General features: G+C 33.3%; 5 protein-coding genes and 1 pseudogene across 9 annotated transcripts; 2 read left to right on the plus strand and 4 right to left on the minus strand.

The window, feature by feature from the left end:
• Positions 1 to 1,889: 1,889 nt before the first annotated feature.
• LOC139884384 (putative GTP diphosphokinase RSH1, chloroplastic) lies at positions 1,890 to 8,639 on the minus strand. The gene is made up of 24 exons (XM_071868423.1): positions 8,612 to 8,639; positions 8,307 to 8,470; positions 7,153 to 7,272; positions 6,992 to 7,057; positions 6,797 to 6,889; positions 6,562 to 6,693; positions 6,374 to 6,472; positions 6,213 to 6,290; positions 6,060 to 6,131; positions 5,598 to 5,705; positions 5,374 to 5,471; positions 4,930 to 4,990; positions 4,762 to 4,824; positions 4,594 to 4,650; positions 4,390 to 4,491; positions 4,071 to 4,229; positions 3,820 to 3,951; positions 3,640 to 3,726; positions 3,418 to 3,489; positions 3,134 to 3,220; positions 2,591 to 3,050; positions 2,258 to 2,319; positions 2,086 to 2,154; positions 1,890 to 1,988 (listed from the first exon to the last, which is right to left on the minus strand). Exons 1-24 carry the CDS (start codon positions 8,637 to 8,639, stop codon positions 1,890 to 1,892), a joined length of 2,568 nt encoding a protein of 855 aa, XP_071724524.1.
• A 17,316-nt stretch (positions 8,640 to 25,955) lies between these two features.
• Positions 25,956 to 27,465, minus strand: LOC139884385 (exopolygalacturonase clone GBGE184). Its single transcript, XM_071868425.1, has 4 exons — positions 27,289 to 27,465; positions 26,894 to 27,202; positions 26,295 to 26,804; positions 25,956 to 26,177 (listed from the first exon to the last, which is right to left on the minus strand). Exons 1-4 carry the CDS (start codon positions 27,463 to 27,465, stop codon positions 25,956 to 25,958), a joined length of 1,218 nt encoding a protein of 405 aa, XP_071724526.1.
• A 1,474-nt stretch (positions 27,466 to 28,939) lies between these two features.
• LOC139884383 (endoglucanase 17-like) lies at positions 28,940 to 36,631 on the minus strand. Of its 5 annotated transcripts, none has more exons than XM_071868421.1 (8): positions 36,623 to 36,631; positions 30,781 to 30,900; positions 30,473 to 30,679; positions 30,181 to 30,381; positions 29,983 to 30,075; positions 29,631 to 29,904; positions 29,378 to 29,541; positions 28,940 to 29,272 (listed from the first exon to the last, which is right to left on the minus strand). In XM_071868421.1, exons 2-8 carry the CDS (start codon positions 30,784 to 30,786, stop codon positions 28,940 to 28,942), a joined length of 1,278 nt encoding a protein of 425 aa, XP_071724522.1. In that variant the 5' UTR covers positions 30,787 to 30,900; positions 36,623 to 36,631. The 5 variants fall into 5 exon arrangements, with proteins under 5 accessions (XP_071724522.1, XP_071724521.1, XP_071724519.1 ...); XM_071868420.1 differs by lacking the exon at positions 36,623 to 36,631 and adding an exon at positions 33,250 to 33,258 and having other exon boundaries at positions 30,781 to 30,909; XM_071868418.1 differs by lacking the exon at positions 36,623 to 36,631 and adding an exon at positions 32,543 to 32,583 and having other exon boundaries at positions 30,781 to 30,907.
• LOC139884386 (hydroxymethylglutaryl-CoA lyase, mitochondrial-like) lies at positions 34,523 to 36,279 on the plus strand (annotated as a pseudogene).
• Positions 36,632 to 42,445: 5,814 nt separating the features above from the next.
• Positions 42,446 to 47,032, minus strand: LOC139884382 (pectinesterase-like). The gene is made up of 3 exons (XM_071868417.1): positions 46,194 to 47,032; positions 45,956 to 46,116; positions 42,446 to 43,143 (listed from the first exon to the last, which is right to left on the minus strand). Exons 1-3 carry the CDS (start codon positions 47,030 to 47,032, stop codon positions 42,446 to 42,448), a joined length of 1,698 nt encoding a protein of 565 aa, XP_071724518.1.
• Positions 47,033 to 50,828: 3,796 nt separating this feature from the next.
• On the plus strand, positions 50,829 to 51,329 carry LOC139884387 (uncharacterized). The gene has a single exon (XM_071868426.1). It carries the CDS (start codon positions 50,829 to 50,831, stop codon positions 51,327 to 51,329), a length of 501 nt encoding a protein of 166 aa, XP_071724527.1.
• The last annotated feature ends 9,015 nt before the right edge of the window (positions 51,330 to 60,344 follow it).

Genomic DNA, 60,344 nt, shown 5'->3' on the forward strand with positions numbered 1-60,344 from the left:
CAGTGGGAGATATTTTGCTTGAGATTGATCCCAAAGTATTCCAGAGAACTCCTCAAGGTGAAGGTGGTGTTATAATAGACTCTGGAACAGCTTTGAGTTACATGCCTCCATCCGTATACTCATTGCTCGTGACAGAAATCAAAGCGATTGGAGATGGAATATTGGAACCGGCTCTGATTAGTTCTCGTTATGATCCGGAGGAGCTGTGCTGTAGAGGGGATAAAGATCACTTTATGAAAGATTTCCCCTTTTTCAATTTCAATTTTACCGATGCCGCCGAATTGAAGGTAAATGCAAAGGATATATTTCATGAGCTAGACAAGGGAAACATATTTTTCTTTGGAGTCCTTCCAGATTCAAGTCTGACAATTCTTGGAATTAATGTTCAACTAGGGTACAATGTTGGGTAGAATATCCCGGAGAAAAAGATATATTTGCAGAGTGAAGATTGTTCTTTCTTGCATCTTGGCAAGAGATCATAATAAATAATTAGTGATTATGTTTCTTTTCCTTGCGGGAATCAAATTAGTGTATGTCATCTGCTATGCCCATGAAATTTTTTAAAAAAAAAAATCTCTTTTGGTTATACAAGTAAATTAACAGTATAATTAATTATTGATTTTGTGTTAAAAAAAACGTGTAATACAATGAGATTCCTAAGAAGAAAATGATTCTAATATACCACCGTTTTTGTAATCCTAGGAAGTAAAGGATTCTAATTATTAATAATTGTATATAAAAGCTAGCTGCACTAGAACAGATTAAATTAAGTTGTGAAAGAGAATGGGTTTACAAACAAGCTACAGATCAATTTTATATCCTCTGATCCTCCTCGTATTTCTTTTCATCGTAGTAGAATCCTCTTAGGGACCATATTCATGTTCGTATGAGGAGCTTTATAACGCCAGATGTGATGATCATTGGGGAAATATAACCGAAAGCTGTAATGATTTCTTGAAGTCTCCAATACTATCAGACCAGACGAAAGCATGCCGACCAAGATTTGCTGCGACGAATTCCTCAATTCTGCGAAGAGACCTCGTTCGACATTCTGCAAATGCGCAGTTTTGAGACGTAGGTTTGAACCCTTCAACCACACACATCTTATAAAGTTGATCGAAACATGTGTGGATCCAAATTATGCTGTTGAAAGTTATGAACGTTTTTGCAAGACATCGATTTTTGCTAATCCTACACCGACCGGAGGCGGAAGATGCAAAATTCTGGATTACACCTCTTTTGATGCCGCAATTAAAGAAAACTTCCCATCATTGTTCAATTAGTTTAAATTTGGATTTCTAATTCCCTAATCCCTCTATGGATACAAGTTTTGAATCACCAAGTTTTGAATCACCAGGCTAGGCTATTCCTATCGGTTTAGTTTGAGATTTTTAGATTAGGATTATCAATTTTCAATTAGGATCTAAGAAGCGGCATATAGTTAGTTAACAAGTAGCAACAGAGGAAGCTGTTGATCCTGAAAACTCCTCCTATTGTGAAGTCTAACTACTTATGGCACAAGTTATACGCGTGACTAGTATTTTTTTATGCATTCTACTTTCAGTTTGAAATTTTCCCTCTTTTTTACGGATTAATTTTAATATTCTAAGAAAAATAACTATTAACATTAAATTAAACTTGAAAAATAACTATAGGATATTAAAATCTGTGTGATTTATTGACTTGAAACTGATGAATTTACTATCTCTCTGTTTTGAAGTATCTTTACAAGTGTGTGTTGGAAACCTAATAATACTACTCTTTCTTGTATATACACTGCCCTGAGTCCCAACCCAAAGTATATATTGCTGTCTATTGTTTATGAATATAAAATCTGAGGACAAAACTTCAACTCCTTGCTCCCATCCGATCTCATGACTATAATAAGCTTAGCATTCAAGAAACCCTTCCGTTGAGCTTGGCCAGCTACAACCCGTAGACCATCCCAACACACCCAAAACTGAATCTACACTTGTGCAAGCATTAACCTGAGGATAAATTAATTTACTTGAAGATTAAAAAATTGTTTTCCCTTAAAGATGTTTAAGACAAAAAAAATAAAAGAGTATTAAAGAGTGACGGTACCAAACTGTCCGTTTCAGCCTCGAGTTGGAAGAGCATGACTGCCATTCCCTTTGCCTTATCAACCTCAACCTATTCAGCCAGTTCACAAATAATTAGGATATACCAAGGGGTATATAACCAATATTCATAGGCCAGAGGCTTAAAAAATCATTCACTAAGGTCAACTACTCACCACACAAGAACAAACAGAAATGCCAGCAGCTGACAGCATTGTCGTGACGTCAGCCATTATGCCTGAATCACCACATATTCAACAAGAAATAAGGTAAGTAGCTATGTGAAAGGATGATCTTACTCGGTGTTTGTACAAGAATTTGATTTTGTCCTTATGTTGTCTGAAATTAGATTAAAGGGAAAATTCCAAGATTATGACCAATTTCAGGCATTTTTATGAAAACACGGGCGCTAATTGATGAAATGATAAATACATGACAAATCGATGAAAAGACGATGAAACTCATGAAGTTTGAGTTGTGAAACTGAAATTATAACAGCAGAAATTTACCTCTGCGATCGACAGAGACAACACATAACCACTGTATTGAATGCCCTTCAAGATTATGCCAGGAAGCAATCTTGCTAGTTTGCCAACTATCCAAACCAGGTAAGATTTCCTTGTACATCGGAATGTTAGACTGAATCATCTTCGCAACACCATTTCCTTGCGATAGCGACTCTCCACAAGCTGTCAAGCTCACATTGTATAACTGCTTGCTATGCTTCCCATTGACCTCAGGGACCCTTACATTCCCATTCTTTGTTTGCGGCCCACGGCCATTTTCCCAAGTCCCAAGGGGTGACATTTCTACGACATTCTTGAAGATTTTCTCCCACAAGGGTTTACTAACCTTGGTATCGATCTGGAGTTCTTCTGGTTCACTGTCCTCTTCAGAATCAGTAATGAAATCATTTAGTGCTTCAGCTGTTATTTCCGCAGCCGATAGAGCAGCTTGCTCCTTCAAAAACTAAACTCAGCAAGAAGATAAGCTTATCAGGGCAATGAACATATAACCTCAGAAACAATTTTTATCCCACAAACTTTATTTACCGTCATGATTTTGTGTCTGGCACTCCTGGTTTTCGCATGCGGCAGCCATTGCTTATGCCTTTGAAAAGCTGATTTGCTAGAAAGTGCCTGGTAAACGGAAGAAATTGTTAACACCCTGAACAAAGCTTAAGCAACAAATCAACATTCAAATACAACTTGAATTCTAGAGCATAAAATTCAAACTTGTAGCAGTCGTGTTATATCCCATTCATAGAGAGAGAGAGAGACAGAAAACATGATAACAAAATCGAAAGCATTTGCAAGAACACTCATTAGATGCATACATCATATGTGATTATCTCCACGACTTCCGCATTTGCAAGTGTATGACTTGGAGAAACAAGATTACCATTGACCTGAAAAAGTGCGAGGAAATAAAAGTAAGACATATCACTCATATTATAAAATAATGGTTTGCTTTTTAGGATATTTTCATTGGGTTAAGTGGCAACTTCGTAATTATATACATAAAATCGGGAAAATACCAACAAAATGCTAAAAGTTACCTTGGCTGCCACCATTCTGTTACCAACTTCTGTGTGTATCATATAAGCATAGTCAATAACAGTTGCTCCCTTAGGCAGATTTTTAATCTGCATAGATTGTAGAAATATTCTCAGAGTCTTTTTCACAGCTCATCCCACATAGGACTGACAAGGATAGGTTACACAAGAAACATTCATTACCTCCCCCTTTGGTGTAAACACAAAGATACGACTACCCAACAGATCTCTAGTGATAGTCTCTACAAACTCTCTAGAGCTCATGTTGCCAACAAACTCCTCTTGCCATTCCCTAATAGCATTGAGCCACCCAATCTGAGGAAGGTAAGGACTTCATCCATTATTAATTTAGCATTAAAGTCAAGTAACCCCTATATAATTTATCAGAAAATACCTTCCAAGAGAAATACTATTGAAGGAAAGAGGTAAAATACCCTGAGAGCAATGTTTGCATTACTAAGACAAACTGTTTTGCATCCGGTACTTTTAGCACTTCGCATTGGATGTCCTACCAGACCAGTAGCTAATGCATTTCCGCTGTAATGAGCAGCAATGCCTCTCTCAGCTATTAGATCCATCTCCTCCGTTCTTATCTGCCAAAAAGTTGCAAATTATATATGTAAGCACCCACATGGAAACATAATTGAGCACAAAACGAAAAAAATAAAGTCATACCATTAAGAAGCATAGAGAGAAACGCAATAACTCAACTGATAAGTAGTTCATTGAAAGAAAAAAAAAAAAACTACCAACCTGAACTTCCAATCGAAACATGCTTTCATACAGGAATGGAATTACAGTTGTATGAAGACTTTGGTAGCCATTAGGTTTTGGGGTAGCAATATAATCTTTCATCTGTAAAAGTGGGTTATCAAATAGTCAGAAACATCAATATTTACCAAAAAAAATTAATGTTTGAAAACAGATTTTCGGTGGATGGGGAGGCGCAGTACGCACAGCTCGTGGAATTGGTGTCCAGATTCCATGAACCAAGCCAAGAACGTGGTAGCAAATCTGCAGAAAGAGCATAATGAGAAGACCATGTGGTAAAATCTGCATGTAATGTCATGCAAAGAAAGTAGTAGGTAAATAAAACCAATTTGTTAGCTGAAGAAAAAGAATTACCTGCTGTGGACTGCACGTAGGTCCTACTCCAGCAGAGGGCTTTGGTTTTATAACAATGCGAAGCTGCAGGATACACAATATGCCAGTGGCAATGAAACGGTATTAACAAGCTTTCTAAAGATGTTTTCATGTTACTTCAAAAGAAAATATCAGTATATCACCACAAACCTGTGAAACTTGGTTAACCTCATTGATTGAGCCTCTTGATTTGAGCACAGCTTTATAAATGCTGCAAAGAAACAAATGATTCCTCATTATAATTGGGCCAGAAACCTCCAGCAAATGCCACGGTATATATGATAATGGAAAAGAGAGAGATTTTATCCGAGATACAATCAACAACAACAGGTCAGATTATAGTGAACTCAGGTTATCTAAGAGAAAATACATGATATAAATTAGATGCACAAAGTGAAATTTTTGGATGGAACAAAGCTTATAGCCATTTCATCAGAGCCTAAAGACAAAAAGTGCTATCAAATCAAACCCAGACCTGGCTGCAATTAATAACAGTTTAAGGACAATGATGACCAGTCCATTAGTCTAAGAATCGCCGAAAGCTAAACTAGTAATCCATCATTAAGTACAATAAATGTTATCTGTGAGCTTTACCTGTAAGGCTCCTTACAAACAGAGCGAACCTCAGTTTTCACAGTCATCAGATCGAGAAATTGATCATCCTCAATCTTTTTCTTTAAGATTTCGTTTGCCTGATTCAATGCAGAAACCATAATAAGAACCAGTCTCTATAATATTATGCAACACTGATGTTTCTGAGTAAACTCTTAAATGGCTTATTAATAAAGAGAATTGCTACTCAAAAGGAAGAGGATTACCTCCACTAGTTCTTTCTCGTGCTCTTTGTAAAGTTCAGATATTCTTCTCTTGACCTTAGCATAATCCTCTGGATTTGTGTACATGAAAGATAAGTTTTCAAGTTCAACCTGCAACACAAATTCCAAAATGTTGTGAAACCAACGTCAGCTAAGTTGACAAACTACTCTAGGATATGGTTTGAGATTGTTTGCAAAAGTAAATTGCAGGAGGTCAGCAATTTTCAAAAGGAATGTAGAATCGTCAACTAATAGAAGACATCACATGTATATCAAATAACTTCAAATTCGAAACAAATGAGAAGAAAAAAAAGACATGTAAATATTAACGCAGCACTGAAATCAAATTAATGATAGTAGACAATGTGTTATCCCAGTTTGAAATTTTGAATATGAGACAGCTGATAAGTGCCAAGGTATTATTGGGAACCAAATGACAGAGGAAGGGCTGGCTTAGAAATATACCTTGATTTGGTACATACCAAGTAACTTTGCTAGAGGAGCAAAGACCTGCAGTGTTTCCAGTGCAATCCTGGACTGAACCCAAACTCATGTGTGAAAAAAAGTGTAAAAAAAGACTAGATTATAGTCAATCAACATTAAACCAACAATAGAAACCTGCTTGTGTGGAGGCATGTGTGACAAGGTGCGCATATTATGTAACCTGTCAGCTAATTTCACGATTATGACACGAACCTGAGAAGCAGCTGTTTTTAGTTGGCAAATGGCTATCATGTAGACTTAAAAATTATTGACAAAACATAAGAACAAAGCTTCACCTCCTCTGTCATAGCTAGAAACATCTGCCGCAAGTCATCAGCTTTTACATCTTGTATGGAATTGTTCTCCTTACGCTTCAATTTTCCAAGTTTGGACACCTGATCAAAGAGGGAAAAAATCACTGCAAGGTCAAAATGTAATCAAGGTTTCTTAGCACATAAATAACGTAAATAAAATTGAAAAAAACCTTAGTCTCGCCTTCCACAATGTGCCGCACGGTTGAGCCAAATTCTTCTTCTATTTTCTCAAAAGTAACTAATATTGTATCTTCCACTGTATCATGTAGTAATCCGGCAGCAATGGACTCCCAATCCAATTCCTGAAGAGCAGGTTAAAACTGATTATATTTCTATTTGTTTGTTTGAAAAAGACGACAGGCCATAATGCTGGTTTGATGAAGGTACTTATGTTATTCAACTCACCAATTCTCCTAGTATACGTGCAACTTCAACTGGATGAATAATGAAAGGCTCTCCACTACGTCTTTTCTGACCATCATGTGCTTCAAAGGCAAGCTGTACTCACCAAAAAAAAAAAACTATACTCAGATGAAAAGTGCATCTCAGAGACGGACAAGCAAGAAAGAGCAGGCCAAAAGTGGCTAAGTAGCACCTTACCTTGAGAGCCTTGTGTACCAACTCTAGTTCATTAGGAGAAAGGTATTCTATCGTGGGCTTGAGATCCTGAGGTAACAGCACGCGGTAATTAGTAGAGCTATAGCAATAAGAAGAAAAGTAATAATGGAAACACAAAAAAACCCAATTTAGCTAGCACATACCTCCCATAAACTTTCAGGAGAAACTTCACTGGTAATATTTGAAGAGACGGAAGGGGAACAATGTAACTGCCAATTTTTACAAGGTACAAGAAAATTGCCTACACCAAGGGCTTCATATCTCTGGAAAGAGTATAAAGTTAGAAAGGCGCCACATTCATTTCTACAGTAGATTATAAGCATAATATAAGAAAAACAAGGTTTCTGGAGGATTGCAAGTTAAGCTCCTTTCGATCCATAACAGTTCAGTAGCAACCTACTATTGCATCATATCAATCTGTTCTAAAACCTGACAACATATGATGCATTATAAATAGCTTTCCTGGCTGCTTTCATATTCATTAACAAATAAAGGACATATGTACATAGCAGTAAAGACAGAAAATAAGTAATCGGATGATTATGCTCTGCCAGGAAACATCACAACAGCCCATCTTCCTGACCCAACTTATTTCCCCTCTTAAGGGAAAAAGCAGAACTTCTTGATTACTATTTTGTACAGTGGCCGTGGCCTAGCCCATAGCTACTATCAAATACATTATCTAATTTTTTGCATTTTCAGAATGATTTTCATTAAAAGCAAAGCTCAATATGTTTTGAACCATGTGAGGTTTCGCACATTTCAATGAAATAGTAGCTGAGGACATTCATTTCTCCGGTAGATTATAAGCATAATATAAGAAAAACAAGGTTTCTGGAGGATTGCAAGTTAAGCTCCTTTCGATCCATAACAGTTCAGTAGCAACCTACTATTGCATCATATCAATCTATTCTAAAACCTGACAACATATGATGCATTATAAATAGCTTTCCTGGCTGCTTTCATATTCATAAACAGTTAAAGGACATATGGACATAGCAGTAAAGACAGAAAATAAGTAATCGGATGATTATGCTCTGCCAGGAAACATCACAACAGCCCATCTTCCTGGCCCAACTTATTTCCCCTCTTAAGGGAAAAAGCAGAACTTCTTGGTTACTATTTTGTACAGTGGCCATGGCCTAGACCATAGCTACTATGAAATACATTATCTAATTTTTTGCATTTTCAGAATGATTTTCATTAAAAGCGAAGCTCAATATGTTTTGAACCATGTGAGGGTTCGCACATTTCAATGAAATAGTAGCAGAGGACATAACAGACAAAACGAAATTACCAATTTGCAACGATTTCTCCTTCCATTACGACCATATGATAACAGTGAAGACTGAGGAGCGTGTGCAGTGGTCGCCAGTGATCCCGTCAAAACCCTTGGAGCTTTCCAAGCACAAGAAATCGCACTACAGTCTAACTTGCAAATGTTCACACACTCAATGGGCACTATAACAAAAAGAATTGAAGAACAATACCAAAATCAATCGATGGTTCAACAACTCGATAAACAACTAAAATAAACCTCAGAAACAGTGAATCAATCAATCACCAAATTTAATCAAGTAAACCATTTGAGGAATGAGTTACCAGATAACGAAGAAGCAGAAGAAGCCATTTCTGTATTGAAAGCATAGGTATGGACAATCTCTGAAAACTCTGTTTTCTTATCTCATTGAATTAAAAAGAGTATCAAACAGCAAACGCCAAACAGCTCGATAATTCGAATCAAGAGAGTGGTGGAGGAATTGTTATTCTTCTTGTTCTCGCTCATGCCAGCTGAGGAAGAATTTGCAAAGGGGTTTTGGGGATATTATTCTTTATGAGGGATTGTGGAAGGATTTGAATGGAGATGATGAAGAGATAATCCAGAGAGAGAAACAGTTAAGGAGAGAGAAACGATGATAGACTGAGAACCAGAGGCCACACAATTGCCATTTGTGTTTGTGATCTGTTAAATGAATTTTATTTTATTTTTTCCCATATGTATTTTTGCAGTAATTTGTAATTGAAGGTTGGCTTTTTGTTAACTGTTAATAAAAGTCCATCATCGGATTTTTTTCTGAGTCAACAAAAATATACTTTTACCACTAGTTGATACAATAAAGTTACGGGAATTTAAATTGAAACCATATCCTCCATCACTGCTCAATCCAGATTTTATATCATAAATTTATTGACTGTAATTTCTTTAAAAAAAAATTTTGAATGAAATTTTATAGGATAATCTATTAAAATATAATCATGCTTTGGAATGTGATATCGTGATCAATTTTTGATATAAAACGTATCACGTGAGACGTGTATCGAAAAATTGAAACTCACTTATACGTTACATAAATTACATCAATTCAATATTATCATGTGACCACAAATTGAAAAAAAAATTGTAAATCAATCACAATAATAAACATTAATAAATATTGATAAAAACTTGTTACATAAGCCACGTAACTGTAAAAATTATGGCAAAACAAGATCGGGAAACAAGAAATAGCACTTGGGTTGGCCTGATGTTTATATATCAAGTTATCTACACAAGTATAAGTTCACAATTTTTAAGTTTGACTCTTAAAATTTCTTAGTTCCGTAAAATTTCTTGCTAGAGCTTTGGAAAGAAATATAAAAATACTAGTATTTTATGACAAAATTTTAATTATCACGGCAATCCAAGCTTGCTATAATGTTTTATTATTTTTTACATTATAATTTTGTACGGACTACACGACTCGAACCCCTCATTTTATAGATGGAGGGATACTCACCAATTAGACTAAACCTTAGTATGGATGCATAGAAATCACATAAATCAACGTCCTTAAAAAAATAATGGCCTCATTCAATTGCTAATTAGATTATGAGCAGCTTTTTTTTCCTAAATTTTTTCTCTCCACGCTACAAAATAACATGTCAAGATTTTTTCTTATAAATTTATGAAGTGCATTAAACATTGTTGCTTTGTTGTTGCAGTGTAGTAAGACTGCTAGCATAGGTTGTGATGACAACTCAACAACTAAGGATAACATATTTTTTTACCATTGTACCATCTTTGATGATGATAAGGCAATAAACTCAACTTTCGTTGTGGAATGAGTTATATAGTTTTATTTCTTTGATGCCCACGAAACTACTCCGCCATCTAAGGTGAATATCTATCCAGATGTGCATTTAACATCTATAACTTACCTTATCCAATTTGCTTCACATAATCCTCCAAAACTCGATGAATTTTTGTGATAACATAATGTGCCTAGAACCATACCAATTGTTTTTCAATATTCGTGACTAGGATTTTTTTTGTAAATCTTGCAAGTTTACAAATCACAAAGGCAATATCCAGTTTGGTGTAATGCATTGCATACATTAAACTTCCAATTACAGGGACATGTTCAAGCCGTCATACGACTATTCCTACATTCTTTTCAAATTTGATTGCAACATCTAGTGGAATATTAAATTCCTTATAAATGACTAAATTTTGAAAGAACCTTTATAATATAGTACTTTCTGATAAAAGATGATATATTTCATCATTTATTGCTTTCCTCTAAAATGCATAGTGTTTATTAGAGGACATTATTTCATTGAAAGTCTTCCAATTTCTTTCTTTTAAGTTTCAGATAATCGGTGTCGATCTTAAAATATTTTATTTACTTTCTTCGACCAAGAATATAAGTTCTTGAAAGAAATAAAATCATCATCCATGTTCTTTTATTTCCTTTGTCAAGTATTTCTCCTAACTTTCATAGGATTTTTTTTCTTTTACCATTTGAAGAATGTGGCACTCGCTCCCGACACCCCTATCATGGATTGAGGGCGGTGCCAACTTCTATGTCTTTAACTTTTCCTTATTCAACTAGAGTGATGCCACGCATTTCATGCTAGCGGAATGATTCGTTTAATTAATCATCCTTAAGCTCGAGCGGAATGATTCATTTAATTAATGATCCTTCTCATCTTCACTTCTGATTTCGTTTTTTCTTTTCTTTTACGGTTATGAGTTCATAGAAAACAACATCATTTACTATTTAGGCATGAAGAAGCTTAAAGCCAAGATTTGGTATCGCCACAAAATGTTAGTTGGAGAAGAAACAAAGGAAAATGAGAATACAACGATCAATTGAGAAAGGAAAGTTGTAGATAACTTGCAAATCCTATCTTTCAAGAAATACAAAGCTGAAATATAGATTTGATATGTGTAATCTATATTGAATATGGCTTGTAATTTATTTTGTAATACTGAGCATGACTTCTCCTGACCTCTTCCCATATGCAACATCTTTCCATATACAAAATCTATTGATGTACGTGTCGTTCCTTCAAACAAAAGCTTAATTTAGATATATGGTTGTTAGGAAAAACGCCATAAAAATTACATTAATAGCAAGTAACAGTGAGCAGAAAAGAGATGAATTCAACTACTCTCGACTTAGCCAATGCAATCTCTACAATACCCTTTTAATCATAATACAAACATTATATGAAACTATAAGATATACTAACATGCTAAAATCCGCAAACCATATAATAACAAGCAATAACTAAAATCTAGAAGAAGTGAGTTTTCTTACATTATGCCACCGGCAAGTCATGATGCCACTGCCTGTGGTATTGGAAACAAAATAAGAAGCCAAGCAAGATACTGTACCATGGGTATCTGAGATAGAAACCAAAAGTTCAATGAAAGAATAGATTTCCAAATTAATAGTCTCTTATATTGGACAAAAAATTATAGGCAAATATTCAATTTATATCCAAATATTTGAATATAAATGAATAAAAGCTAAAGATATATTGGAACATTGACAAAGTGAATGAAAAGACAGATAAAAGCAAATGAAATTACCACAAAACTTGATTTTCATTCCTCACACTCGAAGAATCTTGTTAATATGGTCATAGTCATATTGAGATTTTTTACGATCCCCATATCTAAAGCATAATCTTTGTAAGCTTTATACTGAATGGCGGCCGATTACCAGTAGCAAACCTATTCATATATTTGTATCTAGTCAAATAAATTTTAAATTCCAGTATTAGGAGAGCAATTCCTTAAAATTTAAAGTGCTTCATCATCTAATAAATTAGACTATAAAGTTCAAATTAGCAATCATGGGTTGTTATATGTATAATATGAATGAATCACAAAATAGTAGTAAATGGTTATGAAGAAATTCAACAGTGAACCCTATACCAGCTGAGAGAAATGACTGAAATATTCAAACTGAATAAAAAATTACGACATATAAGCATACAACAATATTGTGTTAAGTACCGAGAAAAAAAATTGATAGGCCACTTTAGGAATTTATTTTTTTACTTCATAAATCAAAATATAAATATATAATCTCTTTTCTCATAAAAATATAACAGAATTATATAGTATATCGTGTGAAAATTGGTAACACCTTTAGATTTCTATGAAGTTCTTCTTTAACTTTGTTTCCTCATGAACTTCATTCTCTCCTTATCTCATTAAACATCCAAACATGTTTATGTGAGGTTTTCTGAAGCTCTTCTGAATTCTTTTCGTTTCTTAAACATGCTCACAATATTCATCCTTGCCTAACACTAAATATAACAAAAATGACTCAATCAACACACACAAATGAAACTTTTTCTTGACGTAGAAATGATATAATCATTGTACATTTACATGTAATCCATGACGATAGTTTATGTCAGGAAGATCAATTGCAATGAGTCAGTGACAATATCTCTAAAACCAACTTAAACAATTCAAGCATGAATTCTTGTAAAATTGAGATTGAATCAATTTCAACTATCTGTTTTAACGGCAAAAGAAGGGCCATCTTCATATAAACAACAAAAATACAACTCGGGATTAGTCAAAAATGACAACTTGATAAATAAAGTGACAAACTTTAAAGGTAGAATAATAAAGTACTTTTATATATACATTGAGTTAATGTTTTTAGTTAAGTTTTAAAATACTTTGTTTTATCACAAAAAAAGAAATGTTGGGACTCATTTGTTTCCATCTTTTCAAAGGTGACTGACTGAAAAATTATTGTAATAATCTGGTATTGGTATATATCTATAATATATCTATATATGTAGTAGAAGTTAAGGTCTAGTTTCAACAATCAAAAGATCATTGGCACGAACAAAAAGGACCAACAAAACCAAAGAAATAAAAAAAATAACACTAATATTTAGTGTAATTATTACAGTCAAATAAAGAAAAAAAAATCATTTTCTCCTAACAAATAATTTAACTGTCACATACTGAGTTAGGAATAAATGAATGGTTGGAATTACTCTATTTTTAAGCAACAGTTAAGATAAAAAGTTTTTCTTTAAAAAAACTATTTTAAGTGTGTGTGAGTAGTGTTCTACTAAATAAACAGGAAAACTTTTTTTATGTGTTCAGTAGTGTTCTATTAAAAAAAAACATAACCCCATCCATATAAGTCATTATTTCATCCAACAACCAATTCTCAAAAAAATACAATCAGAACTAACAACGCATGAAGTTGAAGTGAATTAATGTGTTATTAGTATTCTGCCCATAAGAAATAAGAACTGAAGTACATGGTGATTTCAACACCAATGCATCAATTGAACAAAGAAGATAGAATAAATTGAGCAAAAAATTCAAGAGATTTCACTCTGTTGTCACTTTATGTGTCAAATTGAATGAAACTAACTTTTAACAATTGTGTTTGGTACGACTAAGCTTATCGGAGATAAGTTAAGATCTTAGTGAAATTCAAGTGATGATAAATTTTAATCAGACACAATTTTATAAAATCAGAGACAAAATCTAAATATGAGAAACTTACTTCAGTCACGTCGGAGAGTGGCATCATCGGCGCCCGGCGGAGAGAGAGCGACGTCGGGCAGTGAGAGATCCGACAGTGATGTCGTCGGCGCATGAGGAGAGGCGGCTAGGGGCTTCGTTATCGGAGCAGGAGATAGGAGATCGTCGGACCAGGAAAAACAAAAGAAAAAAAACAAAATCAGTTTTCAGGCCAAACAAATCGGAGAAGATGAACGAAAAATGAGAGGGAAAGAGAAGCTGGTGGGGGCGGCATAAGAGTTTCGAAGAGAGAAATCATAAACCAGTCTCAAAACCACGAATCATGATTATGAAAATCAACTTATCTTTCAAAATAAGGATTGAAAAGATGGGAAAGAGATGGAAGGCAACGGTTTTGAAAGGAGAAGACATCGAAATGGAAGAAGAAATGAAAGGACACGAACATTAATGAACGACGTCGTTTTCAAATGTTCAGTAGATGAACTATTAAGATGACAAAATGGTGATTAATTTATAAATTGAGGTTTAACATTTAATTTGGAATGGGAAATGAGGAAGGCTCAAATTCTGAGTTGCCACGTCAGTTTAGATGTCTTCAGTATTACATATATATTGATTATCTGATATTATTAAACATGATTTTAATTTATTCATGCCAAATTGAACACGTATAATTATACATATCTAAAGTCTTAGAGGATTTTTTTTTAATCATGAAAAATAATACAAACCCACATCGTCCAATATCAAACTCTTTTACTTCTCCTTGGGTTGTAAATAAGCATTTGCTTAACCCCATCCAACATCACCTCTAACTTTAACTATATGGGCTTGGGCCTTAGCTGGAATTAAAAGGCAGTTGAATACCGTCGATCGAACGTCGTCACAGGTAAGTTTTTTGAAATTGGAGTCCTCTTCATATGATATGATGTGAACGTATGTTCTAATATAATTTTTTTCCTATTTTGCTAGCTAATGTTGTAAAATATAAAATTGTTGAAGTTGTACTTCATACAGAATTACTTGAGTCGAATGATTTCATCGATGACTATAGTCGAAGTGTCGAGAAAGGGAAATTTCTTAATATGATTCCACAAGTACAAGAAAGATGATTGTTATGAAAGTAAAAAGGATTGTATACCAAATGGTTTGAAGCCATTGATCATTTAAAATAAAAAAGGTTAGTACAAGAATTACAAGAACTAGAAATTTTGCACACTATATGCAGTTTTAAAACTGTTATGAGTAAATGGATACAGTTTTGAAATTGATTTATATATTATGAAAGTAGACATCTTAAAGTTTCTTTTGATATAAAATTCGACCAAATCAGAGTTCGTTTGACCCAAAAAGTTTCAAACGAAAGTCTGGGTTTAAATAGAAGACGAAATTTGAAAATAGTAAATTATTTTGAAAATGTGTCTTTTCAAAAACAAAATAAATAGTTGTATCTTTTCACACACTTGCCTATAAAAATGAGATATTTTATTTCATTTGGATATACATCACAAAAATAAGTAATCTCAAAATCACTTCATTCCTCTCAAAACTTGAAAGGCTTCTTTAGTTTCGTTCTTAGAAAATTATGAGGGTTTGCTACCTTGGAATTTTGTGCGCTTCCTAAAAATCCTAGAGGAATACCATCTATAAAACCAGTAGCAACATAGTGGGCGATAATTTCTTAAGGAGATAAAACCATTCTATACAGGAACATTTTTGTGTAAACAATAAACAAATTCTAAACCTTCCGTCGTTTCTTGCTACACAAGAAGTCCAATATAATCGGCTTAGAATATGGAGTCTTATAATATACTATACAACCCCATACATTTAAGAAGTTCAATAAGTAGGGGTGTAAGAGAACCGAGCCAAACTGATTTTACCGAACCAAACCAACCAAAACCGAAGGGATATCGGTTCGGTTCGGTTTGAAATTAAAATTTTATTTCAGTTCGGTTCGGTTTTCGGTGCCAAATTTAAAAAAAAAAGGAACTGAATTACTTGATATATGTATTTATTCTGGCCCAACTTCATGTTTAAGCCCAATCCATACATTTATAATAACCTAAGAATAACATTATGGACTAAGATTTTCCACATTAGTTAACAAAATGTCAAAACTAAAATCTTCCATTTGCAAATCACGACAGCCACTCTCTCTAGTCTACCACAATCTTCTATCTCATTTCAAAGCATCCTCTGAAGTCCATCATCATCTTTCTAGTTCCAAACGACGACACCAACCACCTCCCAACCTACGACCAGCCGCCTCCCAACCTAGGACCAACAATATTTCACAATGAAACTAACCACCACCGACGACCAAACATCATTTGTTTCATTTCAAAGCTGTTCAAAGCTCCATTGTCATTTTCAATCTCATCTTCCATTTTCAAAGCCATCCACGATGCAAACAACATCTCACGAATCTCATTCTATTAGTTTTTCGTTTGAATTGTAGATCTCATACTGGTTTATATGATTATATCATTGATATCAAGGACCAAATTGACCAGATAAGGTCAGAATTTGATCTTTTAATTTTTTTCCAAATATGTATAGCAAAAATAAAAACCGAACCGAAAAATTCAGCTCGATTAGATTGCACCGAACCGACTAAAATTGATTGTAATCGGTTCGATTAGATTTTTGGCCAAAAACCCAACTGAACCGAATCGAAACTTAACACCCCTATGAATAAGTATTACTTTATTCATTTGCATATATTTCATATGGTGATTCATTTGACTTCATTAAAATTATTGTATTTGAGAATATAACATGTTCTTAGGAGTGCTTCTCCCTATATATTATTTGATAACTTAGCTAGTGAAAGCATTGAATTAAGTATATATATCAAAGTTCTATTCTTTCTTTCGACAATATCATTTTGTTGTGGAGTAAATAGAGTCATTTCTTAATGAATTAAGCCATTCTCTTCGCAATGAGGTGAAAATTTATTTGAAAAGTATTCTCCCCCTTGATCACTTCTCAATATTTTAACCTTCATTTCTAAGTGATTTTCGAGCAAAGCTTTATAGCTTTTAAATTCTTACATTTTTTTTATTCTTTTGAATAACTATGTTTCAAAAGCTTGATCTTTTTTCTTTAAGAAATAATAAACATATGTGTATCTTAAACAATCATCAATAAAATAATAAAATACATATTGCATATTCATCTTGTCAAATGACCATTATATTCACAAATATCATTATGCACAATTTCAAGAAAAGTATGTTGACTTTTCTAGACTAACATGTGACTTTCGTCATTTAAGAACCTAAGCAAGTTTCACATTTTCTTAAATGACTATAAAAATTTGGGATCAATTTTTTCTGAGATATAATTTTCATGGAATTATTAACATGTTCTAGTTTAGCATACCATAAATCACAAAATTATTAAGTCACATGAATATCCTCCTCGTACAAAATATCCACCCTTAGAGAATAAAATTCAGTCTCTATACCAACTTTAAGACATTTCTTACGCAAAATGTTTAGTTTTTTAATATATTAAATCTAATAAAATTCTCAAAAATTTAAAAATAGTATTAATTATAGTTATATTTTTCTCAATACAAAGTAAAAATTATATTCTAATAAGAAGGATAAAATTATAAGTTATTAGGTTGAAATTCCTAATCAGACGAACACTATAAAAATCTCATATAAAAATCATTATAGGTGTAGCCCCCCATACACACATAATTATAAAACATATATAAATTTATTTCACATTTTAACTACATTCATATAAATTGTAAACACATTTTGTTCTCAGTCATAAATAAATTGATTGTATAAAGCTCATTTTGAGGTGGGAGTAACAAGAAAATGGAGAAATAATCAAGAACAGGGAAGAAAATAGTTTTCTTCAAGTTTGTAACATCTAAAATCGAATTTATAATTTATCAGAATGATTAGAATCACTCTTCTCTATGAGTTATGTATATTTTTTTCCTCTCGATTAATTGATAATTTATAATTTTCTAAATTTATATTGATTGATATATATTTTGTATTGGGTTTTAATACATTGATGTTTGATACATTTTAGGGATTATTTGAAGACGGTAAAGTTCGATCCAAGCAAAGGTTAGTTTTTCATACTTTCTTCCTTAAATTTTGGCTTGATCGGGTTTGGGCATGACCCCAAGACTGATATACTTAAACACTCTTCATAGTCTCTAAGCACTCATAATGCACATACATATAAAACCCTATTCTCTCTTCGACAAGAATACATAGGTATTTTTTTGATGATACTGATTTTTTATCTCATGCGAGCCTTGCTGACAAGTCTCAGACCATAAATCCCAAATTATTGTCAGACCTCTCTCCGTTCTGTTTTCGACAAGAGTCGATCAAGCCTGCGTATTTTCCACACTTACTCATTTGTAGGACGAAACATTATATTTTTTATTTTTATTTTGAGAATAGTATATGTTATATTATGCACATTACAATTTTTTTTAGAACGGTGCATACTTATGTATCTCATCATATGGCCAAGTTTTTGTTAACTCCTTTTTTTATGATGAAGTTTTTTTTTTATACTTTTTGGCCCTATTTTCTCTCGTTTAATGTTAACTATCTAGCTAGGTCACAAAAATCTTACGCAATCTCATGCATAAATCAATGCAAGACTATTATAATAACATTATAATATTCATTAAAAAATAACATTATAATAAATCACAAGGTTGTACATTTTATTTTTACAATATATTTATCTTTTTGTAAAAGAAACTGTTACATATATATTTCTTTCTGGTTAAACATCCTTGTTCATTACCATTTTAAGTAAAAATCAATTGATTTATATTAATTTGATTCAAGTTTTTTGTGTTCATTATTAGTGATAGATTTTGAAGAAACAAGAATAAGCTTCTGACTACACCACCGACGACTTTCATCCGTGCACGGTCACCTGTGGTAGATTTTGAAGTAGGAGGATTATAACCTCTAGCAGCTCATTTTTGCTTGGTGATGTTCTTTATTGTATATTTGTACTAGTATAATGGGTTATTCAATGATGTTTAGGGTTTAGAGTTTTTGAGTTATTTTAATAGTGATTTTGTTTGATTTATTGTTGGCCTATTTCTAAAGTCACAAATTGAAATTCATTTGTTAGAATACTAGTAAGTGGGCCCGTCCGTTGGACGGAAAGTCCGTGCTTTTAAAAATTAAAATATATATTATTTAAAATATTATATAATAATTATTTATATTAAAAATTATTAAGTCTATCAATTTTTTTTTTAACTTTATATCAATTATAATTATTTTGATTTGATTTCAAAATATACAATCCTATTAAATTTAAAATTTATTTATTTTTTAAAATATAAACATAATAAAAGGTAAGAGTTATGTATCAAGATTTCATAATAAAATTTATAATTTCATCTAATCAATTTAATCATTCAGATTGTTTGAAAAATAATATGTGCCCGTTTTAATTAAGAATGAAAAAATATATAAAACGGGCTTTTATGAGGAATAATAGTTTAAGCAAAAATAATATATATTATAATTTAATTAGGAATGATTTTTTTTCATAATATGCCCGTTTGAATAGGAAAATGGTAGATGCACTCGTTTTAATTAGGAATAGGAAAAAATAATATGAATTTTATTAGAAATATTTTTTAAAATAATAGATGAAATTGATTAGGAATAAAATTATTATATTAAGAAAAAAGTAATTGGTAGAATTTTATTAGGAATCATTACGTTTTTATTGTATTTTGATTTCCTAATTAGAAAAGGAAAAAAGAATAATATGATTGATTTAAAATTATAACTTGATTTCTAATTAAACTCAAAGTTCTTAAATACATGTGTCCCCGTCCGTTGGATGGAAAGTCTGTACCTTTAAAAACAAATAATTTAAATATATATTACAAAAAATTAAAAAAATAATATATATTTTAATTTGATTAGGAATAATTTTTTTTAGCAATATTTCCGTTTGAATAGGTAAAAAATAAAATGTGCCCGTTTTAATTAGGAATAAAAAAAAGTAATATAATGAATTTTATTAGAAAAAATTGTTAAATAAAAAAATTAGGAAAAAAATATGGTGTATTATAATTTTATTAGGAATATATTTGTATTGTGTTTTGATTTCCTAATTAGAATAGGAAAAATCATAGACTTACAATTATAATTTGAAACCTAATTAAACTTAAAGTTCTAAATGAGAAATATAGTTTAATAAAAAAATTAAAATAATATTATATATTATTATTTGATTAGGAATAATTTTTCTAACAATATGCCCGCTTGGATAGGAAAAAAAAATGTGTCTATTTTAATTAGAAATAGGAAAAAAGAATATAATAAATTTTTATTAGAAAAATTATTTAATAAAAAAATAGAAAAAAATATAGTATATTATAATTTTATTAGGATTTTTTTTTAAATAATGGATAGGAAATTGATTAGGAATAAAACTATTATATTAAGAAAAAATAATTGGTAGAATTTTATTAGGAATCATTATGTTTTTATTATATTTTGATTTCCTAATTAGAAAAAGAAAAAAAATAATATTATTAACTTAAAATTGTAACTTGAAACCTAATTAAACTCAAAAATTTTATATATATATGTGTCAAATTACTATTCGTTAATAAAACGTCATGTGTCGGATGTTGATTTGACAATAAAATTTATAATTAAATTATAATTAGGATAAATTAAAAAAGTCTCTCTATTATCTATATGATTCAAAATCTCAACACAATCGGATATAAAATGAGTCGGAAATTATTGTGGATGGGCTATATAATATATATTGCCCAATATTAGCACCAACTTAGCTATAGAAAATAGACTTCTCGTAGGATGTGCCTAAACCTGGAAACTTGTTTTTTCCTAATTGAGTCATGATCCCGTAAACTTGCTTGTTTTGATTGTTATGTACGTAATATGACTTGTTCTACAAACACTGCTGAATAATATTTAAAATTGTTGAAGCTAGAAATTGAACTCCTAATTCCTCACGAAATTAAGTTAATATAAATTGAACAAAAATATCAAATTGAGCTCTCAAGTCACATCAAACTATTCAAGCTTAAATATTTATATATATATATATGTAATCTTATACACGTATTTGAAAAAGTATACATAAATGAACAAAAGTATATATGATCTTGAGGGTTAGGGTATACTAATGTCATATTTGATTTCAATACCATTGCTTCAGAAACCTCAGATGTTAGATCCTCCATATTGGCCTTGATAGAATCAATTGGTGACTTCAATGTCGTTTCAAGATGTCAAAGGTTTGCTTAGATATTCGGTCAGAATAGTAATTTTCTCCTTCAGCCTGAAGTTCCAGAGATATGAGAAAATAATTATTACTCCACATATTTTATATAAAGGCATATTTAGGAACAAGCAAAAGGAAAACATCTGTTATATTATTATTACCACATGTTTGAATACTTGCTGGAGCTGGGAGTAAGGATGATTCGCACGAGTTTTTACACAGTAATCTGTGAATCTATAACCAAAGCGTTTATCAAACTTCTTAAATATCTTGCGTAAACCAATAGCGTAGATCTCAACAAAATAAAGAAGTTTTAAAAGATCTCGTCCCACGATTCAATAAGATTCTCATAGACAGCTATTTGGGATATTTCAGGCTCCTGTTGAAAAGCCTCTTGCTACTCTCCAAGCTTGGCAATGCTACTTGCATGTATTCCTTGTTGTTCAAGAAGTAGTAAAAGAACAATCCTCTCAATCTGCAATATCAAAAGTAAGGATTTTCAATAAAAAAAAAGTCATAAAAATGACAAAAACTACAGATTTCCAACTGATTTTGCACAAAAGGATCTTATCAGAATTCAAATTACCTGATTATCATGCATTCTCGGGTAGTCTTTGAGAACATGACGCTGGTCTAAGTTTCCAGGTTCAATTTGTTGAGCATATTGTTTCACTTTTTTCTTCATTAACTTGAAGTTTATGTAGTACTTGAAAGAATCAAATGATCTATTGATATATAAATACTGGTATGCAAACTTATACGAAATAAAGACCCATTACTGAAAGATACATCAATATCATATATTCCACACATTCACTCATACTGCAATATTTCTTTTGATCCAACATAACTAAAAAGTAAAGCAAAATAAAATAAAATACTACTTTAACTTTGCATTCCTGAATTTGTCAAAATACATACCCTTACCATTCCTGAATTTGTCTTTCCTTCAACTTTTTTCCAATGGCAACCATCTTCAACTGCAAAAACAATGAAACCCTCAAAGTCCATTGTGGGCCCCGCTCCCGACCACCTTCTCGGATCGGAAACGGTGCCGACTATCTATATCTTTAACTTAGCCTTACTCGATTACTCATCGTTTTTAACACATTATTATATCACTTTCAAGCCATACTTAGATAAGCCAAGTTATTATACACATAATTATACATCTTTACGTCTTAAACGGAAACATTATATAGACTATAACATAAGAAAACAAAGACATCGGAGAAGAATCCTACTGGCGCAGAGCCCATCTTATTCGCTATCGTACAACGATGAAATGGCGCTAAGCTTCTCCTCCCAAGTTCAACACCTAACCTTGAGAGAAAGAACGTATATTTTTCGAATGCTTAGTGAGGTTTTTTAAAGAAAATCTTTTTACGAAGAACAATCAATTCGATGAAATCACTTTAGAGTTATAAAATAATATCCAATATGAAATCAAAAGTAAGCATTTTTGCAATAACGTCGTTGTCGGATTTTTGCGATTTTCACATGGTCAACTCTTTCTCGTCGTCATAAACACGATGGTCCGGTCGGTTTGTTCTAATTCACAATCGTTTGGTCGGATCTAAGGTTTAAAGTTTCGGTTTTCCGATTTCTCAAAGTTGTTATCTCACCCTAATCTTTTAGTATGTTGTTCCTAGGTTAATTCTAAGCATTTTAAAGTATGAATCGCGTTGATTGGGTAGGTAAAACGACGGGAAAACTTACTTGAAGACTTGGCACAACGGCGTTGACGGCGGCGTTCGTTCTCCTCGAGTCGACGACAGCTCGGCTAGGCTATTTTCCTCGTCTCAAAGTCGGTTCCGTCACTTTGGAGCTCGGCTCGGCTTTGTTCGTGCGGTCAAACTCGCCGGAGCTCGATTCCCACGGTGGCTTGTCTTGATTCACGAAGGGTAACACTTATCTCCTCTGTTCTTATCAAAATTGGTTGTGGTTGGGTGACAGAAAGATGATTTTCCGGCAAGGCAGGGGTGGCTCTGTGTTGGGTATAGATTTTAGCTTTGGATTCTCTTATTCTGTATAAGTTGGTCCTGAATTCTCACTCTCTGTATTGATTCTTTTAGTAAAACCTCTATGTAAATTCTGGATTGTATTTTGTATACCGGCAATCTAAATTTTGGTTACAGAGAGGTAATCTTGGAGGATAAGTCTTGTTAAGAGTTAACATGAGTGAGTCGGTTTCATTTTTACAGCTGGCTTTTTTCTACAACTTTGTGAATGTGTCGTGCACCAATCTGAACACCACTATCTTCTTTTTTTATTTTCTTGCTATGACAAAAACTATTGTAGGTTCATACGTTTCAGATATTGTACTGCACGAAGAAGGAAATCAATCGAGATTTTTAAAAGGAAAAAAAAAAAGAGGAAGAAAGAGTTGGACACGAAAAAACGTAAGGGGAAGGAATTTAAAAAAAAAAAAAAAGAAAAGGAAAGAGTTGGAAGTGTGAAAACACGTTGGGCCCAAAAAGACAAAACATGTCAGACGCGTCATAAGTAAATGACCAAAAAGCCTTAAAAAAATTCAACGAAGACTATTTCCGGCAAAACGTTGATGTGTTATAATGAGAGAACACGTCTCTTACCGTGAAAGTCTCTCCTTTATAAACTAAATCGATTATATAAAATATTTTAATATTATGATTTAATCCCTCTCAAGTTAAGTTTAATATCCCTTGACTCTAGAGTTAAAGTGTCATTTTGAAGGCCTCGTCATCTTCCTCAGGTAGGAGAGACTGCACCTTTTTTCCACCCTCTTTCATGGCTTTTCTCATTTCCACTTACCCACATTAAAAGATTTAGGATAAACCCTTTCCACTCGTCTTATGTCAAAACGAACACACTCTCCTCCGTTCCCAAACTCGATTTGCATAATTTCCACTCTGGATAATAAATGGCTAGCGAAGTCTACATTCTTTTTGCTCAACTCTAGTGGTTCCATAAATCCATCCAATGCGTCGTCCGAGATTACCCGCTCGCAACATGACTTCCTATACACACTTATCTTTCGGAGTATATTTATGTCCTTGCTCACGTCATTTTCTAAATATAAATCGATCCATTTTGGTGAAAAATGCAGATTATGACAATAAATCTAGTTTACTATATGTAAAACGTTTAATTCTTCGAATGTATCAACAGAATCATTTGATTTTTTCTACTAATAATTCTGCTAAAAACTCCTTTTTTTTTACAGCAAGAATTTCATTCTCAAATGTTATCAAAAGGGATTGCAATTATTGTGGAAATTTCATTTTCTCTACGATTAGTATCGTCTTTAGAAATGTCAGAAGTCATAAAATCTTATAACTTAAGATCCATTCATTCAATATTTTCTTTTTTAAAGAACAAACTGTCACATTTAATTTATGTGTTCGTTGTACTAATACCCTATCACGTCCACAAGGAAATTTTGGTTCAAATTCTTCGCTACGGAGCGAAAAATGCCTCTTCGTGTAATTAAACTGAATTAAAACTAATAATATCACGTGACATAGTCTTAATTTCTCATGTTGAAGAATCATTTGTAGTTGATTTTATTTGAATCATTTTATTTGATGTTGGATTATTAACTATTCTTTCCGTCTTAAATTATTTGTCACGTTTTTTATACATTCTTTTTACATGAAAAATGAGATAAAGTAATCTTAAATTCGATAGCGAGACTTTTTCAATTTTATATATGTTCTAATTACAAATTCAATTGCAAATTTTATTGTCAAATCAACATCCGACACATGACATTTTATTAACGAATAGTAATTTGACACATATACTTTAGAACTTTGAGTTAATTAGGTTTCAAATTACAATCTTAAGACACTGATATTATTTTCTTTTTCATATTCAAATTAGGAAATCAAAACACAATAATAATATAATGATTCCTAATAAAATTTTTACCAATTATTTTTTCCTAATATACTAATTTTATTCCTAATCAATTTCCTATCTATTATTTAAAAAGTGATTCCTAAATAAAATTTATATATTTTTTTTCCTATTCTAATAAAAATGGACATATCTTCTTTTTTCCTATTCAAAAGGACATATTATTAAAAAATATTCTTAATTAAATTATAATATATATTAATTTTTTCTAATTTTTTCATGAAACTATTATGCCTCATAAAATCCATCATGTTTTTTTTCTATTCTTAATTAAAACGGACATATATTATTTTTCAAACAATACTAACAACTAAATTGATTAGATGCAATTATAAATTTTATTATGAAATCAAATCTTGATATATAATTTTTATCTTTTACTATATTTATTAATTTTAAAAATAAAATAAATTTTAAATTTAATAGGATTGTAGATTTTGAAATCAAATAAAAATAATTATAAATGATATAAAATTAAAATAATTTTTTTTGATTTAATATTTTACATAAATTTAAAAATATTTAATACAAATAATTATTATATAATATATATTTAAATTATTAATTTTTAAAGGTATGGATTACCGTAAACGGACAGCCACTAAATTGTTAAGGACAGAAATAGTATTAAGTGTGTTATATTTTTCCAGCATCATGGGATTATACAATTTTTTTTTTCAGCATCATATTTAGGAAATAACAACTATATATCTCTCAATTAATTAATTCGAGGCTAATATGGTACAGTTATCAGCCGAAATTAAGCTCTGATTGATAGATAAATTAATATCAATGCTTGGGAAATTCATTACGTGTTTGATGATGAGCATATAATTAAGAACGGAATCGCAGCAAACCAACACCTGGGAAAATAAGAAATGTCCACCAGGGTTGGAATATTTTTGTTTGCACAAATTAAGCAGTAAAATCTAATTAGTATTGAAACAAAATGATTCGATCGATCTACTGCAGCTTGCAAGCGGGTGGGTTCTGTTTGCCTGAAAATTTAGCCTTGACATGCTCACAGGTAGAGACGAATGGCAAAGTCTTCTTTAAACCAACATAGGACAATTCGATATCGACCAATTCAACACATTGGCATGGGAATTTTGAACTGCAAAGCATAGAGACTGCTGCCTCTGAGATTGTCGTTCCCTTGAAGTTTATGAAGTGAATATCTTTAATCTCCCATGAAGATGGCTGTGCAATGATTAATCAATATAAATTAATATTCATTATTTCATGATTAATTAAATTATTTATGTAAGAATATATGTGAAATGAAAGATTTATCTTAATTACCGTGGTGCTCTTCTTCTTCCCATAGTGTTGATCAATAATGACAGGGTTCTTTACGCTTTCAAGAATAACATTCTTGTAAGTGATATTTGTTGCTTTGCCAGTAATGGAGCCTCCCCATGTTTTGATTCTTGCTCCATTTGTTGTGTTAATAAATCTGACATTTGTCACCTCAACACCAACCACGTCCTTTTCGTCTTTGTACTTTCCAAGGCTTCCAACACTAATTCCATGTCCAGGACCGCAAGTGATGTTGTTGATAGAAATTTGTTGCGATCCTTGTCCGATGGAAATACAGTCGTCTCCGGTACCGATAATGCTGTCCTTTATGGTGACCTTCTGAACAGTACTCAGATGAATGCCATCTGTGTTTGGGCTTTCATCAGGTGCTGTTACGTTAAGGTTATACATGGTGATGTTGTTGCTACCAAAGATGTGGAAATGGAATTGCTTGCTGTTCACGGAACTCACGCCACAAATAACAGAATTGTTCACATGGTTGATTTTAACGTTCTGCTTACAATTCGCATCTTATCAGTGATCAAAAATAAAAAACCTAATGATTAGATTAAATTAAATTAAATAATCATGGGGAGACTTACAGAAGGTAACCGTGCACAACTCCTTTTATTATGCTTACAGTCGTTAAACTTCCAAACGGCAGCACCTTGACCGTCAAAAACTCCGCCGGTAAGGGTAAGACCGCTAATGTGTTCGAAGGTGAACCATTCGGGAGAATCGTACATGCTAAGGTCTGTTGTAGCTTTAATGGTTCCCAGAATCTCGACCGTTACCGTGCTGTTACATGGGCCTTGAAATAGAACTGGGCCTGTAAAATAGGTCTTCTTAGGAACCAACACCTTGGCTGGCCCACCAGAGTGGCATGCTGCATTCCATGCCTTTATAAATGCCTATATTCCATCATCGTCACGCAACAAAATTAAATAAAATGCTCAATTAATTAATTAATTTTGATGAAATGAATATAAGTACTCACCCCAAAATTATCCTCGTTTTCATCGTCTGGCACAGCGCCAAATTTAGTAATATCAAAAACTGGGGGACCGGCATTTACAAGTGCTCGACGATTACCATTGGCCGATACACAAGAGAGCAGAGCTAATCCAAGGATTACAATAATAGTAACACTAGCATTTCTTCTTGTGTTGGCCATGATAGCGTGGAGCACTCGTACCAGTCAGTTTTTAATATAACGAAAACGAGAAGGAAAAGGAAAATCAAAACGTAATTATGATTTGCCGATTGTCCTTTCGAGTTTATATTGCAAAACCAGGCTCTATTTTTAAACTGAAACTAACAAACCTCTTAGAATAGGTCCGTAAAATTTCAGCGCCCTTTTCTCATTTGTTTCTCCAGTTTTAGTTTTCTGTCTATAGAGTAGTATTAATTTGCTATATTTTAGCAAGGCCCTCACGAAGACCAGTTTCCTAGCCTTTCCTTTTTCAATGGAAGGATGTTGTGCCACCAAAATGAAATCTTCACTGGTTTATATATTCTCCCCATCTAACATTAGAGAAGAAGAATGATAGACAATGGATTGAATAAGAAAATTAAATAACATTAGCAAATGCTCCTTTTATTTCATAATAATACTACCTCTATCATCAAAAAAAAAAAAATACTACCCGTGAAGAATTGCATGGCTCTTTGACTACGTAAATTACATAAATAAAGTGGTATGTATTTCCAGACGGATGGAGTAATAGATTTCCAAATGCACAAATATGAAGGCATTCCAAGAGCAGAGGCTATTTGTCATACTTGGTTTATCATAACTTAGTTGTCATACAAGTTCCAAAAAAATAATAATAATTACTTGTCATACTTTGGTTATTTTGAGTATCTCATACTAGAAAACATTCACACTTTCCTAGCTTATAATAGTAGTATAATTTAGGACATTTTCTAAAGTAGTGTCAAAAACAGGATCGAGTAGAATGGAAGAGGGATTAAAACATTCATGTAATATTGTAAGATTGATTAAAAAAAAAAACTATGGTTGGACTTTCACTGGATCAATATCATTTCATTTGTAAACAAACCAGGATCTATCTTTATAGTTCCACAAAGCATAAATAAATTCTTTTAAATTAATTTATTATTATCTCCACTTCCACAAGTTTTGGTTCTGCAATGTTAACCAATCTCCTGTCATGTTCTCTGTCAAAACTACTTTCAACTCACTTCAGTCCTGACACTCTGACGCCCTCTAATATACTAGTAAATCTGCTTTATTGACCACGATTCACATAGGAAGGAAATTGATATTTCCACCCTCTTCTCTGTTAATTATCAAAACTCGTATTGAAATCAAATGCTAGAATGTGCAATCCAAATAAATCAAGTATACGAAAAAACTCCATTCTCTAATGAAGTGGTCCCTCCCTCGGATAATTTTTAGATCCGATTTTGTGATACTCTGCTTTCGTTTTGGGGAACTTGTTTTTTTCATTACTTGAGAAATCAGAAAATAACACACTGAAAGGTCTCAAATCTTACAAGATAGTAAACCAAATGGTCCCAAGAAATCCTAGACAGAAATTCCCAGATGACACTACATAAGCTAGTATTAATAATAAGACTGATCATACTAATTGGGGATTGATGAGGCTGGAATTAGTAATTTTTTAGAGCTGCCCAGATGAGTGAGCTAGATAAGCCAGTGTTCCGACAAGTGGCGCATTGATATAGGTCGCTGGCTCCGACTGCTCATAATCTGACCGTTGGTCTGGGAACATGTCATGTTCGTCTGGACCACCAACGACCGCCCCCACAAGGATGTTTGGATTCGGAGATTCAGAGTTCAAATTACTGAAGCCAGCTTGGCATGGGATCTTTTCTGGGTGTGAGGAAATGGACGGTAGTGATGAAGCCCTGTGATGGATTCTTTCTGGGTATTTCGGACCGTACCCCACCATGTAGGACATCTTCAATGGGTTCTCTCCGAGCAAATAATCCACCTAAGCAGCAGAAATTTATAGCAATTTAATTAATACTGTAAGAAACAATTGAAAAAACGAAATTTGAGGATGAGTCATAAAAATGTGAAAATGTGAAATTTTTACCTGTTTCTTGGCAATTGCTCTCAGTCTCTTGGCGGTGACGGAGGTTCCGCCACACTTGACGGCGGAGTGGGAGGACGTTAGGTACTTGGCATATGTTAAGAGGAGGAAGGAAGTGGATGTCACATACTGCATGTTGCTATCACTCATCTTGAATAGAAGACCACCTGTTCGTTAAAAGTCCCCAACCAAAAATTAGAAAACTAGCCATGAGAACAAATGTATGTAGCTATGTTAGATAGAGAGAGTTGTAGACCTGGAGTATACTGGGATGAAGAGGAAGGGACTCCAGGGATGATAGAACAGATGAAATTATCTGCATGGCCTTTGTAATCATGGAGGGAATGCACCTTTTGAACAAGAAATGCCTTGGAAAGAAGGACCCTTGCGCCAACATGTTTATTATCCCAACCAAAAGTGTTGTCAGATTCAGAAGCTCCGAGAGTCTGACCATTTACTTGAATGTAGTCCAGGTAAGTTGGTTTCTTGGTAGCCTTGTGAAGCCAAGCAGCACCCCATAACAGCTCATCCTGCCAAAATTCAATTCTGTCAATATTTCAATGGAGAGAATCTCAACAAGGAAGCTGGGATTTGGTTTTTTTTTTTACCTGATAACCAGAGTAAGAGCAATAGAATGGACACACGTCTGGCTTCAGTCCATTGCTGTATGCTCCTCTGTACTTGTCAGCAAATTGGAACACCTTCATAAACACAAACAAAGAAAACTCACATTCGTGCTTCTTTTCCAATTTCTATGAATTAATCAACTCTCCCTAGTAGTATTTGTTCGGAAGAGTTTAAATTACCTTAATAGCCCTGCTGATCAGAAGCTTGGAGTAAGTTGCGTCACTCTTCTTAAAGACCAGAGATGCAGATGCAAGAGCAGCAGCAGTTTCTGCTGCTACATCAGAACCAGGGTTGTTTTGGTCAATTTTGAAAACACTCCTAGGTGTGTCCATATCTTCAGGCCTCTCCCAACAAGCATGGTCTTTGTTAGCATCTCCCACCTACAAAAACAAGCCCACATACTCTGTTTTCAACAAAATTCCACTAGAAAGCTAGAAAAAATGGAAACTTGAATGTTTGAAGAAATCCAACCTGAACGTAGATGGTGTTTGGGTGTGATGTGGCTTTAAGGAGGTAATCAGTAGCCCAACGGATAGCTGACTTTGCATTCTGCAACTCACCTTTCATCAACCCACCAAATTCAATAACACTCCATGAGAGCATTGTTGTCGTAAAAGCCATTGGAAAGCCAAACTTCACATTGTCCCCAGCATCATAGTACCCTCCAACCAAATCAACCTGCATTTTTCAAAATTTCAACATAAACCCACATTATATTTCCACAATGTATGACAAAAAAAGACAAGCTGAGAGATAAAGTTTTGATTTTTAATGCATACATTCATGGCTGAACCGTCTGAGAGTCCAGAATCTTTCCTCCAAGTGAGTCTTTGGTTAGGAGGGAGTTTTCCTGATCTCTGTCCTTCGAAGAAGATGATGGATTTTGTGAGGGCATCTTTGTAATTGTGCTTGGCAAAGTGAGGATGGTGGTTACGGTGAGGAATGTGGTTGCCATTGCAGACAGAGAAGAGGAGGAATGCTACAAGAAGAGAGGAGAGAGGTGAAAATGAGAATGCCATTGTTTTGTTTTTCTCTTCTCTCAAAAGGTTGCTTCTTCTACCCCAATAAACTAACCAACTAACCTGCTAAAGTGCAGTGAAGAGTGAAGACCAAAGGCCAATCCTTTCACTCTATTTATAAAAAGAAAAAGGCTGCACCTTGGTTCGGTAGTTCTTAACTTATTTTATATTGGTGTGTCTGTTTTTAGTTAATGTAGGTAATTAGATATATGGTGAGGCCAGTTACCCACAAGTAAAGTAACTACTCCTAGCAATATAGGAGCGATAGATTACAAAGATTTCTTATATTGTGTAATTTTTATTTTTATTTTTGATTGGTGTGTAATTTTTTTTTTAAGTTGGCTTATTGTGTGAATTAATATACGCAGATGTTGTTCGTCTCCATTAGTAGTTCAAATGAAATATCGTTCATTTATATCTGATCATATTGTGTATTCCACATTCTAATATTATAAGATATATTTCTCAATTTTATTTTGTTGTAACTTGTTATATAATTTAACTTAACAAAAAAAAAAAAAAAAAAACTCAGTATATAATTAATCAATATCTATTATCTACATTATCGAAATCGAAGCAAATAACATACTTATCAAATGAATAAACCCATTCAAGATCCAGGCCAAATAAAAAAAGATCCAGGCCAAATATGTCCTGGCTACACTGTTGAGACCTAAAGCCGATCCTTGATCAAACCCACTCGAGTTGCTAAGCAGCATCTAGAATTTTACACGACATGTGCATTTCGCAGTCTCCCAATGTGAATGAGAGACAACAATGTTATATAAATTGCTGTAGCAACACACTCTTAAAGCAGTAATTTTTCTCTCAAAAGTTGAATAGATTGACTTCTTGTAAAAAGCTAAGGAAAAAAAAGGCCCCGTTCTTTTTCTAGACAAGTTTTGATGATGCAAAAGTAAAAAAGTCTCTAAGTAAACAAGACACCATTTTCATGAAACTTGTTAATAGAAGGTCTATATTGGTACCATTTTTCAGAAACATGAGAAGTGGAGCATTCAGCCCCAAAAATACTTTAGCACAACATATTTATTAAACTTATCCTTCAAAATTAATGTAACCAAAAAGATGTGATTTTTAACATAAATATATATATATATATTATATAAGAACATATAAAGTTCTCAGATGTCAATAGTATTTTTCTACAATTCATCAAATTTTTATAAAATCACACTCAAATCACTATTAAAATCATTATTCATGATTTTATAATCCTGTGATCTTCTACTTCCATCAAATCTCACCATTGATATTATTTTTATATATTTAATTAATACAAATTCTTACCTTAATTTATTATTTATCCAATTATATAACTTAAAATTATTTATTTATCATTTAAATAACCATAATTTAAATTTATTAAATCTGATTACTTAATTATAAAATTATTACATAATCAAAATTGTAATATTAATATTAAGCTATGGTAAAATTTCGATAGGTTCAAATCGAATAAAAATGAATTTATTAGGTTCGGAAGATAAAAATATCCATTTTAGGGTTTCAATTTAGGGTTAGGAGTCAAATTGGGCTGATGAACAGTATTTCGGACTGGGCTTCATGAATAGTGATATTGGAAAACGCAAGCACTGGGCCGACTCTCTCAGCCCATCCGGAAATGTTGGTAAGATTATAAATATTTCGAAGTCTGGAGGGTAAAATAGTCATTTAAGCATTCAGACCGGTTCAACTCAACTATAAAACGGACAGAACCGAATCGGATCATTTATAATTTCCTTTCTTCTCCGTATAACTCTCTCGACTCATTCTCCATAACTCGTCGCCATGCCGAATCCGGCCTAAAATCTGGCGATTTTAGTCGGGTTTGAGGGCGGAAGAGTTGAGGACTACTTATCTAAATTTTGATTTTCCTGACTCTCTCTCTAACGACTTTAATTTGAGTTTTAGGTTTTCGGTCATTTGAACAAAAATTTGGGGATTTTGCCCAATTCTTTGATATGTTGTTCTACAATGAATTCTAAGCTTAATGATATGGTTTTTATTTTAATTCGATTTGTAATTTGCCTGGAAATTTACCTCACAGCTTCGGTTTGTTTCGTCGAGGTTCGATTTGGCTTGGAGGAGGTTAGAGACGACGAGAGAAAGCTTTTTCACTCTTGAAACAAGATGAAAATCGGCTGGATTGGGCTGAGTTGACTCGACCAGTCACTGAGGTTATCGGTCGAATTGAGTCAGTGAGTTGACTCGGTTTGAACTCAGGACATATAAGTTTATTTCTCTCTAATTCTTCCTTAACTATTAAATTTTGTTTTCTATTAGTATTAGAAATATGCATTCCTGATATAAATATGAGTTGATCTCCCTTCAATTGCTTACCGTCATTGTGAACATTCATAATGGAGATCACTTAAATTTTAGTTTGCTCCTGTTTGTTGTCTGATTTATACAGTTCTATATTTACACAAGTAGTGATATCTTCAATTACTTTAAAGAGAGTAGCAATCATATACAACAACGATCTTACAATTAATTTGTAACGTCTCACTTATTTTAGTTATTATGTGAAAATTTTCATAAGCGGCAACTCAACTTCAAAATGAAGTCTTATGTTTGACATGATTTTTTAAACTTATAACTGTCCGAAAAATATATAAAATTAGGATTATTAAACTTGAGGTGGGAATAGCTTAGAGGAAGGATATGAATATTCAAGAGGTATGAGAAGGTTTATCCCCAAAAATTAATTTGCTATACTAATGAGTCACATTAACAAGCTTTTTTTTAAATAAATAATAAAAATTACAGCACATCTTTGAAGCAGGCTTGCTTGAATTCTATGGCTTTTATATGAATTGAGAGTAAACCTAACTTGAATTAAGAACTTAGGCAGAACTGATCAATTTTAAGTTTATAATAGCGTTTTCTTTTGGTTTAATAAATCTGATTGAACATATGTATATGAATCTGATTTGATTTTCTATTTGAAATTAAATTTATCATATAAGTACATGCTTGGTCCATTTTCATGAACCAAGAGAAGGCAGATAAGATTTTCAGACATTTCTTCTGAATGGGTTCATTGCAAAATCTTAAGTGCCTCATAAATTGATTTTTATACAAATTGTATCCAAAAATGACGTTATGTATTTGTCGTGCAAACACGCATTTCATGTATAATACCCCGATAGTTCAAAAGTAATTCGCTATGTTTTTCAATTTTCTTACGATTGCACTTTTTTGTATGCATACAGGCTGATATGTTTGCAGCTTCATTATATATTATAATATTCTATTTTGAGATTGACCAATTTGGGATTTGAGTTGTTATATATATTGATCAGTAGTATAGATAGGGATGATATGCTGATTCGTTCCCGAGTTTAAGAATATGCAGTGAAACAGAAAATGCGATATAATTAAAAAAGACATTGATACATTGATTCTGTCAAGTTACTAAACAGATACAGACTCATGGAAATTGATTTGTGTTCATGAATGTTTCCAGGTGTCAACCATCATGTCGAGTTTGGAATAACCACTTGGTTTTGACAAGCTGCCAAGCATGGACACTATTGATAGGATTCAGAGGTTCTCAAGTGCTTGTCAGCCTACAGCTGACGATATGGGAATCAAAAACTGCTAGATTGAAGGGAGGATTTGTAGCACTTCTAATAGCTGTAGGTCAGTGATATTTCATGAATAACTTCACTCCTCGTGATGGCCGTCTATGTAAATTTCTATTATAGTTGGTTATGTAAGAAAATTGGTGGATTTTTATTCGTTGCAGTGAAGATGAGGAATTTTCCTGGAGAAAACATGCAAAAAGTGCTTCCCAAAATGAATCCTTCAAGCGAAGGACATCGAGCATTGGAAGAACTCACAAGATATATGGACAAGTTTGTGATTCATACTTCCCGACTCATCAATATGACTCACACTGTAACGACAGTGACATTAGGGATATGACAAATAAGGTATTTCGTTAATAATCTTGTCTGATCACCATGAGCTTCAATTTACTTTTTTGTATGAATCATCATTTTAGCTTTCTGCATTTCAATACTTTACTTACTTGAGTTGTTAACAAGAGTCTTTTACTTCACAAAACAATTCTTCAGAGAAATACCTAAATTTGTGAAGATAGTAGAAGTAGGTCCAAGGGATGGATTACAGAATGAGAAAAATAGGATACCTACAGTCATAAAGGTTGAATTGATTCGTAGATTGGTAAATACTGGCCTGTCAGTTGTAGAGGCAACAAGTTTTGTATCACCCAAATGGGTTCCTCAGGTAATTTGGCTCTTTTGACAAAATATATAAGAAAATTCTTTTTCTTTCAATCTATCTATCTATCAACACATGTATGTTATCTTTCAGCCAACTCAACCCCCATTTGAAATCGTTCTAACATCCTTTGGTTTATTTCATAGCTGGCATATGCTAAGGATGTAATGGAAGGAGTTCGGAATATAGATGGAGCTACATTTCCTATTCTTACACCTAACTTAAAAGTAGGTAAATTCTCTCGCTGATCGAATAAACCAACACTTAAAAATTATCACTATATTTTGACCGGGATTGTCTGCATCGTCTAGGACTTTCAAACAGTCATGGCAGCCGGTGCTAAGGAAGTAGCTATTTTTTGCATCTGCTTCCTAGTCATTTTCCAAGTCAAACATAAATTGTACCATTGAAGAAAGTTTGGTTCGCTACGAGGCTGTTATTTGTGCTACGAAAGGGCTCTCAATTCCTGAGCGAAGGTATGTCTTATTCCTCTGTTCTGATTACTTTTTGGTTAATGTTCTATTTATTTCTATACTTCTCATTGTAATCAACTTCTGATGAAATATTTCAAATATTTAGTCCATCGGTTACTCATGTGTATTCAATTATATATTTTCTGTTTCTGAGATAGGTATTACTTTTTGACAGGTATGTATCCTGTGTTATCTGCTGTCCGGTGGAAGGAATGATATCTCCTTCGAAAGTGGCATATGTGATTAAGAAATTGCTTGATATGGGCTGCTACGAGATATCTCTTTGTGACACAATTGGAGTTGGAATCCCAGGTTGTTACTACATTTTTCACAAACTTAGAATAAACATGACATTCTGAGAAGGGTTTTGACTTTCTTCTACTCTTTGTTCTTTTTTCCCTTAGTGACATATACTGTTGTCACTATGCTTGATGTTGTAATGTCTGTTGTTTCCATGGAAAAGATTGTTGTCCACTTCCAGGGCAATCCAGGTAAAATAAACAAAAAAAGAGAATAATGTGTGTTGTCTTTCCGAATCTTGAAAACTTCATTGAGCTAATTTTCGTGTTGACTGGGCACCTGCATTGGGCATTTCTCTAGTATAGAATATATGAACCAAAAGATGTGATTTTTAACATATATATATATATATATAATATATGAACCAAAAAGATAGTGCTAGCTGTTCTTTTAGTTCAAGACGTGTAATTGTTTAACTAACCGAAGACCAAAATGTATTTGTATTTCTGAGTTCAAGGAAAAGATACTTTGTTATAACAATTTAATATAAATCTTATTTCATTGATGTTAATTAAATCCATCAGATAATGAAAAATAAAAGTACGACATAGTAATATGATCCAATTGGGGTTCCCACAATTTTGGAAGCAAGTTAAAATGGTGTCAGAAAGAGATGTTAAACAAAGAACATGCTCGAGATGCTTAGAAACCATGGCTTTGTGTCGGAGGCAGTTGTTGAATAAAATGCATGGATATGGGATTTTATCCAGAAAAAAAAAATAAAAAATTCTGAGTTTCAATCTTGAAAGAGTCGAGAAAAGGCCCATGCACTTTGCAGTACCTGGGAGGATGGAGAATTTTAACCAATAATTTTATTTTATTTTATTTGATAAGAGGAAGAATTTCTTGTTATTTACGAAATAATTAAGTATGATATGAAGCCTCTTCGCCCATCCAGTCAAATTTGGAAACATATGCATTGCTGTTTCTTGGATCTTTATGCATGCACATCTATACAGCTAGTTCCTAATTAATTCATGCCTTCTTCACTAAAACAATGTTAAGTAAGTATTTAAAGAATAAATAGGTTTCCTCGCCAGCTAAATTTAGTCTATTTGAAATCTGACCGCAGTTCGAAAAATCCAGTCAACCAAAATTTGCGAGATTTATTTTGACAATTATTTTCCAATAGCTAGTTGTTTTCCTAAATGTATGATTTTATACTGAATACCATCTACTAATCTTTTTTCTTTTTTGATGAAACCATCTACTAATCTTATTTACTCACATCTGTAAATGTAAATATGTAGCATAAAGTAGAACAATAATTTACAGAAATTGTTTCATCGATAAAAAAACAGGTGGCATGAGGGTGAAACGATCAGAAACCTGCAAAAAAATGGGTAGTAAATTTGGGCATTTACGATCTGCGTGACCAACAAGACTTACCTCGAGATCGAAATTTAGGGTGCGTCACTACGAGTTTGATGTGTTTTCCTCTAAAAGAGAGAAGTTTTCTCTGTAAAGAGTAAATTAGTGATTCTGTGATTAGGATTTTGTATGAACCACTTAAAAATGGATTATATACGACATTATCCCATAATTATAAGAAGTATATCAGTCATAATCATCTAACTAAAGCGTGATTCATACATGTGGCTCCATAAAAAAAAAACTATATTTTCAGGACTCATCGTTGACCGGACGGACTAGGAGGTTTTAATTTGCCCCTGGATAAAGGGATCTTAATGATGCACATCCGTCTTGGTAGAGGTTGTTCGAAAGATTTTGTCGTCCGGAAATTTCGAGCTAGTCCAAAAACTTATCGTGCGTCTTTTAAAACTTTTTCGTACAAAGATAGGCAAAGCTTGGAAAGCATTCAGCTACATTTTCTAGTATTAGAATAACTTAATGGGAAACTTTGCAAGTAGATTGAATGTTCCTGATGGGCTAAAAAATTGTAAACCAGATGTTTCAAAAGCGAATTACATCAAAAAGTAGTTTGGTAAAATATATTCAAAAAACGACGCTATAAACGGAAAATAAGTTTCAAAAACGAAAAACTTGTGACCCATAGGCCTTTATTTGAGTGCTTTACCCGATCAATCAAGAACTCGGTGATCTTTTTCTTCTACTGATAATAAATCTTGAAATTGGGCACATGCCAGTTTCGAGAGATTGGCGTGCCATCGAGTTTTTCCAGCCGGTATGGCCCTGGTCGGGAGACTTTGATTATCCGCTAGGGGCTTTTTTAGTTCGGGCTCACCTTTCCAACGACCTCGAGAGGTTTGGAGGCTTAAGTTTTTTGAAATACCAAATCGTTGATTGTAGAATTTAGCCGAGGTGTCTTTATGTCTTTCATCGCGATCCATTCTAGTAAGCCTACCAAATTATAGTAAAGTGCTTTAGAGTGAACCATTCGGGCAACTGCGTTTGTTCGAACTTCTTCAATTAGCTCTCGATTTAGCAGTTATCGCTCAACTCTTTTAGGCTTGTCATGGAAACTGATCTTGAACGAAGAGAGGCCGACATCTATGGGGGCCACGACATCAGTGTTGTAAGTTAAACGAAAAGGTGTCTCACTAGTTTCCACTTTGCAAGTAGTTCGCTAGGCCCAAAGGACGTGGCTGAGCTCGTCCGACCATTCACCCTTCTATTGAATTTTATCTAGCCTCTTCTTAAGTCCGTTGAGTATGAATTTGGTGGTGATCTCAATTTGTCCATTTGCGGAAAAATGGTCGACAAACGTGAACCAAAGCTATATCTTGTACAGGTATAAGAATTTCTTAAACTTTGAGTTTGGAAATTCCGTACCGTTGTCAGAAATTATACTACAAGGCAAGCCGAAATAGAAAATTATGGATTCCCAGACAAATTATTCCATTCTTGCTTCTATCATGGTTGTCAATGCCTCAGCTTCTATCCACTTCACGAAATAATCAATTGAAGCAACTGTGTACTTTCTTTGTCTCGTAGCTTGAGGGAATTGCCCTAGAGTATCGATTCCCTACCGCAAAGGGTAGTGGTGATAGGATATAGCTTAGTTCTTAAGCTAGCTACCATGGAATTGGGGCACGGCGATGGCACTGATCACGCCTTTTGACAAAGTTTATCGAATCTTTGTGTAGAGTCAGCCAATAAAAACCTTTGAAGCTAGTCCATTCTCATTAGAGGCATTACCTTCACTTGAGCCATCGACATTTATCACTTTTTTATTGGATTTTTAGAATGAATTTGCTTATTTGGAGTGGCTTTCTACAAATATAGGTTTTGTCCAATTTATGTTAAGAGCCACAAGGGATATCAAGAAATTGTTTTGTCTTCGCCTGATTAGCAGTGTTGATCACATCAAGAATTGCGTTGAATCTAGGGTCGAGTCACCATGATAATCTGACGAATATGTTGGAATTAAGTGTTCTCACAACTTATTTGGGAAGAGGTGCATGCCTAATCAGCTTAATCTCATCGCCAGCTTTTATTATTATTTTGGATCATAATTTTGATTCCATGTATTACTTTGTTATACCTAATGAAATTGCAAGTTTAAATTTAAAAGAAAAAAAAAAAGAAAAATTGATTGGGGTTGTAAATAAATTTGGCTTATGGATTTTTTTTTCCTATTTATCATTAAAAAGTTATTCCTCATTAAAATTAATATAATACCATTGTACAACTTTGATCCCAAAATTGACTTGTAATTTTATTTGCTATGATTCAATTTTGAATAACAAGAATAAAACGTTCATGTTTAGTAAGTTTATTTTAACTTTTGAAAATTGCTTTCAATGTCAAAAGAATTCCTTCTCACAAAAAGAATGATAATTGAAGAAGTAATTCTAAATCCAAAAGTATTTGCAGGATTGAGCTATTTTAACACCGACAAATAAAATTGTAGTTAATGTGAATGACTATATGTTATCGATATCTCTCATTCCAGGAGGAACATAGATGTATTTGAATCTCGATGGATCTTCCATGTCGAATGGGATAATAGGGAAGCACGATGATATCATCACGATGGAATTTCTGAACGCGATCACAAGCTCTGGACTATCGTGGCATGAATGGAAGCTCAAAGTTGGCATTTCAGTGATGTTCTTGAAAAACATAGATCAATCAATGTGATTATACAATGTGATCAGGATGATGACGAAGCAACTAGGAGACCATAGCATCGAAGCAAAGATAATGATGAGAAGCCGCACATGGAGAGGTCTTTATTTCGAGGTTGATCTTGTAGCCGTTTGATAAAACATCGCTCCTTCATTCCTAACGCATTACAATTCCGGCTGACACTTTATTTTCCGATGACGATTAATAAAAGCCAGAGTCGGTTTCTCAAACTTGTAGGCTTATATCTATCTAGATTAATGTTCTAGCATGTACAATTCTATATTGCAATCTTGAAGATCACAAATTGTCATATACTTAAGATGTTGATTCATGATGTAGAGAGAGCAATAACGAGAAATAGCATGAATGTGGTATTCGGAAATTTTATATGAGACATACTCATTTACATGGTTCTATATATATAAATAATATTTGCGCGTAATTTGTTTTGTTAAATAAAGATATTATTGAAAATATTTTAACTCATGCTTCCTTCCGTCTCTCAATACATGTTTTTAAGACATTGATAAAAAAAAAAGATGTAATGAGAAACACAACATATTTTGATTTAAATTATTATATATGAGAATCATCATTTTTTATAAAGTCTCTCCGAATATCCTCATAACAGACAATCTTGAGATTAAGATTTAAAACAAAATAAAAAGTTTAAAAAAATATATATTGAAATATGAGGGAATAATATATAATATCTACTTAGAATTTTTAAAAAACGCATGCACTCTCCACGGCCCGACTAGCTAGTTATTGAATATCAAGAGTATGTTAATTTTTTTAGTATGTATGATCATGTGGTATTCTGATAAGCTCTCACATGCAAAAGAAATGGCTCTCATGATCAATCTATGCACCTCTGTAAAGGAAGAGAGGAAGATTATACTTTTATGTCAAAACTACCATTGAACCAAAAATAATAAAGCTGACAGATGCCACACTTGTCACTGCCACAACACAAGTTAGCTACTTCAAAATAATATACAACTTTTAGGATACGATATGATTCATCGTCAGATCTTCTTTCCCATCATCAACTGCTCTATTGGGGGATTAAACTATCCAAATCTTCTTATGTAGACAACATTTGTAATTAAACAATGCAAAATCTTGTTTTGGTATTAGTATTAGGATTACTATTTGGTATTCCTAACATGCCTAGTGATAATTAATTGTGTAGGATATTGTAATTAATTTGCACCTTAAATCAAGGAGATCATGCATGGTGTTTAAAAAGTTGGATTCCATTGCAACCACTGATTACAATCAGGATCTTTTTGTGGCAATTGGGCCAGTGTCTATAACTGCTTGGCCAATCTCTTAGAACTGAACATGTTTTTCATTCATTTTGGTGGCAATATAATTCTTTTATTTAAAGTGGTGAGCTCAGAAATGAGAATCAGGTACTCATTATTCCCAGGCAGCTTCAATTCCGGATTTTCAGTAGACGAGAAAAAACTACTCCAACTTGGCATTATTATTCCTGGACTGGGGGACCATCTCCTTTACCCGTGACTTCGTAACGTGAAAAAGTAGTCTATTCTAGTTTTAGAATAGTGTTCTGTCCCCAATAAGTTATAAAAACCCGAAAGTTTGGAAGGGCCCATTTTGCCAAACATTTCCTAAAACCCAATTTCATTTTATTGTTCGGGTTTGGGCCACTAACAATATTTAGCTCCTAACATTTGGCAATGTCTACATTTGGGCTCAACACCATCGTTCTACTTTCTACTGTCTACATAATCATTTTTTTTCCTATTAATTTATTAATATTTCTAGTTGACTTATTTGTAATCTAAACTTAATAAAGTACACAGAGAATGCATTTGAAATTAAAATTATATTTTATTGTTCGAACAGAGGTCTATTTATCAAATATTTATCGAGTGGGATTTCATCTTGAGTTTATACGATTATTCTCTATGAATGTGGAAATTTCTATTCTATTGTATTATCCAAAATCAATAAAAATAAAATGACTATTTCATTATGTTGTTCAAAATCAATAAAAATAAAATGACTATTCCAAAACCAATAAAAATAAAATTTATTGTTCGGGATTATCACAAATGCCATGCTTTCGCAACTTTGAAATATTCAATTAACTAATTTCATCCATAAAAAAATTCATCCTTTTCCAATTTCTTTTTAATAATTTTATATTTAATTCCACAAATGCAAAATACTAAATCAAATGATTTAGTTATCTAATAATCTCATCTGCTCCCCCATACATATCCATATAGTTTCGCCACATACCTAATCAACATAAAGTACATAATTGACACAATACATAAAAAAAGTTCTCCGGGCCGTCAAGGAGTCAAACCGGAATAATACGGGATCTCAGTAGAATTGAGCCATTCACTCCCTTGAATAAAATTCCCAACCGTAAACTTACTGGCCTCCGTCGAACTATTAATCACCCTATAACCAGGCCACGTCACCCTAGCACTAGTATTCGATCCGGGCCCACGATTCATGTACTCTCCGTAGTACAAAGTCTCCAAAGCAAATGTAGCATTCCATTCTAGCCATCCAACAGGATCGATCACATCCTCCATGTAGGAATACATAAACACAGTCCTAGAATATTCCTTCCACGGTCGTCCTAAGAATGTTCTAAAATCCGTTTTGTTAGGAATCAAGTCTGCGGCTGCCGCGACTTTACAATTCAGGATTGAAATTCCGGTGTTTTGGTTAGGATCTTCCCTTCCTTGTGCGGTGTAAATATTCTTTTGGTTTTCCATAGGCAAACGGGCGTATAGATTGCATTTTTGTAAGACGACGGCTGCGTTGCCGAAGATGAAATCAACTGTACCATAAACATCGCAATCACGGTAAAATTGACGGAGGGAATGGACGTAGAGCGTGTCTTGGTAGCCGACGAAGCTGCAATTGAAGAATGCTGAGAGGTCTGAGCCACTTCTTAAGGCTACTGCTTGGTGTTTTGCAGGCCCTGCTGCGTTCTCTATTGTTATGCCTTTGGCTATGAATCCTGTCCCAACCACCGCTGAAAAAAAAAAGAATTAAAAATTTGTTATTTTCAAAATTTAAACGTAAATGCAAAATTTGTTATTTTCATATAATAACATTAAGAATGCAGCATTTCTGCACTCATCTATGTCTTCACTTCAACAAACTTAACTTAATTCAGTTTGAATTTGTTTTCGTCTTTCTTTGGGTAGAACTTAGTGTTTGTTTTTACATGTTTCTTCTATTGGTATTTATTAAAAAATGACATTTAAAAATTAGTTTCATCAGTTAAACAATTTAACCTCTCTCATTCGTCCCTCGACCACTGTCGACATGCTTAAAGCATCCACCCATCAGAGCCACCACCGCCACGACATTGGAACCACAACATGATCCAATATGTATATAAATTCCGATCGACAAGACCAGAGCCACCACCATACCCAATCAACTCTGTTTCGACCAATCGACGAAGAAAATACGCACCTAATCCTTAATTCTTGTCCAATCAAACCCGTCCGCTCTAAATTTGTTATTTGACATAATGATTAAGCAGTGATTGTGTTCACAAATAAAGAGGTACATGTCAGATGTAGATCTGATCGAGAATTGAGAGGGTTTCAAGTTAATTGTGGTTTGATTTTGATTAATTTATTTGAAGAGTTGGGTATTTTTTTCGACTGAAGTTATTTGAATGGAGAGATGAGAGGGGGTTGTGCCCGTGACGGAAGAGATACACGAGGAAGAGGAAGAAAAAGAAAGAAAGTGAATGTGAGACCCAATCTTCCAATTTTTAATTAAATATTTATTTATTATTAAAGTTAATATGAATGGAAAAATAAATAGAAACTTAACAATTTTTTTAACGGAATAATAACTATTGAATGTGATGTGAAATTTAATTTTCTATCATTTATTAATGAAGACTAACAGAAAAAACATATAAAGCCAAACACCTAAATTCTAAAAAAAAAGACGAAAACAAATTCAAACTGAATTAAGTTAAGTTTGTTGAAGTGAAGACATAGATGAGTGCAGAAATGCTGAATTCTTAATGAAATTATATGAAACGACCATTTTAAGATTGTAAACATTAATTAAATAAACAATTAATTAATTGAAACAATAATTTAGATGTTTCATTAATTATAAAATTTATGAAATTATATATTTTTATATTAATAGAGTGAATTAAAGGGATAATATTATTGAAAAAAATTAGATAAAATATATATTAATTTCATAAAATTGTATCGGAAGTAGTATTTTTTTAAAATTTCGAATATTTTTGTCCACGCATTAATCTTTTATATTTAAAATTTCAATTTTTTTTGACGTTGAATATTTAAGATTTCATGATGCTCAACAGCACGACACATCAATCAATTCCTATGCCATATACGTAGGCATCTAAATATATATTCCAATCCGCAATTATAGGAATGTTATCTCCACTATTCTAAAATTCTTAGGATTGACATTATTATTATTATTATTATTTTGATAAATACATTATTATTTTTTGATACATGATACTAGCATTATTTTTATCAATCTTGGATAACAGCTAGAGCGTATAATAATAGTACTACAATATTTAAAACAATCGATTATTTTTCGAATCCTGAAAAAGGTATCGAACCACATGCTCTGATGAACCGCGGCATCGTAACTGGCAAGCTCTTGGACCCAGTGCCTTGTAAAGATAATCTTAAAACTATACACTATAATAGAGAATTTACTAGTCTAAAATTAAATGTTCTTAAGTATAACGTAAGGTTGTATTTATATACTCCATTTACGTAGAAGAATATCTGTAAATGAGCAGAGATTGACTGGTGTAGGCTATTGAAGCAAAGAGGCATTATGAATTGGATGGAAACAAGGCGACAAACACGGGAACTTCTAGTCTTTGGCACTCGTTTCCTATTTCGACTTGTCGTATTCATATTGATATGATAAACTTCTTTTTCCATTTCAATTATTAATTGGACCAGAAGGCTCGATTTGCTTTTTCCTTTTTAAAAAGTATGTTTAGCTATTTTAGTAGTTTTCACAAATAATGTTTTGATCATTAATGTTAATTAAATGTATAGATTATTCATTGGTGTGACGTGCATATTTGGTCTCTTAATCATAATTTTGATGAATTTGAATTTAGAGAATGAAGTAAATTACTATTGAGATGATTTTTTCTCTTAAATGTGTTGATTCAAATCGAATGAAACTGTAAATTTTTAGGAGACTGTATTTTATAATTATACGATTTTCTAACAAAATAAATATTAAATATTTTTTATTATTATAAAAAATTATAAATATTTATGAAAAATAAAAGATTTAATTCAATTTTTAAAAAAATTATATATTACGAATAATTATATATAAATAAATTTTTCAATCTTCTAAATAATATTATATTTTAATAAATATTTATCTTGTGCAATATTATACTAGATAAAAAAACTGATAATTATATATACTACTCCTGTTCGTAGTTATATGTTTTTTTTTTTTTAAGAAAATGAATATGCTTTTAATTATAAAAAAAAAATATGCTTTTAATTTTTCGTGCTAAGTCTAAGTGGGTGTCACACTTACTAATTAGTGGTACTACTTTATTTAATCGGGACAAAAATAGTGTATATATGATTATGCATACCCTAAAAATAAATATAATCAATCAAATTTTTTTTTTTTTTTTTTTTAAATAACATCAATCAAATTCTAGATACCTAAAAGTTAAAGCAATCAATAATTAATCATGCGATATGACAAGCTAATTAAGTTCACGTTGATTAATTTTACTTGAAATATTTAAGGAGCGAGAAAAGCATAATTAAGCTCACCGACGGTGGCTGATCGGAAAGTGGTCCAACCGTCGACGACATTCCTGCTAGCTTTAATCACAGTCTTCCCAATGCCATCACCGACAAACATGAGATTTGGCTTTTTCTTATCTACTTCCACATTTTCAAAATAAGCACCTGCTTTAATATATATCACAAACCTATCCCCAAAACAAATCAAAATCCTACTCAAATTTAATTAATCAATATTTAATTAAAAAATATTTAAAAAGCAAACCTTGTGTCACTTTTGTTCGGAGCTAGGGCAACTGCCTCCATAATCGTACTAAAATTCCCACTCCCGTCTTTAGCCACAATCAAGTCAAACACGGTCTCGTTGACCGAAGTCTGTAACAGCTTCCGATCTTTCCTACTCAACCAGGAAGGATAACCATCTTCCGCCACGTCGACACCATACTCCTCTGCTAATTTCCTACCACTACTGGAATTCTTCTTCTTCACTTTCTTCAGCATTGCAAGCGAGTTGCTGACGTGTCGAGAGATCCTATACAACCTTTTCTTAATCATCCTCCTCACTTTCCCGTTACTATACGCGAATCCGTCGAGACACGTGTACTGATTCGTCATCGCCGCGCTGAACCATGTTTGCAAGTCGTTGTAGTATTTAGACGTGGACGACTTGGAGAGATCGGAAATGGTTATTTTCAGATCGGAAATCGTGTCGTCGAGGAGCTCTATACAATCTTGCAACGCTCTCTGTTCGCGAATATCGAGGTGTTTGAACTTCTTCTGGATTCTCGAACAGTTAAGTTCGGAAGCTCTGACTTCGTCGAGTGTCTGGTTGACCGTCGCGACGATTAACATTGGGAGAGATTTGGTGTGGAGATCCGGGACCGTGGAAAGTGTCGAGACGCATAGGTCAGGATAGAGCGTGCCTTCACACGCCGAATTCGCGAGTTGGATATGGTTATGGATGTGCAATTTCGGTAATGTCGACGTGTGTTTGACTTTTCGAGGGCTCAGTGAGAAGAAGACGAAGACGAAGATGAAGATTGAAGAGATTGATAGGAATTCTAGGAGGAGTTTCTTCGTCATTCGTCTCCTGGAAATGTACATTGTGTCGTCAGTCGATTAATTAATTGATTATTACGAGTTTTGCAAGGATTATATATAATTTTGCAATTACTATTTCTTTCTTTCTTAGATGGTGAGTATGTATGGATATATAGCTATAAAAAGAGAGTGATTGATTGGTGGGAAGACTTCAGTAATTAGAAATGAGGAATAATATATAGAGACCTATAAATATAAATATAAATCTCACTTGAGGTTTTAATTAACATTGTAGTATATCAAACAACGACTTTATTGCATATGGGCCTGTAGTTAATATTTTCAGTTGGACCACCACCAACGTACATTGGCTACATGATTTTGTTTTAAACGAGTACATTTGATTATTGTGTTAAAATGTTGGTGAAAATATATATATATATATATATATATGTAGAAAATCACTGAAAACAAAAAGGAAATGTAATTGGTTGAGTTTTTTTTTTTTTTTTTTTTTTTTTTCTTTAAGTTTTTCTGAATATATAATTAGTTAATTTTAATCTTTGATTCTGGACAAGTTGGCATCATTTTCACGTTTTTGTCGCTTAATTTAAATAAAGATAACCTAAATTTTAGTTTTTTGTTGGGATATGAGATCTCTTTCTATCTGATGATGATTAACGACCTCAGAAGGAGTATTTCAGATTGGCAAAGTTTCTTCAAATAGAAATCACACGCTAACCTCTCCTATCTAAATCTAAAATGTAATTAAAAGACATGTGTTACTATTCTTATCGGGCTTGTAAAAATATCTGGAATGTTTTGCTTTAATCCATTTACAGACTAGTGAATCTTTATTAAATTTCTTTTAAATTAAATTTTTTAAAAAATTCATTATTTATAATATTTGTATCTTCAGTCCATTATTTCGTAATAAAAATTGCGAATTTTAAAAAAATAATTGATGATAGAAAAAATTATTTATCTGTCTATCATTTATTATTAAAAACTATAAATATTTATTTAAAATAAAATATTAATTAAAATAAATATAAAAATGATATTGAAAAAAATAAATCAAAATAAATTTTATTATTAAATATTTGGAGTGAAAAGGATTACAGTGTTTCTGCCTGCTCATTGACTAATTTGTGAATTTACGGCAATGATAAATGGAGCTGCAACTGCTGACTTAATTTGTCGGCAAAAGCGTTCTTCTTTTCTTATTGCACGATCCCGTTATATGTCAAGATGACTTAATTTGCCGACAGACTTAGTAAACCTTTATGTCAAAATTAATGCTCATTTTTAATTTTTTTTTTTTTTTACTTTTTCAATAAATACATTTATTTTTGTAAGTCTCCTCGGGCACCCTTCAAAACACCGCGAGACTAAATCCCTCCATACAAACAATTGAAACACTAGCTATTTTATTTGCTGAAGTTACTTAAGTCAATATTAAAACTTATATATATATATAAAATAATCACACATCACTTAGATGTACATGTAGTATATATGTATCAGACATCACTTTATATCCTTTCTAAGTAATATTACTACCTTAACATAAAAAAATGTAATTCTCCGTACATTTTACAATTATTGATATTTTTGTTAAAATAGAATGATATAATTAATCATGTAAATTGAAAATATTTTTATAAAATAAAATTCTTAATTTTTTCTAAATTAAACATAACATCATACATAATTTAAAAAATATTCTTTTTATAAAAATATCATCATTATATTTAATTAATTATTAAATATCATCGTAATAAAAAACATCAACTATTATGAAACGGAGAGAGTATAATTAACAAAATATAAGTAACTGTATATATAGTGAGCCACATTCAAAAGCTTGTTGGTTTAGCACATCTTTCGAATAATAGTTTATTTTTATTTTTGATCGTAATAATTCACCTCCCATTGCAGCTGTTTTGATGCAGCAAGACACTGTTGAATTTTAATGAAATCGGCCGTTAAATCTAAAAAAATTTAAGGCTTGGTGGTTTGATCTTTGAAAGGAAAATTCTTGTGCTATACATATATAGTAATTTGCCACGATTAGTTGTAGATCATTAAATGAATGTGTATATATATATATATGTTAATTTGCACCTAAAAAGTATGGAAATATTTTCAACAGTATTAATCTAACTTATTATTTTTCTTTGATTATATGTGAGTTGTTTGGACTAATTAATTCATCAAAAATAAATAAATCAATAAAAATCGATTCATGGTTATGATTATTTGTTAGGTAGTAAATGACATTTGATCTCTCGTAGTACAATATATCACTTTTTAATCATGCATTATTCTACGTTCTCGTTAATTACATCACTATCACTCTCATGAAGTTAAGTTAAGCACATGCAGATAGAAACTAATGCTGACTTATAGTATTTGGTAGGATAATACGAGATTCTTTTTATCATTTGAAAATTTTCACGTAATGCCCACTTGGTTTCTCAGTCGGGACTTTTTCCTAAACTTTAGCTATTCTAGTCTACCCTTCAATAATTTCTCTGCATGAAAAATCCATTTCTCTCAATAAAGGAGAAAGAGGGGTCAAGAAATAAACATGCCACATGTGAAGCTACAGAGATCAAATTGAGCTCGCCACCGACAAAAAAAATTCTATTTTATAGAATGTCGATTTGTCTTCTTTACAAATGAAATGATACACAAATTCAACAAAGCGTCAATGATCAAGTGTTGAAGACAATCACGTCCAATAAGAAAAAGTAAATATATATTGAATTGACATTTTATCATGTTGGTTATATTTGTATTCACCAATTCAAATAAGTAGCTAAGTTCAAAATAAAAAAATAAAAAATTCATAATAGCTACTAAAATATCCTATTGAATTTTATTGATATATATATATATATTTTTGTCATATATAGATTCTATAATTGTTTTAGTACTAACATCAAAATTTTCAATATTACAAATAAAGCATCATATCAACACTATACAAAATAAAGAAATTTTATATACATAGAGGGAATTCTGCCGTTGCACGGTTCCAAGTCCGTGATGAGAAAGGAGAAGGGTTGCGGTAGGTTGGCGGCCAACATAAAAAATAGTCAAAATTTCATGATATGAATCCTACAATATATTTCTTGAGGCGTAACCTCAGAAGCGACGCGCTGTATCAAATGCCGGATACATCGATAAATGAGCAAGGATCGGGATCTTCGTCCTCACCGAACGACGCGCCATGTCGATGCCCAGATATGGGGTTAAATGAGCAAGGGTTCCCACATACTGCGGGACAGATGTGGGTGAAGAAGTTAGTTCCAGTACATACTATAGATAATGGGGTAGATGGTAGACGTATAGGTAGGTCTAGAGAGTGTAGGAGAGCGGTCCTAAAGAAACAAAGAGAGGTTATAGATAGAAAATTGAGAGTAGGAAGTTGGAATATAGGTACGCTTATAGGAAAATCGCTAGAGATAGCGTAGGCAATGGAGAGAAGAAGAGTGCACATCATGTGTCTTCAAGAGACGAAGTGGACCGGCCAAAAGAGTAGGATGCTGGGTAAAGCAGGACACAAATTATGGTATGCCGGAAAAGATAAGAATAGAAATGGAGTAGAAATAATTGTTGAAAAATCCATTGTGGATGATGTTTTCGAGGTCTAGGGATACGAAGATCGAGCGATCCGTATCAAGATCATGATGGGAAAAGACGTGTTACACATCATCAATGCTTATGCTCTGCAAGTAGGTCTAGATGATAATGTGAAGCAGGAGTTTTGTGATAAGATGGATGATATAATCCAAACTATCCCAATTGAAGAGAAAGTTATCATCGGAGGGACCTAAACGGACATGTGGGCATGAGTAGGGATGTATATGAAGAAGCACATGGAGGCTATAGATATGGTAGTAGAAACAGGGAGGGAGAGTCAATCATAGACTTTACATCGGCTTATGACTTGGCTCTACCAAATACTTGTTTCCAAAAACGGGATTCCCATTTGGTTACATTTAAGAATGGTAGGAATCTTAGTCAAATAGATTTCTTCCTTATACGAAGAAGGGCTCGCCGAGAATGTAAGGATTGCAAGGCGATACCGGGTGAAACACTTACGACACAACATAGGTTGTTGGTGCTACATATGAAGATTAGGAAATGGAAGCCTAAGAAGAACGCCGTCGAGAAACCCAAAATTCGCTGGTGGAGCCTTAAAGGAACAAAACAAGAAGATTTCAAGAACTCGATGGCAGCCGAGGCCATTTGGAGTCTAGATGATGATACAAATGCCATGTGGGAGGCTATGGAAAGTTGCATCAAAAGAGTAGTTTCTTCGATATTAGGAGTCTCAAAGGGGAAATGAGTGGCACATAGAGGAGTTTGGTGGTGGGATGATGTGGTGAAAGAGAAAATTAAAGAAAAGAGAATTCTGTTTCGAAACTTGCCTAAATCTCAAGATGTCTTTGCATTTGAGAAGTATAAATTGGCAAGTAAGAGACAAAAAAGACCGTCAAAGAATGTTCTTTGATGGCTTGTATGATAATTTAGATACTAGAGAAGGAGAAAATGAGATATACAAAATAGCTCGGCAAAGAGAGAGGAGTAGTAAAGACATCAACGGAATAAGATGTATAATGGACGAGGAGAACAAAGTATTGATGTATGGTGTAGATATCAAGTTGAGATGGAGAAACTATTTTGATAAGTTAATCAATGGAGTGCAAGGGGAGCAAATCGTGGAGCCTCCTAGGAATGAAGATCGAAGGATTTGCAATACGAGGAGGATTCGTTTTCTTGAAGTTAAGAAAGTTTTAAGAAAGATGAAGAATGGAAAATCCTATGGCCCAAATGATATCTAGAAGTGTGGAAGTGTCTTGGAGATATAGGCATTGCATGGATAACAAGATTATTTAACAAGATAATGGTCTCGTGCAAGATGCCAAATGCTTGGAGAAAAAGCACATTAGTCCTTATTTTTAAAAATAAGGGTGACATCCAAGATTGTGCTAACTATCGAGGTATTAAACTCATTAGCCTCACTATGAAACTATGGGAGCGGGTCATTGGACATAGAGTGAGAGCTACTACTATGATATCCGAAAAATAGTTTGGCTTCATGCCTGGACGATCAACCATGGAGGCAAACTTTCTTGTTAGGGGCTTCATGGAGAAGTATAGAAGCAACAAAAAAGACTTGCACATGGTGTTCATCGACCTAGAAAAGGCGTATGATAGAGTCCCTAGAAACATCTTTTGGTGGGCTTTGGCCGAGCAAAGGGTATCTAGTCAATATATCCACCTTATCCAAGATATGTATGAGGGGGTACGGACTAGTGTCAGGACGAATGGAGGAGACACGCCTGATTTCCCAATCACCATCAGTGTACATCAAGGCTTGACTCTAAGTCCATATCTTTTCACCTTAGTGATGGATGTCCTGACTCGACATATCCATGATGACATATCGTGGTGTATGTTATTTGCAGATGATGCCATTTTGATAGACGAGAGCAGAGAGGGAGTAAATGAGAAGTTAGAGCTGTGGAGGGAAATCTTGGAGTCGAAAGGTTTCAGGTTGAGTCGTAGTAAGACGGAATATATGCACCGTAACTTCACTAGAGAAGGGAGAAGTCAGACTAGTACGATCCAACTAGGAGGAGTGGATGTACCGAGGTGTGATAGGTTTCGATATCTTAGGTCTATCCTACAAGAAGATGGAGAGGTTGTCAGGGATGTCACCCGCCATATACAAGCAGGATGGGCAAAATGGAGAAGTGCAATAGGTATCTTGTGTGATCGACATATGTCGTGTCGGTTAAAAGGAAAGTTCTATAGAACAACAGTGAGACCAGCTATTCTATATGGGAGTGAATGTTGGCCGATAAAGAAACAACAAGAATACAAGATTAAAATGGCAGAGATGCAGATGTTAAGGTGGACGAGTGGACTTATTCTAAGGGATTAAGTCCGAAATGAGACTATAAGGAGCGATTTAAACGTTGCACTTATAGACGAGAAGATAAGAGAGGGTAAACTAAGATGGTTTGGACATGTGAGGCATAGACCTAGAGAAGCTCAAGTTCGAAAAGGTGAGGACATAGATATAGGAATAGAGAGGAGAGGGAGACCTAGACTCAAGTGGGAGAGGGTAGTTAGAAAGGATTTATAACTTTTAGGTATTTTAGAAAACTAATAGTCGAGAGAGGAGAGTAACGCCGTAGTATCCACGTAGATGACTTTCTATAGATAATGTCATAGGGTTAGAAAAGCTAGTTATAGGATATATCATTTTTCTACTAGGGATAGAAAAACTATGTATACGAATAGACACTATATCTTTATATTATATAGCATGATTTATTATATGCATTTGTATTATCGTATTTTATACATGATATTATTATTTGATTTATGATATGGCATGTGATCTACACATTGTCCTTTGACTTAAACGTGAGGATTCATATAGCTGTCAGCGTGAAACCCTCAGCGTCAACTTTGCGTCACTACCTTCGTAAAATCCCAACTCGACGCCTGGCTCATGCTGTCGGCATCATCTTGGCATTGCCTCTTCTCCAGTAAGCTCTCTGGACGTCGATGATGACTTTGAGTGTTTTCGACGCCGTCGACGTCATCACTGCGTCAGGAGTCTGCAACTTTCGTCCAGTTTTCGTAAATTTGTCATATCTTGAGCTCCTCATATCCAAATGACCTGATTTTTTATTTTTGATGCGTAAGAAAGCTAAGACATAAAACTACAACTTTCATGTTGAACACGTTCTCATTCACATTGGATTATGTCGAAAAATCACAATGAAGTCAGAACATGTACATAACTCCAATCGTTTTGACTTGTACGATATCGCTAATCCATAAGCACTTCAAAACATCAAAAAGTACACCAATACCTGCATTTTCTATACAAAAAGAAATATCAAATATAAAATCTAACTAACAAAGAAAAAGTAACTAAAAACTTATCCGATTTACTCGAGATTGAGCATAGAGACTACGAAATCGGTGGGGAATCGATAACATAATCGAGCGTTATCTGTTAAATAATATTATAGCAGTTATTCTAATACCAGATATTCTAATAGCAGTTATATATATCTGAATAAGAGTCATAGCATTTTATTGTGGATAAGGCAGTTACTTGTATACGTATGTTAGTGTAAGAAAAGTTAAGTTTTTTATCGGTAATACAGTTATTGCTATTCTCTGTATTCTCTTTCTTTCTTTGTTACTTCTCTGCCTTTTCTAATTTTCTATCAATGGTACCAAAGCCATAATTTTTTTTCCTGAGTGAATTTGTGAGGAAATAAGTTGTAACTTATCAATGGCAGAGTGATTTTGTGCAAGCAGCAATTCCACGTTTTGATAGTCATTGTGATCATTGGAATATGTTGATGGAGAATTTTTTACGATCCAAAGAGTATTGAAACATCATAGAGAATGGAATTCAAGCACCAGATGAAGGGAGGCAAACTTGACGAATGCACAACGGGCAAAATTCGAAGCAAGGAAGTTGAAAGATTTGAAGGCGAAAATTTTTCTTTTTCAGGCAATTAGAAGAACCACTTTGGAAATGATTCTTTGCAAAGACACTTCCAAAGAAATATGAGATTCCATGAAAAAGAAACATGAGGGATCGGTTTGATTGAATCGTGTGATACTTTAGGGATTGAGAAGAGATTTTGAGAATCTACAGATGAAGGATGGAGAATCCGTCTCAAAATATTTCTCCAGGGTAATGGAGATATGCACCAAAATGCGTTCCAACAAAGAAAAAATCACATATGTGATGATTCTTGAAAAGATTTTGCGTTCTATGACTCCAAAATTTTATTTTGTTATATTATCAATTGAAGAATCAAAGGATATTGATTCATTATCCCTTGATGAATTAGAGAGTTCATTGTTGGTCGTCCATGAACAAAAGTTGAACCGAAGTTCAACTATAGAAGATCAAGTATTAAAGGCATCTATTTTTATTAATTTCTCAAATTATAAAGGAAGAGGTAGAGGTAGAGGCCATGGTCGAAGAAGAGAAAGAGGTGGTCGTGGAAATGGAGATGGTGGTCGACAACAAAATTTCAAGTCAGAAGATGAATTTCACGGTAGGAGATATGATAAATCTAATGTTGAGTTCTTTTGTTGTCACGATTTCGGCCATTATAAATCGGAGTGCTATACTTGACTATCAAACAAGAGATAAAAGGGAGAAAAATCAAATTTTGTGGAGGAAAAGGAACCAGAGACTATATTGATGACTTACCATACTGATAAATCAGGTAATTCAAAAGATGATACTTGGTATGTGGATACCGGTGCTAGTAATCATATGTGTGGTAATAGATCTATATTTTCTCGTCTAAATGAGAATTTTCATAGAAGTGTGAACTTTGGTGATGATCATATAATTGAAGTAATGGCCATTAGTGATATTAATATTCTTGCAAAAAATGGTTTTGTCGAAAATATCTCCGATGTGTTTTATGTTCCTGGTTTGAAAACAAATTTTTTGAGTGTTGAACAATTGCATGAGAAGGGTTATGATGTTTCTCTTAGCAAAGGGAATTCTAAAATTTATGATCCAGCAAGAGGGGCTATTGCGGTTATTCCGATGAGTTCAAACAGGTTTTTTTCGAGGAAGATCCAAGTTGCAAATTTGGAATCTTGTTTGATGGCTGAGGAGAAAGATCTGTCGTGACTTTGGCATTATATGGGCACTTGAGTTTTAGTTGATTAAAAACTCTCCAGCGGAAAAATATGGTGATAGGCCTTCCCAATTTTAGTGCTCCATCTGGCTCTCAATTCCAAAAGGAAAATCATAGAGAGCAAAATGTGTGTTAGAACTTGTTCATTCTGACATATACGGATCGTTAAAGCCTTTTTCTAATGGGGTGAGAAATATTTTATTATCTTCATTTGATAATTTTAGTAGGAAGACATGGGTTTATTTCCTACAGGAAAAGTCAGAAGCTTTGAAGGCATAGTTTGAAGGTTTTTATGATGAAAACTACGTATACACCGCAAGAACATGGAGTATCGGAGAGGAAAAATAGAATCATTATTAACATGGTGAGAAGCCTATTGAAGAAGGGTAATGTTCCGAAGAATTTTGGCCGGAAGCTGTTAACTGGAGTAATTATATTTTGAACAAAGTCCTATTTTTTCTATTAAAAATATGACATCGAAGGAAGCTTGGAGTGGTCGAAAACCATCTGTAGATGATTTTCGAATCTTTGATTGCATTGTATATGCACATATTCCAGATTAAAAAAGCAAGAAGTTGGATGATAAGGGTGAAAAATGTGTCTTTCTTGGCATGATGACTGGTGTTTCAAAGGCTTACAAATTATTTAATACGGTCACTAACAAAATTGTGATAAGTCGAGACGTGGTTTTTGATGAAGAAAGTATGTGGAAGTGGACGAAAGATGATGACGGGCAGCGGCTATGCATGTAGATGTTGATGAAGAAGCACAAATTCCGAATGTCGAGCAAGTTCCAAATGTCAAGCAAGTTCCGAATGGCGAGCAACTACCACAATCTTTTGAAGAAAGTTCAATGTCAATTGAACTTACCGAAAATGCACATTCTCGTCAAAGAAGACAACCCGCATGGATGACCGATTATGTAAGTGGAGATGAGTTATCCGATGAAGATGCAAATTTTTATTTTCTTTTATTTGTAGATTGTGATCCTCTCATATTTAAAGAAGCTGTTGTACACTGAAAATAGAAGAATGCCATGGATGAAGAAATGAAGTCGATAGAGAAAAATGATACATGGCAATCGGTGGATCTTCCGAGTGGACAAAAACCCATAGGAGTAAAATGGGTTTATAAAACAAAGTTTGATAAAGATGGCAACATTGACAAATATAAAGTTCGACTAGTTGTGAAGGGGTATAAGCAAGAATTTGGCATTGATTACTAGGAAGTGTTTGCTCTAGTTGCAAGGATGGACACTGTCCGATTGGAATTATCTATGGCTTCAGAAAATTCATGGTCCATTTATCAATTTGATGTGAAATCAGCCTTTTTACATGGAAAGTTGCAAGAAGAAGTGTGCGTTGATCAACATTTGGGTTACATGAAGGACGGAAGAGAGAAGCAGGTGTATAAATTAAAGAAGGTGTTATACAGATTGAAACAAGCTCCAGTGCTTTGGTATAGTTGAATTGATAATTATTTTGCGAGAGCTGGATTTCAAAAATGCCCGCATGAGCACCCTCTTTATACGAAGTGTCAAACCGGTGGAAAGCTACTCGTGGTATGTTTGTATGTGGATGATATTATCTATACCGGAAATGATAGTTTGATGATTGATGAATTTACAAGAAATATGATGATGGAGTTTGACATGACTGATTTGGGTTTTATGCATTATTTTCTTGGCATTGAAGTAGTGCAATCGTCGGCTGGTATTTTCATTTCACAAAAGAAGTATGCTATGCAGATTTTAGACAGGTTTAAAATGAAGGATTGCAACTCAGTTTGTACTCAAATTGAGTATGGTGGAAAGTTGTCGAAGGAAGATAAAGCAAGGAAGGTAGATACTACTTTGTTCAAGCAAATGGTTGGGATTTTGATGTATTTGACTTCAACTAGGCCCGACATCATGTATGGTGTCAGCCTTATTAGTCGATTTATAGAGAAGCCGAGTGAGAATCATCTTAGAGTGGTAAAAAGGATATTTCGCTATTTGCAAGGGACGGTTTATTATGGCATTTTTTATGCAGCCGGAAAGAGTGAAAAATTGATGGGTTTTTCGATAGTGATTATGTTGGTGTCATGGATGGTAGAAAAAGTACTTCAGGATTTGTCTCTATTCTGGAGATTTGTCTTGGTCATCAAAGAAACATGAGATCGTGACGTTGTCAACAACTGAAGCTGAATTTGTTGTGGCAACGACATGTGCATGTCAAGCTATTTGGCTTAGAAGATTGCTTGGAACACTTCGAAATCAGCAGGAAGGTGCAACAGTGATCTATTGTGAGAATAGTTCAACAATTAACATTTTAAAGAATCTTGTTTTACATGGACGAAGCAAGCATATTGATGTTATGTTCCATTTTCTACGTGATCTTTGCAACAATGGAACGATTGATATGGTGTTTTGTAAAAGTGAAGATCAAGTTGCTGATATTATGACTAAACAACTCAAGCAATCTGCGTTTGTCATGTTTCGAAGGATGCTTGGAGTTTGCTCTGCAAAAGACATCGTTCAAGAGATGGCATATGGATGCTACAATATTTCCTAAACTGATTTCCGTAGAATTCAGTTTAAGGGAAGGTCTTAAATAATATTGTAGCAGTTATTTTTATAGCAGTTATATATATCTGGATAAGAGTCATAGCAATTTATTGTGGATAAGATAGTTACTTGTATTGTCTATATATATGTATGTCAGTGTAAGAAAAGTTCTTTTATCGGTAATACAATTATTGCTATTCTATGTATTCTCTTTCTTTCTTTGTTACTTTTCTGTCTTTCCTAATTTTCTATCAGAACGATATGTGAGTGTAGAACAACAGAATTGTGCTCCCAAACGCAATGACTCGAAGGAAAAAGCTACTTATTTTATTTCTCTAATTGGAAAAAGATAAGTGCGGAACATGAAAGCTAAATGAAATCAGAGTTTGAAATAGGATGATAGAATACTTTGAAACGACTAACTTTTAAGGTAGCATCTACCTTTAAAATCTTTCTCTCTTTTCCGCAGTTGTAATAAAGTTTAGTTGTTTAAAGTTTTCTATCATTGTATTCCAATTTCATTGCGCATTACGACATGAAAAACCAGACTATTGGGGAATTCGAGAGCACCGTTGGAGGGTCTTTCTGACCCTCTAACAAGAGTAAACAACAATTCAAACAAGCATGTAATGAAATACTATACTTTCATTGAACATAAAAAATTTCAATAGTAAAAATAAAACATCATAGCATGCAATATACAATACGCGAAATAAAGAAAGAAAAAGATATAAAATTGAGGCACAATTTCTGACCGTTTTTCTTAAGTTGTGTTTTTCGCGTCATCTCAAATGTTCATCGTAATTGACAATTTTCTCTTAAGATATAACGGTACGCAATTACCTCCGGACACTAGCACTAGTGGAGGATAGGTGATAGGAATTTTATGGTTCCAAACTCTCTCAGACTAACCGAAATACAATTTTAAAAATATAATTTTTGTGATTAAAGAATTTTAAGATATCATGATGCACAATATAATGGATGATTTTGAACTGGTGAGCAGCACCACATATTGGAGGATATTGTTACATATAATAACATTTATTACCTATATCTCAATCCATAAAATTAATGTTAAATCACACAATCAATATATGGAGAATCCACAATTGATTTCGACCAAAATATGACCACAAACTTGGTTTCTTCAAATATCGAAGCCCGAATTAATACTCACACGTCGAGTTAGACTGGGTTCTAGCATAGCCCATTGCTTCAGTGTTCACCCATCTAGAGCAATCTAAGTTTTCCCAATTAAATAGCTCTAATTATTTAGAATCACCTATATGAGATTATGCAACTCAAATGACACTATTTTAATTTAGCAATTTTATATGTAACTCGACATCAAATATGTCACATGAATTACATCCCGAACCAAATTACTACTGCGACTCTCACAATAAATATTTGGTCAAATGTTGATTTGACCAACTTAAAAAATCGACTTCTTCAAAATGCCTTTTGTGTGGTTAATATCTAAGCTATTCTTTGGGCTTAATATCTGTCTAAACTTTAAAATGCCTTTTGCGTGGTTAATATCTCCAAGGAATGAACGTAGTTATCATTGTCAATGATGCTAGTGACCACCAATTCCATTCATTTATTCAAAAGAAAAGAAGAAATTCGATATGCTGTTTTTGGGAATCGAATTTCGGAACATTTAATAATAAATTGTGGAGTATATGGGTAGTTGTGGCCATCATTTCGTTGGAGCAAATTGTGGTCAAATCTTTCACTATCTATATCGAATTCAGGCATGACTCTGTCCCGTGGCAGCAATATATAAGTGTTTGGTGCAGCAAATTAACGAACAATTAAAGGATCATTAAAAAATTTGAACATACCACCCATAATTGAATATTTGCAGCACCAATATACTATAGAAGTGTTTATTGCAATGAGTTCTATTAACTGAAAAAGACATAACTATGGGCTAGACACCCAATTACTCAGCCCAAGACCCTTAAAGAGCATCACAATAGTGATAAGATCAAGGTCAAGCTAGTTCTAACACATAATCGCCCCATAATCAACGTGTTATAAAAAGTAGAAGTTGGTACTCGTCATTCCAATAGATGGTCTTCATTTTGAGGGTCACTTTTTATGT

The sequence above is a fragment of the Rutidosis leptorrhynchoides genome, unplaced genomic scaffold (genome assembly GCF_046630445.1).
Source record: "Rutidosis leptorrhynchoides isolate AG116_Rl617_1_P2 unplaced genomic scaffold, CSIRO_AGI_Rlap_v1 contig545, whole genome shotgun sequence".
NCBI lineage: Eukaryota > Viridiplantae > Streptophyta > Magnoliopsida > Asterales > Asteraceae > Rutidosis > Rutidosis leptorrhynchoides.

Coding starts and splice junctions, on each gene's coding strand:
- LOC139884384 (XM_071868423.1), bottom strand. CDS start 8,639: ATGGCTTCTTCTGCTTCTTCGTTATCTG. Junction 6,890..6,991: donor TGGTACACAAGGCTCTCAAG/GTAAGGTGCTAC, acceptor TGGTGAGTACAG/CTTGCCTTTGAAGCACATGA. Junction 4,991..5,373: donor GTTTGTAAGGAGCCTTACAG/GTAAAGCTCACA, acceptor GTTTCTTTGCAG/CATTTATAAAGCTGTGCTCA.
- LOC139884385 (XM_071868425.1), bottom strand. CDS start 27,465: ATGGCCAACACAAGAAGAAATGCTAGTGTTACTATTATTGTAATCCTT. Junction 27,203..27,288: donor AAAACGAGGATAATTTTGGG/GTGAGTACTTAT, acceptor GATGGAATATAG/GCATTTATAAAGGCATGGAA. Junction 26,178..26,294: donor GGAAGAAGAAGAGCACCACG/GTAATTAAGATA, acceptor TCTTCATGGGAG/ATTAAAGATATTCACTTCAT.
- LOC139884383 (XM_071868421.1), bottom strand. Junction 30,076..30,180: donor TGATCAGCAGGGCTATTAAG/GTAATTTAAACT, acceptor GTGTTTATGAAG/GTGTTCCAATTTGCTGACAA. Junction 29,905..29,982: donor GCTCTTACTCTGGTTATCAG/GTAAAAAAAAAA, acceptor GAATTTTGGCAG/GATGAGCTGTTATGGGGTGC.
- LOC139884382 (XM_071868417.1), bottom strand. CDS start 47,032: ATGTACATTTCCAGGAGACGAATGACGAAGAAACTCCTCCTAGAATTC. Junction 46,117..46,193: donor CCGAACAAAAGTGACACAAG/GTTTGCTTTTTA, acceptor TTTTGGGGATAG/GTTTGTGATATATATTAAAG. Junction 43,144..45,955: donor TTTCCGATCAGCCACCGTCG/GTGAGCTTAATT, acceptor TTTTTTTTTCAG/CGGTGGTTGGGACAGGATTC.
- LOC139884387 (XM_071868426.1), top strand. CDS start 50,829: ATGAGTAGGGATGTATATGAAGAAGCACATGGAGGCTATAGATATGGT.